This window comes from Triturus cristatus, chromosome 3_1, assembly GCF_964204655.1.
Source record: "Triturus cristatus chromosome 3_1, aTriCri1.1, whole genome shotgun sequence".
NCBI classification, from domain to species: Eukaryota; Metazoa; Chordata; class Amphibia; order Caudata; family Salamandridae; genus Triturus; species Triturus cristatus.
The window spans coordinates 240,262,883-240,334,971 of NC_140583.1; positions in this window are offsets into that span (position 1 = coordinate 240,262,883).

Here is a 72,089-nt window from a genome sequence, read left to right on the forward strand (position 1 = left end):
CGGAAAAGGACCGCCTTGCGGAACCGTGGCGGACGGACTATCCGTCCGCCACAGACACATTGGGATTCCCACCGCCATCCTAATTTGGAGGTGGGAATTTCCGCCATTATAAAGAGCCCCTTAGTTACAACATTTACCATCTTCAGTGAATGCACAATTTACCAACCCCACAGTCCAGCCCACGACCTTTCTAGCGCTGCATATAAGATGTTCAGCCTTATACATAAAAACAGTGCAATTAAAACACAGACACTTGCCGAAAATTAAATGGGATGGTGCCGTTCCCATGAGGCACCAAGTTGCGGTTTAAAATACTGCTGATTCCCCTTTCCTACATGAGTCTATGCATCAAGGAAATAAAATACAAGTTATACTGCCATAAACAAATCCAAAATAAAACTTTCTTAAAGACAAAGCCAGAGGTTTTTTGGGGGGTACTTGAAAGTTTTTTTAACTGTGTGGGGTAAAATGTAATTTTTTTTTCATATTTGTAGCAAAAAAACAATAATTTAGCTAAACTCTGGCAAGGAAATAATACGGAGTGGAGTATGGAAACTGTTTTGTTTGAAAGAAACGTGCCTAAAGGGAGAGGCAGGTTTCGAAGCACCATCGAAGAAAGAAAATAAACTTTCATGGCAAGAAAATCTTTTCCAACATCACCTGCAAAAATAAAGGGTCAACCTAAAGCACCTGTTGACTCATCACTAGAAATAAAAATAAATACAAAATATTAATCAACTCACAGATAGTACAATGTCCCAAGCGCAGCAGCAGCAGTCACTTCTCCTCCCTTTATTTTCTTGCCAAACTCACCGCCATTTTCCATTTGCTGTTTATTCAAATATATAATTAGGAAATACCATTAAAAACTGCAGAAATTCACTGAAAAAACCTAAAGATTACAGGTACAATATAGGTAGAAAATATTATTGAAAAAAACCTTTGAAATTTACTTAAAAAACAAAGGTTACAGGGATGTAAAAGTTAGGCTCAAATTTCACTCATACAAAACCATTGAAGTTCAAAAGTTATAGTTACCTGATCTAACTATAACTTATGCCTCCGCAATGAACTGCTTATGACCTCACATATTACATCACTCATGACATGGTCAGAAACATCACTGATGACATCTCAAATGACATCACTGGTGGCATCACTGATTACATCAACCACAGACCCAGTCACATACCCATACATCTTCACATAAACCCAATCACATACCCACACAACCACTCACATACTCATTGACAGACCCATACAACCACTCACACCCACTCACTCACCACAGCAGCCACTCCCACACCCACTCAATCATCCATACAGAAACTCACACAGCTACTCATTCACCCATGCAGGTGCTCACATACCCCACACACTCCCCCATACAGCCACTTACACTGCCACTCACTGATACTGATACTCACACACCCACTTATTTACCCATACAGCCATTTACACATCCACTCACTTACCTATACAGCCACTGGCACAGCCACTCACTCACACATACAACCACTCAAACACTCACTCATATATCCACAGAACAACTTACTTATCTATTCATACATCCATTCCACCACTCCCTCACACACTCACTCATATATATAGCCACTCACACAGACACTCACTCTCTTATACAGGCATTCACACCCACTCACTTACCTATACACACACTCTAACAGCTACTTACTCACCCATACAACCACTCACACACCCACTCCCTCACCCATACAGCCACTCACACATCGATGTAGCCACTCACGCAGCCACTAACTCACCCATATAGTCACTCACACACCCACTCACTCTCCAATACAGCCACTCACACAGCCACTCACTCACTGATACAGACAGTCACATAGCCATTCGGATGAGATATGTTAGAAATAGTATGACTAATTACTAGTACAAAACCAATTGTAATTTAACTTATGCAGTATCTTAGGATATATCTTTAAGTCTCAAATTCTTTTGTGAAACACTAACACTCACTGGATGATGTCATCCGTGATGTCGTTGGAGATGTCATCAGTGATGTCATCAGTGATGTCACTGGCCATGTCATGAATGATGTAATATTGGAAGTTATAACTAGTGCATTGGGGGGGCGGACAATATAATTAGCTCAGGTATCTATAACTGCTGAAGTTCAATGGTTTTTCACAATTGAATTCTAAGCCTAACTATTAGGTCTGGGTGGTAAACTCTGCACCGCCGGTGGAGTTCACAGAGTTTTGGCACTCCGCGCTCCTCTTGGAGGGCAGAGTTTGGCAAAAGCTATGCAACCACTGGCAAAATGGAGTTTGCCGGTGAAGCATGCTCCGAGAGACACCAAAAACTCATCTGGAAGCAAAGCAGAGGCCATATGTCCCCGGGAGCACCGAAGAAGAGCGTTCTTAAGTATGACGTGGCCTCACAGCTTCCATCAATGGACCACAAATCTCTCCTTCTTCTCCAGCCTATTACCAAACACCTACAGCCTATGAGGGTCCACCTCTTCCTGCATCTTATCAACACTTGCTTCCACCGTAGTGCGTTCTTCAAAGGCTACCGGGTTTGCAGTTGCTGTTATCCAAGCTTTAAGATGTCTGCTCATCTCGCATTTCCTCTGCAGCTCTGTGTGTTGGTCCACCGTCCTTTTGCTGTCCCTTGCCCCCGGAACTCAGCGCCTCAAAAAGAAGGACATCAAGGACTATAATTATGTAGACATGGAGCAGTTGTTTGAGGAGTAGTAGGTGAGTGGGGAAGAACATACTCTGGGATGCAGCATATACAACGCTCCTCAAAGTTTGACCAAAATTCCAAATGCAAGAACTAAGCAATTCAGCTGAGCCCTACATATAGTATTCAGCATTTCATCTTTCATTCTATAGAGCGGCAGGTTCTGCAGCGTCAGATATGTGCCAAGGCAAGACTGTTAGAAGTGCGTAGGGAAAATATTTGATTTTTGGGCTTTAATCAGCATGGCTTTTTTTGCTGGTGGAAGCCAATGGCAGTAAAGCAGGGGCTGGATTAGCAACCAACCCCCCATTTAAGTTTTTTGTCTGGGTGTAACCCTGTTAGCACTTGCATTAGCGAAACTATGTATTACTTCACTCTGTGAATGATCGCGACTTGGAAGGCGCACAATTGTTAACATTTTGTTTCAATGTCATATGTGGCGAGTTGATTCCCATCATTCCAATGGTAACCATGTTTGCGCAGGCATCAGCGAAAATATGTACTATTTCACTGAGTGAATGATCACGACTGAGAAAATGCTCGATTTTTTTATATTTTGTTTCAATGTCATTTGTGGTGTGTTGTTGATTCCCATCATTACGTTGGTAATCATGTTTGCGTTGGCATTAGTGAAAATATGTAGTATTTCACTGTGTGAATGATAGCGAGTTGGAAAGAGCTCAGTTTTCAATATTTTATTTCAATGTCATATGTGGTGCATGCATATTTGATTCCCACCATTCCGTTTAGAACTCCTTTTTTTCCATTTCACTTGCAGTTTGAGTCAATAAAATTGGCAAAGAAATTCAATGCGTATCTGGATGCCTAAAATGCACAAATGCACTCTTACGCATCACTTTAAATGGGCCAGTACTCACCGGTACTGAGTACCGTGAGTACCGGCCCTTCCGAATTTTCTGGCCGTCAGTACCGGCACTTCTCTTTAGCCAGGGAGAGTACCTGTACGCTAATAGACGGCACTGCAGGCTCCGGTTAGGTTTCATTTTACAGCAGCAGCTAGTGTTAAAGGACGAGAGGGGCATCACCCCACTAACATGGGGGAGGGGATGGGAACGAATGAGCAGCTCTACTTAAAAAGACAATAGATGTGTTGGGATGAAGGATTCTTTTCTGTGTAGTTGAAGAGTGGGCCTGTATTTGCGCATGTGCTGAACGAGTAAGATTTTCGCCTTGAAGGCACACACTGGGCAGTGACATCACTGTGGTAGGCGTGACGGGTTTTATCGGTGAGGCATATGCTTCATTTAGGGCGTTTACTGCTCTGGCTCAAGGCGGGGTCCGCAGAGCTTCATTCATCTAATGCGGCTGCCTGAGGCCACCACAGGAGGCCACTCAGGAGGGTGGCCCTGTTGTGGCATCGGGCATCCACCCCCCACTCCGTTCTCCTCCCCCCCTTCTCCTCGTCCGGTGCGCGAGGTGGGGTGAGGGGTACATAGGTATCCCCCACCCCCTCCTCAGCCTCTTTCTCACACCGGATGCGCCGCGGACACCACGCTTCCAACACGTTCACCCACCCTGCCGCTTACCTGGCGTGTTGGCAGTGGGTAGCTACGTGCACGGAGGTGATCAGGCCGGCATCTAAGATGGTGGAGCGCCCTACGCTCCACGAAGGTTTAGTGTAATAGTGACTCCAGACCGCCTCTGTTCAGAAGCAGACGGGGAAAATACCTCTAGGATGTGTGGGTGCTATCTGCCGCCCCCAGCTTCTCTCCTCCCATCGCTGTGCAGAGCACAGTCCAGCAGGCCGGGCCCTGGGTCCTCACAGTGCGGGGAGGGGGGGTGTACCTCCAGGTGCCTGTGCGGGGAGGAGGCCGGGTCAGAATGTTGCAGCATCTCGCCAGACTAGAACCTGGTTCCCCAGCCTCAAGTCGGTCGCTCTAGCCAATAAGCCACACCCTGGCCGGGCGTGCTGCCGAGGCCGTGAGACTACTAATGTTGAGCGCCGCCAAGAGTTGTTGCTTACCACGAGGCACATCCCGGGGGCCCACCTGGTCGAGCGCCGCTAGCCACAGACCCCCTTCAGGGGGAGAGAGTCATGATGGGCTGGCAGGGACTGTCGCCGCGCCAGTGGCCGGCAAGACCTCCTGGTCCATTGGTTAATAATTCTACCATCCTCCCATCACAGGGTTCAGCAAGTCCCAGCCCAGACCACACAACGTCACGAGCATCATCAGGAGGAGAGTAGCGACCACAGGAAGTAAGTAGGGAGTGAGGGTGTGGGACCGAGCGGCATATAGGAAGACTGGGAAGCTGAGCCGTCACCAGCAGTCAGGTTTTTTGCTTACAGCTAATTTTTTTTCCAGGCCGGCAGTCGCAGATCCATCCTGATGAATAGCCAGGGACCCCCCCCCCCCCGCTTTTCTCGATGATGTCCCAGGTGGAGGATTCCCAGCCAGGAGCCTCCCAAGATGCCCAATTGTCGGCCGTCATGGAGATGGTCAGGGCCAAAGGAGTGGCCTGGGCCACTGAGCTGCTGAGGGCACACAGCCCAGACGATTCTGGCATTGCCATGCCTGCCCATGCACTGGTCAGGAAGCCGCCGAGGAGAACGGTACAGCCAGATCGAAGAGGGCCCACAGGCCTACAGTTAAGGATTTTCCAGCTAAACCGCTGGTAGCTAGGAGCCGTACCACGAGCACAGTGCGGACTGTGGTCGTGCCACCGGCCGACGCTCCCCTGCACCCCGCAGCCGGACCAGTGGGCCCCCTGGTCAACGCAGCGCCACCTACAAACTTTGCCACCCGTGACGACCTGGGTAAGCTCACGGATACGCTAACAAACTTTATGTCAGAGGTCAGAGCTGCTCTCCTGGCGTTCAACAACAGCAATACAGCGAACTGTGGAGTTGGGGTAGCTAGCCCAGCACCCCCTGGGCAGACACCAGGTGCCCCTTCAGTCACGAACGTTTGGGGTGGTTGTGGGAGGGCAGCCGTTGACCAATGCTGCCGCAGAGCAGCATGCAGTAAGGAGTCCGAGGGCTGGCACTTGAGCCCGGGGCCATCAAGCACTCTCCCCTCCCCGCTTGGGGGGACCTCCCGCGAGTTAGGCGGCGAGATACGAGCTGAGCCAGTCATCCCGCCCGCAGCACCATGCGCTCCCCCCGCGATCCCTGTCACCAACGCCACCCCTCCGCCTGCGTCCTCTGCGCCAGGCAACCCCCTCTTCCCCGTGGCTCAGCTTCCTGCACTCCCTGCTCCCGCGCCGCTAGTCACGCTGGCCCCCCTGCTGTCCAGCCGATGCTCATTAGCATGGAAGGTGCCCCTGGCGGCCAAGGAGGGGATTTGGAGGAGGGAATTCATTGACATCTTCACACTATTGATGCACAGGGCAGATGGGGTTGATACAAGGAAAATGAGCGGTAAGGAGGAGGACAAGAAGGTTCGCTTCCAAGCTTGGCCTGAAAAAAATATCAAAAGGTGGGGACAGGCCTTTGCCATCTTGGCAGCCGTTGTCATGAAACTGTACCCAGATCAGGGGCCGGGACTGTTCCAATACGCTGGCATCATCACCAATGAGGCGGAGACGAACGGCGGGATGGGCTATTACAGGTACGATTGTGAGTTTAGGAAGAAGATGGCATCTGTTCCGAACTAGGGTGGGACCAGCTGGAGGCGCGACTTTGGGTTCAGCACATGGGCATGGGCAGGGTTGAGGCTGAGGAGAAGCCTAGCTCCACCATGAAGAAGGGAGAGTCGAGCAAGGGCCAGAGGCAGGACAGGAAGGGGCAGTTCAAGCAGCCCTTTTGAGGAGGCTGGGGTGGTGGACGGAAGCAGGGACCCAGGAGAGCCTTCAATGGCATGTGTAGCTGTTCAACGCTGGGTCTTGCTCCTGGGGCTAGGCCTGTCGATTCTCTCACACCTGCAGCAAGTGCGGTTCCCCCCACTCGGCCACTTCCTGCGACAAGCACGAGCACGCCTCCATGCCCGCCAGACAAGACAAGTAGGCCTGGGGTCCGGGGTCTTCTTGCCAGGCCCTCTCGCCCTCCCTCCCCCCAGACCAGGCCATCTTGCAACCCCCCAGTCCCCTCACCGGGTGAGCCCCTGGCCAAGGGCCCATCCCCCGTGGTCACCGCCAACCTGCTACCACTACTAAGGGAGTACCCCAATGCGAAGGACAGACTATCACTGGTCCAGGGGTTCGTGGAGGGCTTCAGAATTCCCTATCTGGGCCCCCTGGTCAACAGGGATGCAAAAAACCTCAGGTCAGCCAGGGACCATTCCGATGTAGTTGGGGGCTAAGATCAAGAAGGAAGCGGCCCTGGGGAGGGTGGCGGTGCCCTTCCGTCACCCCCCCTTCCGAACTTTGTTGTCTCTCCCTTGGGTGTGGTCCCGAAGAAGGAGCCAGGGGAGTTCAGGCTGATCCAGCACTTGTCCTACCCGGATGGGGATTCAGTGAACCACTGGCTTGAGGAGGGTTCGTGCTCGGTCTCTTATTGTTCGCTCGACATGGCAGTCGACATGGTCAGGAGGGCGGGCAGGGGAGCGTGGTTAGCCAAGGCCAACATTGAGTCCGCTTTCCGCCTTCTACCAGCCCACCCTGAGAGCCAGCACCTCCTTGGGTTCAAGTGGCTAGGTGAATTCTTCTACGACAGGTGCATGCCGATGGGGTGTGCGGTCTCGTGTACCTACTTTGAAGCCTTCAGCTCATTCCTGCAGTGGGCCCTCTCAGCTAGGTTCAGCGTAGAAGGGGTGACCCACTACCTGGATGATTTTTTGCTCCTCGGGAGTGCGGGAACACAGGAGTGTAGCAGGGAGCTTCAATGTTTCCAGGACCTGGCCAGGCACCTGGGGGTGCCGTTAGCACCTGGTAAGACGGAGGGTCCTGCGCAGGTTCTCACCTTTTTGGGCATCGAGCTTGTCACTGTAACGGGCGTGTCTAGGCTCCCTGCAGAGAAGGTACAGGCTTTGCGGCAGGACATCCAGTCTCTGCTGGGTAAAGTCAAGGCTCCCCTGGGTGTCATACAAAGCCTCTTAGGCAAGTTAAACTTTGCAGCTAGAGTCATCCCAGTGGGGCGGGTGTTCACCAGGAGATTAGCCAGGGCCACAGCTAACATGTCTAACAGGCGAGAGTGGAGATGATCCCCTTCCCCGCAACCCACTGGAGGATCTTGGAGTTGAAAAACAGCTAAGGGCCATGGGGGTATGGACCTTGGCCCCTGCACCATGAAGCAGTACTGTTTGGTAATAAACTTTTGAGTTGAATCGTGTCCTTTGTTTCTTCAGGGTCACGTGTGTGGGTCATTGGGCACTCTGCCATCTCCTGGTTGGCCCGTTGGGCATCGATCAGGAACAGGATGCGGAGCTTCTCTCAGACGAAGTTTGAGTGGTTGGGGTTCCCAGGAATGAGATGGTGCAGCGTCATGAACAGACTGGAGCATTCGCTCAATTTTTTGGTGATCCACCTGGGGGGCAATGACTTGACTGCATTGGGCAGGACCCTGCTGCTGCATTCCATGAAGACTGACCTGGGGAAACTGAAAAAACGCCTGGGTCAGTGCGAGCTCTGGAGGTCAGAAGGTGTGGCAGGGTGCTAAGTTTGGCGAGGCGGTGGAGCGGTCCAGTAAACGGGTGAACAGCTCTATGCGCAAGTTCACTCAGCAGAGGGGCCTGGGATTTATAAGACACGAAATGATTCAGGAAAGGGTCAAAGGTTACTTCGAGTCTGACGGGGTACACCTCACTCCGGTGGTGATGGACCTGTTCCTGCTAGACTTGGAGGAGGCACTAGCGCACAAATGTTGCAGGTAATAGACTAGAGCAGTTGGAGGGGGGCCCCGGCGGCGACGGTTGGCCACCTCCTGGGCTGTGGCGGAGTTACAGGGCGATCTGGATGCATATGGGTACAGAACGGTACCGCTGCGCGGCACACGGTGGTGCCAGAGCCGAACCCCAGGAGCCTCATGGGAGGTTCACGGATTCTATGTCGGCGCCCCGTAGTCCTTCGGGCGGTTGTGGGCCTGAGCAACTGGGGGCTTGCCTAGTTACGCTATGCCCAGAAGGGCGTGAGTATAATGGACCTAGGGTGGTCAGGTGATCCGGGAAGGGGATCACCAATAGGTGCAGTACTAAGTGGTTCGCCACGGTGCTGCTAGGCTCATCAGGTGGGCAGGTGGTGAGAAGGCTGCCTGTCCTTGGATCGCCCGTAAGCTAACCCACCAGATTACAAAACGTTGTATGTAATAAACCTGCAGCAGTTTTTTCCCAAATATATCTGTGTGGTGTGTTTCATTTGCGGGCATTCTTGCTGTGGGGGGGGGGTCTGTTGCAATGATGGTGCTATGGAGAAGGGAGGGGCAGACACAGGGGACCGATGTTAAGAGTTGGTGTCTACCTTGGAAATGCAGGCACTGTTTATGTGTTTTTTTTAGTCCTGAGGGGCCAAGTGTGGCAAATTTCACTTTTGACTTCTTACGATTCTGAAGACAAGGAGTGCTGCAATGCATGTGTTCTGTTGCTGTCGCAGGTACTTCTCGTCGTCTGTTGGCTGGACTGGCTCACAGGTGCTCTTGTTACCTGGTTCACGTAAACTCTGCCTCTACTAGCTTCAAAAATACCTTCAATTTGCTCAGTTCGTTTAAAGTAAAGAAAGCTATCTACGAGTGCAGCAGCAATCACAGCATCTTAATTACTGTTTACATGTTGTGATGACAGCTACAAGTTAAGAAAAAGTGTGAGTCTCTCTTATTATTCTTTGTATTAAATTGTGCTGTATTGTGGTGTCTATTTAATGACTGAATAACACGGCATCACTGTTTTCCTAATCACATAATGTTGTTCAGAAAACGTGTATAACCAAAAGTGTGGTTGTGCACTGTTTTTCAGCCACGTTTGTTTTTAATTTCAAATAGGTCCAAGCTCCTGCTCAAGCCTGGCCTGTCCTCTGGCAGGTGTACCTTGGCGCTAGTGATGCACCTGCTTCATGCCCAACCTGCTCTGTGTACTTTAACACAAACAACAATTTCACCAGCCGCCACAGGTTAGGTATCTCTTCTAGCACAGGGTAGATGCCCTGCTGCTCATGACCTTGTAAGCACAGTAGCCTTTTGCAGAGTCCCTGCTGGAGATTCCAGCAGCATCCATTTGAATTCCCTGAGACTGCAGGGGTCTGAGAAGACTTGCCTTGCGTCATGCTGTGATTAACCGTCGATCAGGGGCACAACGACCAGGGCCGGACTGGGAACCACAACCGGCCCTGGCAAAGTGCTCGGCCGGCCCCCCTCCCCCCGGGGGGGGTGGGGGGGAGGGATGCCGCCGAGCTTTTTGCCAGGGCAGGTCTTCGGCCGATTTTGTTACAGGGCCGATTTTGCAAAAAAACGGCCCTGTAACGAAAACGGCCCCCAGGGGCCCAAAACCGGCCCCCACCCATGCGGCGCACCGGGGGATTGCCCGGTGCCTGCTACGGCCAGTCCGGCCCTGACAACGACCATTCACTTAAGCTGAAAGTGCTTTAGCCTGCTCCCCCCCTCTCTCCATCAGGTGCTTAAATGATGTCCCTGTGTTCACCATCACACTGTGTTTGACAGTGCAGGGCCCTTTAGGCCCTATGCTGTTAATCACATTCACACTATTGTGTGCATTTGGGCAAACACAGGTATGGAGGCAGCACATGGACAGTGGCAATTTAGAAAGCCATGGGAGGCAAGAAGTTAAAAATGGCTTTAATCTCACCTGAGATTTTGTGTGAGTGTTTGCTTATGTCTGTGTGCTTGCCAACTTGTGTATGCCTGTTTTTGTGTGTGAGAAAAGTGGAAAAAAGAGGAGGAGAATCAGGACACTCTCAGGAAATATTTTAAAGGGAATATGTGGAATGCTTTTGTGTACATGTCTGCTTGTTTCTGTGTGTGTGTGTGTACGCTTGGGAGTATATAGTATTGTGCCAAACAACTAAAAATAACATTATGGCATTAAGAAGCAGCAAATATTACAAAACAAGGATCTGTTAACATATCATCCTGTTTGGCTTTCATTTTGTGTAATGAATTAACCTGTTTTGTTTACATAAACGCATTTCTCATGTGTTTTGATATGGGCTGCAACTGCTACAGAAGTCAATATGTATCATCATATCTTGCCCTTAGCCCCGCCAATAGCCCCGACCAGTTGGCACACCTCCAGCTCATATTAATGAGTACCTGCACTTATTTTTCCAATTTAAAGCACTGCGCATCACGCGAGCAACACAGTGGAGAGATGAGGTTTTCCTGTTGCCCAAAAACAGTCCCCAACACAGAAAAAATAAACAGAAACAAAGAAATTATAAAATGAACAAGCATTTCCAATGCAATAGGTCTCGCATTTGCGAAAGTTTATGCTATTGGCATTGTAAATGACAATGCCTTTCAATTATCTGTTGTGAAAATTAGCACATAAATAAAAGGCATTGACATTTAAAATGCCAATACCTGGAAGTCTCGTAAATGCGAGACCTATAGCATTGCAGTGAAGCTGCCATCATTGGGGGGGGGGAGTTGGAAAGTGAAAGCGCGCTGAGTGTCGCAGTAAAGCACGTCTTGCCTGCAGTAGGCCAAAACTGAAAATAGTGCTCACAGACGAAATAAAACATATCATGTAACACCAAAATAAAAGGGGCAGTCCTCATGAACGGTTACAAATTAAGACATGGTGGTACTAAGGCGGGACTAATAAGCCTGTTAACGAATCAGAAGCCAGCATTTACAAAGAACAGCGAAACAAGTCGATGAAAAATATGTGCGGAGAGTGGGCAGAACTTCAAGTCTATACTGCAATTGTGGTACTTTAAAATTTGGGACCGCGTAGGAGGCAGGGCCCTACCCCTGTCTCTTCCGGTATTAGCAAACCGCGAATGGCCAATGCGGTATGTACAAGTGCTTTATATAACGTTTCATTGATAAATGCACTATGTATATGATATTATACATCACTACGTGGGTTCCATCTTAGAGCGGTGGCCATCTTATGGTTGCCCTCACATAGGCTACATATCATGAAGCAAATACGGGCATTTTAGAGCACATGTGCTTTCCTTTGACTTCTCTATGACCTGGGCAGCTTGGCTCTGCTGCCCCAGGTCAGTCCGGTCTCACGAGCTCCCCGTCCTCTGGCCACCTGTGATTAGCATCAGGGCTTGTCACACCATAAAGCCTTTACATTAAACACGAGCCTCCAGCTAATCTCTTTCACACCTGACTGTTCCTGCTTTATGGCTTGTTTCCCAAACAGGAGATGCTCATGTTTATTGGGGCCTATCGATATCTGATGTGGGATCTGAGCCTCGCTGGGTAAATAATTGTGGGCTGGTTGAACAGGAATGTGGGATTGTCACCATGACTCTGCCTTTTCTTTGAAGCCAAAATATGTGAATGACCACTTGTAAAACAGGGGCGGTGTTGCCCAAAGCGTAATATTCTGTATAAAATAGAAGACTGGTTTTTGTTCTGCAGACTGCCTCATTCAGTTGCTAAGGCTTCTGTGCGACGTAGTCTCACTCATTTGAGTTTAATAAAGATGTCTTTTTCATATTTCAGCTTCTTTTGCCAAGTTCTTTGTTACATTACCATGAGAGTGGTCTTTTATAATACTACAGCAACAGGATAACCCGAAGTCATAGGGTGCTATCCCTGGCACCGCTGGGGTCTTAAAATCCCCGGTACTTCAGTTGGCGCCCGACAGCGCGGCATCAATACAAGTGACTATCTGGAGGAGCGATCTTGTCAGAGGACAGAAATCTACTGGGGAGAACAGGACAGAAATCCACTAAGCAGGTACCGAGGTTCTGGGGGATTCTTTGTCTCTGCAGCCCAGTATATCTCTGATCTTTCTGACTTTGACTCTCCAAAAGATGTCACTCCCGATTAGAACCCTTTTTGGCGTGAGTATTATAAAAGACGTTTTGTTATGAAGAACTTGACAGTTAGAATTTGGATAACCTTTTGATTAATAAAAGTAAGAGTTAAGTATAAGTGGGTCGCTCCCACTCCTTTGGTTCTTTGGGTCTTTGATTTGGTTATCGCAATTACCAAAGCCGAGGGGTTGGTTTCTTGGTTTTTAATTTGGTCATTGTAATTACCATAGCCAAGGGTCTCGTATATTTGCGAGTGTATTGATAGAGATAACCCCTTGAAGTTTGAAGTTAGATTAGTGAGCTATAAGATGCCTGATCTTAGCAAGTTTGAAATGTAGAAATTTGTGTTGGCCAACTTTTGGTTTGTATAGGTTTGGATATGCGAATTGCAATTTGTGTAGGCAGGTAATGAGAAGATATTTCTCCATTTGGTTTAGTTGCATGCCTATTTGTAAGCTCACATGGAAAAATGTGTTGCTTTTTTGGACGGTACCATAGTTAAAATCGGTTAGATTTGAAAACATATTTCTTCCTTGGTGATTTTGTATCCCCAGGGAATTAAAATATGACATAATACAAAACAAGGATCCTTCGTTCTGCGCAGTTTCATGAATAAAGATATGCAGAACGATTTTGTGTGGTGTTCTGCTAGGCAAAGCTAGTGAATTGAGCGCACTCACTACTTCTTGGACATACATCTGTCTGTTGGGCTGTTTATGCAGCCTTTTGGAATACTATTGAGAAGCGTTTCTTGTAAATATGACTTACAACTAGTATTTGCAAATGGTTTGGTTCAAGTATAGTCTGTGAGCTGTTCTTTCTTTCCGTCATGCGTATTGATTTGCAAGTCAACTGTGTGTTTAAATGTCTATGTGGTTTTCTCATTAGTGCAACTTCCGTAAGTAAATTGCGACGGCGCTATTTATGAAAAATGGCTAAAGCACGCTGTATTGTCTGTTTGACCCCCCTTTCCGTTTATGTCTGAAATGAGCTCAATATGTGTTTGTGGGTCTTCTGATGTTTTCAGTCTGTTAAGCAAAATGTTGGTTAATTAATGTTAAGTAGAAACTTAGGAAAAATCCAGAAATGAACAATGTGATGTGCTAAAATAGCTATGTGTTGCTATTTAATTTATAGAATGAGCAGTTGTGCACATATACAAAACTGCCGTTAAATGCTTCAAGGATAAAATTAGAACCACATTCAATAGATATAAATAAGGCCCCAAAAACGAAATTATCTATTTTTGCAAAAGTAAATAAATTTACAGCATTTTCCTTAGATGCATTGTATTAGATGTTCACAGGCAAACTTTTCAACTGCAGTATATTTGATAGGAATGTTCATTCAGCCAGCACTTTCCCAGTTAAACACGGGTGGAATTTTGCATAACCGTCCTTTTAAATGAAAGTGGCGCAAAAATGTGACGCGTTTCGAAATGGGCTGATGCGCTTAGGCTTGTGAGTTAAATGTGTCCAAAATGATAGGCAAGGGATGCAGCCTGTTTTTTATACATGGAATTATCAAAAAAACGAATAATTGGGATTTATTTTTTTTAAAGAAAATTATTAATCATGAAAAAATTATTTTAAAAAAAAATAAGTGCTTTTCAAAATCGTTTTTTCATATTTATAAAGCTTAATACTCATACTATGGCCTCCTAGCATTAAAATTTGATTTGAGTTGTGTTGCATCACTAAAATGGCAAGCATTCGTGTGTACAATTTTCCCTTGGCGCAGGCGCAAACAAGCTCATTTTTGTAAAGTATAAGTTATTATTTCCAATGCCTGACTCATGGGTTATGTAATGGACATTCTGGTAATGCATATTATGCAAGAAAATTGTAGGATACTCATTTTTTAATACCTAGAATATCAAAGTCGAATTTGGGTAAAAGCGCTGTTTTAACTGCATTTTCTTTCATTCAGAGTACTTTTTAAAGTGTCTCAGGCTTCAGTAAATACATACATTTAGGTTTGATATATATTTACAGGTTGTGCCTTCTAATGATTCAATGAGTTAATATGCCAGTACAACGGCTTGTTTTAATATCAGGGTTGAAGGTTCTAACTTCAGCTGGGCCTACTGAGAAGTTCATTAATTTAAAGTTGATGAAATGTGTACCATTGCATAGGATTGCAACAAGCATTTATTCTAAAAACTGGTATGTGTGTTATTAAGTTTTGTGAATTATTCACAGTACATGTAGTTTAACAATCTGGGAATAGGGATAATTTTTTTAGCGCCTAAAAAGGAGAAATTATGTTTCAAAATAGAGTGAATTATTGCAAGTTAGGAGGAATTAGGAAGGCCTTCTGGCTTTGACAAATTCAGAGTGGCAGAAGCTGGGGGCTGGGAGAGCTGCAGAGGCTGGCTCGGTCACGCTGCTGAGATGCTATCTTTCCCGTAAACAATGGAGTTGACATTTATGACCTTTTAAATTAGGGCCTTGCCTCTGTGGAATGCAGAATGACCTTGCTACACGGGCCTCTAAAGCTGGGGTTTCTGGTTTCTCCATAGCAACATCACTAAAACTAAAGAACTTAATTCCAAAGGGAAAATATAGCAAAGGGGTTTCTTTGAAAGCCCAAACATCATGTTAAATGCTTTGCAGAACAGATACATTTGTGTTATTTAACAGAAAACGAAGTGTTGCATTAAGTCTTAGACAAAAAATAAGATACAGCCCACTTCTAAAATTTTTAAGGCTACATGCCTAAGTGAGAACGTATCGCCAATTAAGACTTCTTTTTCACAGTGGAAATTGTAGGTGCCAAATTAATATGGAGTGTCAGTGTAACGATTTTTATTTTTAGAAAGGTAAAACTAAAGTGGCTGGATGTTGCAAGGACTGACAAGAGGGTAACAGTTAAGTAATGGAAATTTATTTTTTGTGTATTTGGTTCTATCATGAATTGTTCTTGCTGGTCCTGTATGTTAGAAGAGAGACAGTAAAGTGATATTTGACAGCAGATTTCCATTGCCTGGTAATCTACTGTCAAAAAGGAGGGTAAGGATTTTAAACCTGATAAATTAAACAGGCCCGTATATTGGGTTTTGGGCTGCAGGTTTACAGTGCATAAAAGTACATGACATGGTGTTGTGTGTCACCGCTTATTTACATATGCTATTGTTTTGTCTATGCTTTTTGTGCTTGATATACAGCAAGTATATCTGATGGCTTGACGTTTTGTGCGTTTTTATTATTTTTTGCATGTTTTCGTTGTTTTTGTTGCTGCTTTTGATACTATTACAAGTTTACCTGTGTTGTGAGGGGATGGTCATGACGATGCCCATCGCTATGCAACAGTTGGTTGAACTTGTTCTGGTTACTAAATTCCACAGCTAATGATATTTCATGCTGTGAACATGAGAGACAACACTTTACCAGTGCATGTCTATTTAGCTATAATGGTAAGGAAAATGAAAGAGATATACAGGATCGAAGTGTGTCACCTGTAGTTAGTCACGATACTGCCCCTTCCCTTAAAGGAACAGGCAGCCCTACGTTTATGTATCCTTGATTGGACCCAAGGATGAAATTATAGATCTGTGACTCAAGGTGGCCTAATTTCTATATTACATTAGTTAATGATGTTTTGCTTCCTAAGTAGCCTATGGCTTTTGTTTCTTAAAAGAAAACTAGGTTTTCATTTTTCCCTGAAGAAGGAACTGGAACATTACCTAAGATTACCGTATATGGTGTAGCCGCCAACGGTAGAGTTAAAATGTGTGTAACTTTGGCCTTTGTGTATCACCCGTACTCTTGGTGTTGTGTCACATGCCTGACTATCACCCAAATCATTTTTGTTCTTCCTATAGATTTTTTTTTTCCTTTTGTTGCTTCTCCCCTGACCAATGTCGCATCATGCTTAGTTATTGGGGATTTTAGTTGTGTCCTAGTTCCAATTCCCTTTTCCGTATTCCTTTCACCAGTCAGCCCATTTATTATTGTAGGTGTATTGTTCAGGTACACACTTCCAGACTGCATGTTTATGTATAATTCCCTTTTGTATGGCCAGACTGATTTCCAAGAATTTTCCTTAGGCCTGCTTCAATGTTTTCCAGCCTGACTGTCAGAGTAGCGATAGACTGGTTAACTGACTCAATATTATAGTAAGACAAGTTTTCCATCTCAAAAGGAGATATCTTACGTTTACTTTTTGAACATGACGAATTTTCAATGTCTATTTTTAATGTGGTTTTTACCCTTTTGTTCCTGCTGCTTTAATTTTTGGTGGGATCAGATGTGTTCTAATCATGCAAATATCAGAACCCTCTACTTCTTGTCTTTTGTTTGCATATTTGACTATTAGCCTGTGTATTGCATATTGCACCTGATGTGAAAGTTTTCTACATGCCCATGATAATCTGTACCATGTGATTTCTCTATTGAGATGTTCTAGATAAGGAATTTAGGAACACCTAATCATTGAAAAAAAAAATGTGTTTGCCCCATTACACAATGCCACTATATGTGAAGACATCCATGTAGACAGAATTCTCGTGTAGTTATCTACCCTTAAATGATGGAGGCTCTCACACGGAAACCCAATTGAAAAGATTAGAGACGCTGTTTTACCTACTGCCTTTATATTTGTATTGCTTTTTGAGAATGACAGTGTATTCTAGACCAAAATTGTCCCATGGCGTGTGGCCACTCCTTTGAAAGACCGCAGGCCACCTGTTTGCAGTCCCCTTGTTATACAATGAACTGTTTAAAGCATCGCACTTGCTTCATCAGAAGGCGTTCAACATCAGAAAAGAAGGAGGAGCTGGTTTTGCCACAGAATCAGAATTTCAGTGCACAAGAGCGCCTGTCATGTGCTGGTAACCTCTGACAGTGTGCAGTCCCTTGAGCCCCTTGGCCTGAGTTTTTGGCCACACACACCCCCTCTTTTCCTTTGCTCCAATGGAAGTGCAGTGCACCGGCGGATCCAAGATTGACAAAAGGCACTAATTCTAGGGCCCATGAAAGAGCAGCCTGAGCGTCCTCTGACACCGAATGATGAGTGTTGGATCCTGAGAATGGTCCCGGGTCTGCACAAGATGATCTGTGCCCATGACCAATGAAGAGCATATTATTTGTAGTGTCTGCAGCAGAGGAAAGACACAGGTGCACTGCCTTGAGACATTGAGACTCTCGAGTGAGCTGTGGGTGTTTGCCAGGAGGGCACTCCAACTAAGCAGTACTTTTCTCATGTAAGGCTAGAATGAAGAGGCCCATGCAAAAGAAAACAACAGAAGAAGATTTGATGGACAATAGAAGCCTGCCAGAGAGGCTTTTTGAACGGACTCTGGGCATAGGTGGTTCCACAAGAGGTTTCCGTGTGATTGTATAGAGTAGGTGTTAAGGAGACAGATTGTTTTGCTGGCATTGTTTTAAAGTACTATTCTGTTTAGTATAAGCAGAATAAAGTCCATTTTCTGTGGAAAGAGTACCCTCTTTTCACCTTAGAGCATTGATGAGGGTCACCACTGTTTCACCTGAACATACAAGAATTACTGAAATTACTGAGCCCTAAAAATGTTACTAGATAATTTTGGGATTTGCTTTTTGCTTAGGGTTGTGAAAAACTATTATTTCATTTGCAATAGTGGTTACTACTTTCTCCCATTGTTTATATGTTCATAATAACGTGTTTTCTAGTGTCTTTTCAAGCATGACATTGTCATTTATGGGTGGGATCGTTTTTCTCTACTCAATTGACTTCTGCACCCGCTTCCCAACCTATGTCTTTTCCTACCACTGCTTCTTTGTACTCTTTTCACCCTATCCTGAACATGGGCAGGTTAAAAGATTAGAATTCGTAAGCAATTCTTTTGTACAGCTTCTGCATCATCATTAGTTAGTAGTGAACATCACTAATTATTGAGTGTGTGATCTTATGCCGCCTACTACAGACAGAGGTATTCCTTATTTTGTCCCGCCATATGTGGCCTTTGTGCTACTACATGTGTAAGGAAACATGTATCAGAAAACGAGCTAAGTAATAGGATGATGCTACAGCAACATCTCCATGACTTCATGAACATTGACCTAGACTCGGATTGATGAGAGTATAGTTATTGCCTATGTAAGGGCAAAAGGAGGGTCTGTGGTACTTTAAAATTTGGGACCGCGTAGGAGGCAGGGCCCTACCCCTGTCTCTTCCGGTATCAGCAAACCGCGAATGGCCAATGCGGTATGTACAAGTGCTTTATATAACGTTTCATTGATAAATGCACTATGTATACGATATTATACATCACTACGTGGGTTCCATCTTAGAGCGGTGGCCATCTTATGGTTGCCCTCACATAGGCTACATATCATGAAGCAAATACGGGCATTTTAGAGCACATGTGCTTTCCTTTGACTTCTCTATGACCTGGGCAGCTTGGCTCTGCTGCCCCAGGTCAGTCCGGTCTCACAAGCTCCCCGTCCTCTGGCCACCTGTGATTAGCATCAGGGCTTGACACACCATAAAGCCTTTACATTAAACACGAGCCTCCAGCTAATCTCTTTCACACCTGACTGTTCCTGCTTTATGGCTTGTTTCCCAAACAGGGGATGCTCATGTTTATTGGGGCCTATCATTATCTGATGTGGGATCTGAGCCTCGCTGGGTAAATAATTGTGGGCTGGTTGAACAGGAATGTGGGATTGTCACCATGACTCTGCCTTTTCTTTGAAGCCAAAATATGTGAATGACCACTTGTAAAACAGGGGCGGTGTTGCCCAAAGCGTAATATTCTGTATAAAATAGAAGACTGGTTTTTGTTCTGCAGACTGCCTCATTCAGTTGCTAATGCTTCTGTGTGACGTAGTCTCACTCATTTGAGTTTAATAAAGATGTCTTTTTCATATTTCAGCTTCTTTTGCCAAGTTCTTTGTTACATTACCATGAGAGTGGTCTTTTATAATACTACAGCAACAGGATAACCCGAAGTCATAGGGTGCTACCCCTGGCACCGCTGGGGTCTTAAAATCCCCGGTACTTCACAATACAGCATGACCCGCAGAGCAGCCCATGCGCTGGCCAGGCTCAACCAAAAAATTGCCAGTTGCGGTAAGGCCTAGACTTGTTCCAACTTCTCAACTGTCCGTTTCTTGTGGACGGGGCATAAGTTTCAGAACTACAAGTGACACATTTAAGTGAAAGTTATTTATGCACATATGTTGTAACAGGAATGTCTCCTGAATCATATACAGGCACATACCCTTGCCCTTAGAGGCTAACTGTGTGTGAATCGAATATTCTGACTTTGTATTTTCCCTGATGGTAATCTAGCATATGCGAAGAGGCGTACATCCGGACAAGGCAAAAGTGAGGTTAAGAACCTTTTCTCTAAGCTGAACGGTTGCACCAAATGTTCCCCCTATTGCGCGTGTAGGACTACTGTGCATGTCCTGTGTTAGTCACAAGAATTGGTGGTGTCAGTGCAATGAGTTTTGTGAATGTCTAAAGATTCGGATCGCAGGTAAAAGTATGTGTCCGGTCCAGAAAGAGGTCCCTTGTGAGCATTATTTAATTTGTGGAAAAATTAATGCTAGAGCCCAAAATATTTCTCCGAAGGCCACCGCTGCTTTTACCACCCACTCTCCCTGCCAGAGCTGCCACATGCGAGCACCAATGCTGCCTGTTAACCATCATGCCGATGCAAACGGGGCAAAATGGACTGTTCCTGGTCCTCCATAGAAGCAGAAATGGCTTGGAGGTGCTGAACTTATTTTCTATTTAGTTTGTATTTTTAAACCGACTGCTGATGTATGCAAATAGAGAGACAGGGCCACCGTGTGCTAGACGGTTATAAATATGTGCTGGCGTCAAGACGTGTGCCAGTGCTGAGCACCACAGCAAACGCAAGCACAAATTTAGCACTACTTGTGAGTTCCATGCAGTGGCGGCTGGTGACATTTGAAAGTTGGGGGGCGTAAAAGTTTGCAATGAGTGCCCAGCGGTGAGCGAGCGAGCTTAGCGAGTGAGCCTAAGTGCCAAGGGTAGGCAAGAGGTGCATTTTCAAGCATATTGAGAAAGCAAGGTTATGACATCAGTAAAGAGATTTCGGGAAGCTTCAAGTGATTCCATCAATTAAAGCCAATACCAGCTTCTAAGAACCCTTTACATTTGCAGATTGACCAGTTGCACACATTTACATTTCTTTCTACGAAGCAGGCACACAGGCAAGAAGGCTTGTTTAGCTGTCTACCCCTCCTTCAGTTTCACAGCACAGGAGACTTGTGCCTTACACTTCAGCTGAAGCATTTCAACTGTCGGGGCAGTTTTCTTTTCATGTTGTGCCCTTCGGATCCCCCCATATGACTACTGGATCACACAACATGACAACAAGGCTCGGCCTCAAAGTCAGGACAAATGAGACTCAAGCCTGGCCACAGCACAGGTCACGGGGTGTGGTCTCCGTCTGGGCTTGTCTCTCCTTCGTTCGCACCCTTGTGCAAACAACGTTTGGCAGCCGTTCGACATACGAAGATGGGAGGGGGAGACAAGACTTCTGCACTTTATTGCTCGCAGAGTCCCAACCCGCATTCGGCCTGTACAAAATATCGAGGTATGAAGCAAAAGAAGTAACACCAACTGTGCGCCAAAATGTCCATTTAGATTGTACAGTTGACACAGAATATTGCATATACAGAGGTACTTTGCTTGAATTTTCATAATTCATATCCAGGTATCAACATTATTTACAAGAAGCCAACTCTACCTTTAGCAGCCCGAACAGAGCAATAGTTAAACTTTCAAAGGGTAACTCATGTCAGATTAACAAATAACGACAGACGTGATTGCATCTGGTCAACAGTAGGCCAAATTTCAATTCGATAAAATGCTAAATGATGGCATTAAATCAAGATAAAGAGCACAGAATGCATTTTGTTTGGCTGCCATTTTTTTAAGGCAGCATAAGGACAAAAAAGCGAACTCCAGCATTTCTTCATGCATAGCATTTCTCAACAATATTTCCTTCACATTTATTATGACGGATGATTGAAATTTTTTATGGCTCTGCCACGAAATGGGCAAGGGCTTGATTAATTTCATTCTGTGATAGGGTTTTCTTGCAGAACAACTAAGTAAGTAATGGCATGCATTTCCATATCCATCACGGTACCTTTAAAATGCCCTTTTCTGCATGGCCATTCTTCCACTAATTAATGCTCTTGTCTATTACCTTGACTATATTTGAAGTTATTATGGCTCTATCAATTTTTACCTGTCTAGTGAGTTTGCACATTTACCACACGATTTCCCAATGAGTGAGTCCCCCTCTTGGTGAAATAAACCCTCATCCCTCCAACAAGAAACATAGCATATGACAGACCCCCACACCCTCAAAATGGATGATCAGCCAAGGCCCCTAATGACGAAAAAGGGGCCCTTCATAGTGTTTACTATTAAAGAAATCATAAAATTTTCCGCACAGTAACACAGAAAAATACAAGCTTCTTCTGATCTCTAAGCTTTCTCCAAGACAGACATAACATGCCCATTTTATTATACGATTAAACTAATGAATAATGGGCTTCGTCTGACAGTGGGAGAAATATTGCCGGCGCATAAATGAGAAAATAAGTTCCTCTGGTAACAATTGCAGTACTGTTCCACCTGTGTATACCCCCTCCACTCTCACCGCCAGCATACATGTGATTTTTTCACTCAATGAATGGAGATTCCTTACCGTAAGAACAAAATTCGGGCAAAACTTGACCTCCCGATGATACAGCTCGACTCATCATTTTTACATGAATACAGAGATCTTTTAACAACTACAGCCATATCCCCGGGAACCAGAATGAAGTAGGCACACAATGAACTTTAACGACCGGCCTTCTCTCTATTTATTACTGGATTAAACTTGCCAAAAGCCAAATTGCCAGTCGCGGCTCGTGTCGTGGGGGGGGGGGGTCGCGCGGGGGTGGGGACGTTTTTTTTAAATTAAATCCTACCTGTCCTGAGCAGGTCCGGGTCCACCGCCTCGGGTCCGTTTCCGTTACTTCTGGCGCCTACTCACTGGAACAGGCCATCAGTGCTGGCATGCATTGCAAGACCCCTCTCAGCCAATCCTGGTGCTGGAGCAGCACCAGGATTGGCTTAGAGCAGGCTTACGCTCCGCCCGCCTACCCATTGGAGACCGAGGTTTGAGCCTTGGCTCAACCCTCGCTCTCCTAATGGGCATGCGCCAGCCTTTGTAAACACGAGTGCGCATGACTGGGCACGGTGCAAAAATCGCCCCCCGTCCCCGCTCATGCGCACTTGTGTGCTGCTGGCTGCCTGTCAGTCAACATGACGCCAGACTGCCCACCCCCTTCAGACTCTGAAGGGGGTGGGCGGTCCAACATCATACTGACTGACAGTTCTCCCTCAGCGTCTCTGGACGTAAGTAAACTGAGAGTTTACTGAAGTTCAGAGACGCCGAGGAAGCTGCGGGCACGGGGCGCGGGCGGGGGGGCAACGCCCCAAAACCCCCAATGGACGGACCGCCACTTCCATGCATGCCACAGTACAGAAATGGTGGTACATTTTGTGAGCTCAGTGAGTCTTTCAGCATTGGGACAAAAGTGCCCAAAAAGTCTGTGAATGTTTCAGCACAGGCAGCAATGCATGACAGGTTTGGTAAATAACTACAATGCCAAAGATATGTGGATGTTGTAATACTGAGAAGAGAATGATCTATCGGCCAAGAGGTGCATCGTCTGAGCTCTGTGGATGTGTCTGTCAACTGAGGGAGCGGTGCTTGACAAGTGAGGGCAAAGGTTATTTGCATTATCTCTTAACAGCATGAACATTAATATACGATGGCAATTATTTTAGAAAGAACATTGACTGTTTATCAAAAAACAAAACCCATAGCTACAGCCCAGATGGACCAGCACGGCGCTGCCACTGGGTCCTTTTTCCTTTGCAAAAGAGGTGCATTCCTGTCCACTCCACAGCAGTTATGATATGGAATGCCATTTCCACTAAGAGGCAGAGGGCTCGCAACTTCCTGACCCTAGCTCTCGAATGACAATATTCCAGTGCCATCGTAGCAAACTACTGAAGCAACTGGGACCAACAGAGGGGTCTAGATGTCTCAGTAGGAACAGCATCTCGTCCAGGTGGGCACCTGGCCCTGTCCTACCAGCAAGGAGATGGTTTAAACCAGAAAGATAGGCCAGTGAGTTAATTTGCGATTCATACATTTGCATGCATACACTTGATGAAATGAATACTACTGTCTTTGGCAATATTTTTTTTAACGGAGTTTTATATAGTGTGAACTTGACCCGACGGTATCGGATATCGGCGCGATTTACACTGGTACCAGTTGCGTTGCATGAGGACACAATTTGTTTTTTTGTTCGGGAGATTACGTGATTTGCCCAGAATCACAGGATGTTCAGCGTCATTGCCGAGACTCGAACGGTTCCCCAGATTCGAATAGCAATAATAACTTGTTTCACCCATGATGCTGAAAAACACACGTTGCCAGCCAATGCTTTGTGCCCCTTTAATGATGCTCGTACACTAAGAGAAATGCACAATGCTAAATTGCAAGAAAGACGTTTCGAACCTAAAACCCACAGGTGACAATAGGCAACGTCTATACTTGCCCCACCAAGCTCTGTGCCCCACTTGTGCTGAGTTGTTGCGAACATGGGTGAAATCCAATGCCCTAGCTGCAGGGGTTCAGACAGTGAATAAAAAAGTTGCTATTTTTACCCATCTCAAAATGGGTCATTTTATTGACCTCAGAAGGATGAAAGGCTGCTTCGAGCTCAGGTTTCAGCCTGTGACCACCAAGCTACACACAGATCTCAGATTCAGCTCTTTCGTCCTGACTGAGCAAAAGCACCACATTTGTGAAATATACAACTTCAGAGGCTAACTGACCTACAGTGGGTAACCTGTGCAGCAGGTTTTCAAAAACGCAAATAAAAGGCTATTGGCATTGTCATTTACAATGCCAATAGCTGAAACGCTTACATTGCAAATGCTTCTTTAATTTTATGGATACCTCATGGGTTGCAGGTTCAAGTCCCTTCCTTGCAATACTTTTCCGAGGGAACAATACAGATACACTTTGTGACTGTGTTGACAATAGGGTGACCAGAATTTTAAAGCGCAAAACCAGGACATTTCCTAAAAATAGAAGGACTACAATTTTATTTCAACCTAGCGCACATAATGACGGTGCTCCTTAGCAGAGAATTACAGCGGAGGCAGTAAGAACATAAATAAAATGCAAATTTTTTTTTTTTTTTTTTTTTAAACCGTTTATTACAAAATTCAAAAAAATATACAAAGATGGGCCTACAACCTTCAGGCCGGCCGCTAGCAAACAGAAGGAGCATATGGTACAAACAATAGCGCGCATGCTGCGGCAAAGGGAAATGCACAGGAGTTAGCAGCGTTGATAGCCACACCATCCGGACCCCACATAACGGTTTCTTTTTGATATAAATAACAACAGAAAACAAATCCACAAGGCAACCCACAATCGGAAACAGCAACATGTGCTCCCCTAGAAGGGGGACCCTACCAATCCATAGGAGTATCAAGGGGGGGAAAAGGTCAGGACAGGGACTAGGTGGACTCAGTGCCCGGTACCGGGGCGATAAACCGGCTAAGGGGACGGGCCGGAGACGGATCGGGCAATAACGGCGGGGTACAGATTCCCCCGTGGTAGGCGTTCCAGGGGCCCCATACTTTCACCCATGCCCCAGGCTTACCTCTCGCAACATACACCACCTTTTCCCGAAACATGCACCAGTCCATGTTGTCCTTCCAGGCCGAGACGGTCGGCGACCTCTGGGAACCCCACAGTTGGGCAATGTCGCGTTTGGCCACCATATATCCCAGAGTCACCCACCACGTCTGTGGCGCCGAGTAGTCGGTTGGTTCCCACACATTCAGAAGGCATCTCCTCGCTTCAGGCAGCAGCGACACACGCGTAACCACCCGCAGGACCTCATGCACACCACGCCAGAATCGCTCCACCTCCGGGCAGTCCCACAAAATATGAAGAAAGGTCCCCAAAGAACCACACCCACGCTTACACAGCCCGTCCACAGCATAGCCCATACGCAATAGCCTTGGCCCCGTAACGTAGACCCTATGGAGTATCTTGAGCTGGACGAAGCGAAGGCGGGCCGGTATGGCCACCTCTTTCGGGGAGGCCACCGCAGAGACCCAGTCCTCGTCGTCCAGCTCCAATCCATCGGCAACCCATGCCTCACGAAGGCTAGTTAGCAATCCCGCGCGGTCATTAATACGTTTTTTATAGATTAGTGAAATCGTGCTTTCCGGTACATGTCCATCTAGCACTCTGTCCTCCAGAGGGGAATACTCCGGGATGGAGGCAACATCCGGGAAGACGGAGCATAGCGCATGACGGATCTGCATATACCGAAAGTACTCCCTGTCCTGCAACTGGAATTCCGTCTGCAGCATCTTGAACGTTTTGAATCCCCCCCTAGTCCAGAGATCACCCACCCTGCTGATGCCTATCATGTCCCACCTCTCGAAGCCCTTCGAAGTCCACAGGGTGCCCAACTGCTCAGATGCGTATAGTGGCGACGCCCGGGTCAAACGATCTTTCCACCCCATCGCTACATTAGCCGCGTGCCACACTCGTACCATGACACGCGTGGGGCCCGTCAGACGTGCGTCGAGCGAGCTGGAGTAAAGCGCTCGGTTATAATCACCACCCGGCAGTAACATCTTATCCATTTCAAAGGCCGGGTTTAGAGCGGGCCCGTACAGGCCGTGATTAATCGCAGCCAGCTGGGAGACCCAATAATACCGTTTGATATCCGGGAGGGCAATCCCCCCGTCATACCACGGGAGCGTCAGCTTCGCCAGGGCGATACGCGGTCTCCCTTCCCAGAACAGGCGGCGTTGCAAACTCTCCACTTCGCGGAAGTAGCGCGCCGGGACGACGTCCATTGTGTTCTGCAGAGCGTACAGGAAACGCGGCAGCGACATCATCTTAAACAATGCCGCCCGGCCGAGCGGCGAGAGCGGCAAGCGCCTCCAACGTGCGACATCCTCCTTCAGGCGCTGGAGGGGGGGAAGCAAGTTCTGACTATATCGGGCCTCCGCATCCAGGGTAATGAAGACACCCAGATACCTAAATCCCCGCGGGGCGATCTGGATAGGACAGCCCCGCGGAAGGATAGGAGCCTCCCCGGAGAGAACATACACGCACGATTTAGCCCAGTTGATGACAAGGCCGGAGTTATGGCCAAATGAATGCAGTACATCAACCAGTACTATCAGTGATTTACGTGGGAAAGCCAGGTACAGGAGAATGTCATCTGCGTATAGGGATACGCGGTCCTCATACTCGGGGGTCCAGCGGAGACCACGGATAGAAGGATGCCACCGCAGCCACTCCGCCAGGGGCTCCAAGGCAAGCGCGAAAAGGAGCGGCGATAACGGGCAGCCCTGCCGCGTGCCTCTGCCCAGCTCGAACGGAGCCGATACTCTACCGTTCACGACCACCTGTGCCAGCGGGCCAGAGTACAACAATTTAACCCAACTGATAAACCCAGGGCCAAACCCAAATTTCGCGAGCGTCGCCCAAATATATGGCCATTCCAGTGTGTCAAACGCCATAGTGGCGTCCAAGGACGCCAAGATGGCCGGCTCCCGTATGTACGGGACACGTGCGAGCACCCCATGCAAACGCCGCAGGTTAAGCGCCGTGTTGCGATGAGGGATGAAGCCGGACTGATCCTGGTGAATCAAGTCACACACTACGCCGACCAGCCGATTGGCCAACACTTTGGCAAGAATTTTGGGCTCTGCATTCAATAACGAAATGGGCCGATAGGATGTGACTCGGTCCCGCGGCCTCCCCTCCTTGTGGATAACCACAATTGTAGCCAGACGCTGGTCTAGCTGGAGGGAACCCGTCGAGTGGGCCGCAAGGAACATAGCACGGAGATGTGGTGCCAGCGTATCCGGTCGCAGTTTATACAACTCGATGGGAAGACCATTAGGACCCATGGCCTTGCCGGAAGCGACCGAGCGTATGGCGAGGGCAATTTCTTCAGAAGTTGGAGCGGCGTCCAACGACACTCTGTCCTCCTCCGAAAGGGAAGGCAGCGCGATATCTCTGAGCAGGGCATGGGAATCCTCTTCAGAGCGGGAGGACACCGGGGAATACACCCCACGGAAATAGTCTGCAAAGCAAGAAACAGTTTCTTCCGGTTCAGTGACACACACACCATTCTGTTTCTCAATCAAAGGGACAACTCGACTCGCTCTCTCCTTTTTGTCCAGCCACGCAATCAATTTACCAGCCTTATCACCCACATCATACAGTCTCCCCTGTTGCTCTCTACTGAGGCCCCTGGCCGCCTCCGTGACGAGGGCCTTATAGGCCGCTTGCTTGAGTCGGAGAACATGTAATTTATCATCCGTCACCCCATATTCTAGATCACCCTCCAACTCGGTTATCTCAGCTTCGACACGGGTCACCTCCTCCCGCTCGCGCCTCCGGGAGTGGGAAATAAGGGACAGGGCCTCTCCCCGGAGTACCGTTTTGAACGCCTCCCACAGTGAGACCGCCGATGACACAGACCCCACATTCTCGTCAAAGTAGCGCTTAAGGGATTTAACCAGCTCCGCGCGAATGGTGGGGTCACGCAGGTACCAGGGATTAATCGGGGCCACCCTACCCTCTCCCCTCGGAAGAATATCAAAGCGCAACAAGAGCGGGGAGTGGTCCGAGATACCCCGTGCCAAATGGCTCACCTCTCCCACCCTCCCCACATGAGCCGCCGGAACCAGGACATAATCTAGCCGTGAGAGACTACCATGAGCCCCGGAATGGAAGGTGTACTGTAGCTGCGTGGGATGGTTCAAACGCCAACAATCCACCAGCCCCAAGGTATCCAAGAGGCCAGGCAACCACGCCTGGGCCCGGGGGAGATCCCTAGGGGGGTGACGGTCCACCGTTCCGGAAACCACAGCATTAAAATCCCCCCCCACCACTAGAATCCCCTCCGGAAGGCCAAGGAGGAGGCGCCCCAGGTCCGCAAAGGTGGTCGTCTGCAGCCCCGGCGGGACATAGACAGAAACAAAAACAATCACTCTGCCCTCCATTCTGCCCACCAAAACCGTGTAACGTCCCCTGTCGTCATGGAGCACCTCATCAATCTCCAACGGGAGCGAGTTCTTAACCATAATGCCCACACCCCTTGAACCAGACGTGAAGCCCGAATGGGCCACAAGGCGGTAGCCCCGTTGATTCATAGCACGAAAGGAGTTGCCAATGAGGTGTGTCTCCTGCAGAAAAACTATATCGGGCGAAATTCGCTTCAAGAACTGCAGGACCACACCTCGTTTTATCCTGTCCCCCGGTCCATTAACATTCCAGGACAACAAACTCAGTCCCCTACCCCCCATCATAAACAGAAGCCATCACTCGTCCCCCAGAGAGCACTTTAGAGATAACACAATGATACATTTGCCTTGTGGTGTAAACGAACAACACCCCACCCCAACCCACCCGCCCCAACAAAACTCCCCCCTCCCTGCACCCCTGCATGAGCCCGGACAGCCCCCCCAACTTGCAGTGTGCCTGTCGCCCCTAAATGATGAAACTAGCTAGACCCCCTAGAGGAGGAAAGAGTACCCCTTCCAGACCCCACCCAACCCCCATGGGAGAGGAAAGAACAAAGACAGAAGCTTGGTCGAAAGTGGCATCATAGTCGTCCAGAGTGAGGACCAATATCAACCCCTCAGTCCCGATCCAGTGGGCCGTCTCCTCCCGCCGCCCCCCCCCGCGCCATCTCGATCACGATCCCCAGACAGAGTATCCAGCCAGTCCCCGGCCGCTTCGGGACGATCAAAAAAGTGCGTGCGACCATCCACCTCCACTCGCAGCTTGGCCGGGAAGAGCATGGCATATTTTAGGTTCATGTCCCGAAGTCGGCGCTTGACGCCCAGGAAGCTCAGTCTCTGCTTTTGGACCGCTTGGGTAAAATCAGGGTAAAAGTTCACCTCCATATTTTCCAGCTTAATCGGCCCTTGCAGTCTGGAGGCTTGCAAGATCGCGTCCCTGTCCCGAAAGTTAAAAATCCGGGCAATGAGAGGTCGCGGAGGGGCTCCGACCTTCGGCCTTCCCCCGGGAACTCTATGGGCCCTCTCCACGGCAAAAAATTTACTCAGTCCCCGAGGCTGGAGATGGGTAACGATCAGGTCTTCCACAAATAGATCGGCCGCCGCTTCCTCCCGTCCCTCGGGTACCCCGATGATGTGGATGTTGTTCCTCCGGGCCCGACTCTCGGAATCCTCAAGGCGCCGATCCATAAGTGCACTCGCCTGACGAAGTCGGCGCACCTCCGTTTGTAGGGCCGCCACCTCAGTCGTGAGGCCCGATGCGGTTTGGGCCAAAGAATCAACCCGGTCGTTGGTCTTGGAGAGATCAGCCCTCACCAGGCCAACATCCACGAGGACCGCGTCGATCTTATGTGCCAGGCCCACCGAGGCCTTCATCTCGGCAATGGCGCCCATGACGTCTTGCAGAGTCAGATCCGTGGGCAAGTCCGGGGCATCAGAAGGGCCCTCAGAGGACTTGTGTGGTCCGCCAGGAGATCCCCTCTGGAGGGTATAGCGGTCCATGATGTTGGCCTGATGTACGGCGCCACGCCGGGTCGACTTGGTCTTTGATCGATCTCCATCTTGTTTCGTGGCCATCGCCACAGTTCTCACACTCGCACCAGCGACGCCGTAGAGGGCAGGCAATCGGGGCCGCGAGCTCCGGGGGGGGCCACCCCAGATCGGCGGGGTGGGTCACAGCCGGCAGGCAGGCAGGGTCCCCCAGCGAGGCCACACCAACACAAAGAGCTCCGCGATCTCACTCGCAGAGAAGGCGAGGGGGTGCGAAAGTGAAAGCGAAAGTGCGGGGTACGCGACTCGCCAGGCCCAGCCCGCCGTTGTTGTTCACTTTGCCACCAGGTCACCCCCCAGCGCAAATCCGGGGTCCGGCGAGGAGAAGGCCGCAAACTTCAATCGGTGCTCACTCCGGCACCCGAGGTCCGATTTGAGAACGGGAAACGGGTACCACCTCAGCTCAGGCTCACCAACACAGTCCCCTCAACCGAGGCAGGATGAATACAGGATAGATGTAGGAGGTTGCGGAGGTCCTCGGGAGCCTCGCACCTACGCGGCCATCTTGGTTGCGCGCTAGGCTCCTCCTCCCTAAAATGCAATTTTTAAAGCCAGTATCCCAACTGTTAATTAAATTACTCTCTGATGACAGCTGCTAACTATCTCTGCTTTGCAAAACATAAAGATACCTCCAACCGTTTTCAGTCAACCATCTCTAGAAACCGGGACATGAGCTGAATTTCCTGAAATCTGCTGAGACAGCTGTTGAAAAACCGGGACTGTCCGGGACACCTGGTCATCCTAGTTCACAATGGATGAAAACGGTGTGTGCCTTAAAGTTTGTCACCGGCACGTCAATGTCCCATAGTTGCTGTACCCCGTCTGTCCTATCTTTGGCGTGCAGTATCGATAATGTTGTAATACATCGTTCATATGAATAACTACTCTACAAACTGCATTTTCTGGTCGTGTACTACGAGTTATCACACTGAATTAATGATACTCATTTTTTATCCTTGAAAAGGGAAAAGAGGGGGAGCGGACCCAGCATATTACAATTGTCGCACATAGATCTGCACCGGATGCAGTACTGTACTGCAGTAACCTTTTTTTTATTGGAATAAATATAGGTACTTGCGAGGAAGCTTTTCTTCTAAGCACTTCGGATTGAATCGGGAAACTAGAATCCACCCTGAGCTCTGCTTTGGAAATTCCTTGCAATCAGGTGTGTTGGTCCATCTTGTGCATTTGCAGAGTCAAGAGAGCAACTAATAAAGCACATTCTCTGAAATGCAAAATCCCACACCTGGAGTCCGCTCGTAACTCTACACATGTGCTATATAAAACTGAGAAAAACACCAAACAAGAAAGCACGGCCGCCATTAATTAAGACTGTAAACAAAGGAAACTCAAGTGGGCGAAAAAAAAAACGTAAACAACAACATCAAGGGGAATCTACATTAATGCGTACGGCAAAACAAATGGAATTAAAAGTACAACATCAAGGGGAATCTTCATTAATGCATACGGCACAACAAATGAAAGCATCAATAAAAACATAGGCAAACACAAACAAAACTCATTCACTACTAAAAACAAGCAGCGGTGAAAGCGATTGCAAAAGCGATCGCTATGGGAAAACACACGCCCGCAAGTGGTGCGCGTGCCACAGCAAGCCATGTGGTTTCAATTATCGCGCCCGTGTCTGGGCACGATAATTGAAACCACATGGCCGGCGGTGTGCGTAATAGACAAGACACCAATAGGCCATGGGCGGAGCAATGCGCCCGCCTTTAGCCAATTGCGTGCTGTCTTTAATAAAAAAGACGCACGCAAAGGCCAATAGCGTAGCCCAAAAGGAAAAGCACACGCACGAGGGTGTGCGATTCCTAGGGCGATTTTGAAACCCCGTACAAGAGGTCTCTCGCTGCGCGAGCAGTGCTCCGCACTGCAACTCTAGGCGCGAGACCTAAAACCTGTGCCTTTAATGTCATGCTTTGTCTTGTTCAGTGACTGGAGTACTTTGGTAAATCTGGGGCTAATTTACAAGCCCATTGCGCCGCTGGTGCGTCACTTTTACTGACACACCGGCAGCGCAATGAGCTTCCCCATATTTACATGGCCGTGTAAAGCCACCCTTTGTGACTTTTCATAGCCTTGTAAAACCCGACCCGGCACTATACGTCCTACCCGAACACAGTCCCGCGCTGATAAAGACCTTTTTATAAATATATCATCTTGGGCCCCCCCAATGAAGGTCGAAACGTGTTGGCTCTTATCACCAAGAGGCATAGAGCAACCAAGGATAATATCATGCCAAATAAAAGGCGTCTTGACCTGGACTTAATAAGCTCGAGATTAGAGTTTGAAAATAAGTATCTGACCTCCTTAGGACCTAGAAAATAGACAATATTGAGGACATAAATAAAAAATGGCCCAATACTAAACGCAATTCAGTAGGACTATAAAGTTCTGATGGGAAGTTTATTCTTTTGAAAAATTGAAAGCATCACTATAATTGTGTTTGATGTTTTTTTTTATGTGTGAAAAAATGATTTGTTGTTAGTGATAAAATATATGTATGTGATGTAAATATGGATTTTGATAGTCGCATTTGAAAAAAAAGTTTCTGTAAATGAACACAGAGGCGTATGTTTTAATGCAGCATGTTAAGGGAACCTTCACGTAAAAAAACTGAAAAAGAATTCAAAATGAGTTAATAAAAATTACTACTGTGGCACAAGTAAAGTATCTTGTAGTTACGCCATATATATAAAAAGAACTATATATATATTCCCTGGTTATAGTTAGGACCTTGTTTCTATTCAAAAAGCGTTTCTTCTTTTCCCAATAACTTTGTCGCCGGTTGACGAATCTTCACGACATTTTCAAAACGTTGGTCTCGCTCCGGTCAGCTCCTATCCTGAAAGTTTCGGGGTGATTTGCCAAGCAGGGGCCGAGAAAAAAGGGGGGTCCCAAAACACGTTTTCTCCATGTTATTTCCCATAGGAAATTTTATGCAAGGATACAGCCGAAACTGCTGAACGGATTTACCCCAAATTTGGCAAAAAGGTACTGCTTGGCTCAGAAAGCCACCTTTTAAAAAATGGTGTAAATCCGTTTAGTAGTTGCTGAGAAAATAAAAAATAAATGTTTCGATATTTAGAGGCATGGAGGATCCGCGCACCCTCCCGATCATGAGCTGCATTCTAATTGACTGTCAACACTTCAAACCAGGAAGTGTTGGCAGCCATCTTGTGCCTCAGTACAACCGAGGCACAAGAAATCAGGAAAACAAACATGAAAAAAAAGAAAAGGGGGCAGGGTAGAAACACCCTGACACCCTAGGCCTGCTTAGGGGGTCCCACAATGACTCCCAGGGCCAAAAAAAGCATTTTTTTTTTTTTAAATCGCGGGTTGTGTGGAGGAACCGCGGATCCGGCAGCGAAAATAAAAAAAAGAAGTGCGAGCTCTTGTGCTTCATTATTAATTAGCCCCCGGGTGGGTCAAGTCCCGGGGGCATCTTAAAAATATATGTGTGGGGGCCCAGGGGGACCCCCGCAGCCCCGTGGACCGCCATCCCCCAGGGCTTTCTAAAAATGTTTGTGGGGGCACACAGCCCCCCCCACCGCCCTGGGGACCGCCACCCCTGGGGCTTGTTTTTTAAATGGGTGGGGGGCCTCCAAGGCCCCCCAATCCCCAGGGACCTCCACCCCCTGGGGCTTTTCTAAAATATTTGCGGGGTGCTCACGGCCCCCCCGCAGCCCCTGAGACCACCATCCCCGGGGCTTGTTTTAAAAAAAACAACTAACCTGTGTTGGGGGGCTTGAGCCCCCCCACACGCCCTGGGGACCGCCACCTCCTCGGGGCACTAAGTATACACATGGATGATGTCATCAGTGATGTCATTTGAGATGTCATCATTGATGTCATCAGTGATGTCACTGACCATGTCATGAGTGATGTAATATGTGACGTCATCAGCAGTGCATTGCGGGGGCGCGAGTTATAGTTAGCTGAACTGACTATAACGGGGGAATTTCTCTGGTTTTGTACGAATGAAATGTCCAACTAACTATAACTTTCCCTAAAACCTATGGTTTTTTCAGTGAATTTCTAAGGTTTTGTAAATGCTAATTTCTTACTATAACTTTCCCTAAAACCTATGGTTTTTTCAGTGAATTTCTAAGGTTTTTTAAATGTTAATTTCTAACTATAACGTGCCTAAAACCTATGTTTTTTTCAGTGAATATATATATATATATATAAACATTTTGGGGGCGTTATAGTTTTTTTGTTTGTTTTTGTCTTTACTCATTGGCAGTCACCAGTGGCAGTTGTTGTTAGGTCTGTCTTTTCAAAGGAAATGCCTTTTTTGATTTGCTAATTACATTGGCCTTTGGCTGTGCTCAATGTGAGGCTGGCTTTATGTATGGCAGTAAATTATTATTTTATGCTAGAAAAACTCTAACAATTCATTGAAAATAAACCAAGGTTATAGTGATGTTATAGTTAGGAATTGTAATTATAACTCTTTACATGAAAACTACCATAGAAATACACTGAACAAATTAAAGATTAAAATAACGTTTTAGTTAGTGAGGAAGTAATGGTTTAAACTAAAAAAACACTGAAACTCACCAGTTATTGTATTGTTCTCTCTAGTAACTATATCTTGTGTCCTAAAGTCAATATAACTTGTGCACTCTCCATGCACAGCTAATTGTTCCATATATTACATCAGTCATCATGACCTGTTCCATAACATCATTGGTAACATCACTGCAGCATTTGCAATTAAATTGTTGATGACAAAACTGTGCATGGTAAGGGCGCATGTTATTGTCACTTTAGGGCACGATCATACCGTGTAGCAGGAATATCGAACCAGATGTACTATTATTGTATTTATTGAATGATAATTTGCAATTATTAAGAAATCAAATTTTGCAAACTGGTACATTTTAATGAACTATTGTGTATATGTTGCAAATAGCGATTTCTAAGGATTTGCTTTCCTAAAATACCGAATTGTAAAAAGCAAATCTTTCGTGCTTGCAAAATGCGAACTGCGTCCAGGCATCCAATGATGACATCAGAATCAGGAAATACGTTGTAGCACTCTGATTCGAAAGCACAGAAGCTTTCATGAAGCAAGTGTTGGGGCTCTCATGTATTGGTGTGTGCTATAAAGTAAAGAAGAGCTGCATGAGGACTCTGCTAGAACAAGGTAGCTGGCATTTTCTAAAGGAGAGCTAGCAATTCTAGTTGAGGAATGTGTATCCAATAATGGCCATTTAGCAAATACTCCTTAACCTGATGCCACAAACATGCAACACTTAATGCTGTGGGGGTTATGACACAGAGTGTGGGGGAGATTCATAAAAGGTCGTATGACCTTTGCTCCAGAAAGAAGGAAGCTGCTGGCACTAGGGGCGACATTTCACAGAGCCATTAGCTACAGCTTTGGATAAGGCCATCGAAAACACCTTGTTCACATAGGTTTTATCTCTACTTACAAATATAGACACTCCTGAACCTCCGCCACAAAACACAGGTTAGTGTAAAATGTTTAAAAAAAGGCAATTTGTTTTCTATAAAAACTTTATTATAACTGTAATGTAATTATGGGTAATCAGGTTTTATTTGACTTGGAAACATTTCACATAAAACTGCAGTTACATTTCACATGTTAATTAAAATGCATTATGGGACTTGTAGTACAATACAAAGCATGTACAAATTGATTAGATTAATCAATAATTGAATCATATATTTACCATATTTTCGCGTGTACATATGTTTTTATGTCATATCCTACAAGATACAGTTTTAGTGCATCGAATAACACACTTTATATATATATATATATATATATATATATATATATATATATATATATATATATATATATATATATATATATATATATATATATATGTTTCCAAAAGCGGCCCGCTTTCAGGTTCCTGGGCGCTCGTTAGGCGGTGCGTTCAAGGTACGACAGAGCCAAGTCGTTACGTATTCCTCCTTTGTCCCCACCGGGATTCCTCGCGCACTCACGAGACCAGAGGCAGGTGTGCAGTGAATCAGTTATCTTTTTATTTCATATTCAGCAAGCCAATGCTCCTATTAAACAACTCTACGCGTTTCGGTTTCCCTGAAACCTTGCTCACGAGTTCTAACAGTTTTCAAACCGCATTTTTTTCTCTTTATAGACAAACACCAAAAAACAAAAAACACACCCATGTGATACATCGTGTCACTTCCTGTGCTATCCAACTAAGCATTGTGGTACATGTAGTTCGTTGTAATTCTTTCGTAATACAGGTCACATTATAATCTCATGTTGACAATTTCAATACATTTAAAGGATTAATCCATAGCAATCTTCCCATTACAATCATTGATTCAATTGCAAGAGTAGACCGACATTATCCTACCAATATTTTCCGGCGATGCCTGATTGTTAATAAATAGCGCCCCAGTGGGTAATCAATTCTATCTGACTAGATTTTACGAATTGATCTACTGAAATATGTTTGAACCCTCTAGTGGGTCTACCAATCATGAATGGAGGTATATGTCGATATGTGAACACACATTTTACTGATCACCTGATATAACGTTCACGCCCTCTAGTGGGCCTTCATCTCCCGTGGAAAGAAAATCTTTTTTAAACTAGGTTTGTTATACTGTTTGATATTTTTCTTTTTTCCATGACTATCTATTGTCACTCATTGCACCATCATATCTCTTAGGAAGATTTATTACAGGATAATTTCAGTTAAAACCATATTTTTTAAGCATAAAAAGGGTGTAAAGCGTGAATCTAGTGACAACTATGCCATAGGGAGACAAAAAATAACAACTCTGCTGGGCATTTTACATTAGTCTCATTATGGAGCATCTTTTCAGGCAGTTCATAAGTGATAATGGAGTTCCTCATCCTGGTTCAAGCCATCCGGCATCAAAGTTCGAAAATTTAGAATGTGGCGTGATTCCTTCTGTCTTAGGATCCTTTCACGATCCCCACCTCTAGGGTGTGTTCCTACTGTCTCCAACGCATAAAATTTTAACTGTTTCCAGTCTCCACCATGCTCCTTCTCCATATGTTTGGCTACCGCGTTGCTTCGATCTGAGTTGATAGTAGCTCGCACATGCTCTAAAATGCGTTTTTTCAATTCGCATTTTGTGCTGCCGATGTATTTTAAAGCACATGGGCATTCCATTACATAAATTGCAAATTGACTTTTACAGTTGATTAGTTGGTCAATCCTCCACATCCGTTTGTTTGCCATCCTCACCTCCTTCTTGTTTTGTGCGATCAGACAGACCTTGCAGCTGGTGCATTTAAAAAATCCTTTCGGCTTGAGCCATATATCCGATTTCTTTTGATATTGAAAGTGACTATGCATTAATTGATCTCGTAAATTTTTAGCTCGTCTGTAGGTGATGTTCGGATGATCTCCCACTATTTTGGATACTGTGGGGTCCATATGTAATACATGCCAGTTCTTGCGCAGTATTTTCATTAGTTGAAGGTTTTCGGTGCTGTATGTTGTTATGAGCCTGATTTTGTTACTTTCCTCGTCTGTACTTTGTTTTTCTTTGATCAGATCAGTTCTTTCCACTTTGCTGGTGCGTTGCAGTGCATCTTGAATGATTTTATGATTGTATTTTCTCTTTCTGAATCTCAGTGTGGCATTGCCCTGATGTTGTTTCCATTCCTCTTCTTGGGAGCATATTCTTTTGATTCTGAGGAATTCCCCGTATGGGATGTTCTTGATTAAACGTGTTTGATGAAAGCTTTCTGCATGTAATACGGCGTTTTTCGCTGTATTTTTGCGATGAAGAGTAGTATGGACTGTCTCATTTGCGATGTAGATCTCCGTGTCGAGAAACACCACCCGTTCACTGCTGATGTCATATGTGAATTTGAGGTTGAAGTGAGAGTTGTTCAAAATTTTAAAATATTCACCGAATTCATTCTCAGTCCCATCCCATATTAGGAGCAAATCGTCGATGTATCTGAGCCATGTAATGGTCTTATTTACATACTGATCGTTTTCACTTTTCCATGCCCAGGTCTTCTCCCACCATCCCATGGTGAGGCAGGCGTAGCTAGGACTAAATGAAAAACCCATGGCCGTACCTTTCACTTGACGGTAGATCTCTTCACCGAACAGAAATGTATTTTGCTCCAAGCAGGTATTGATCATTTGCAAAAGCATTTTGTTGTGGTCTGTGTATTGTATGTTTCTTTCTTGCAAGAAATATTCGCATGCTTTCATCCCAATGTCATTGTGGATGTTTGAATATAGCGATACCACATCCATTGTGATCAATTTGTATGTTTTTTGCCATGGGGTCTCTTGTAGATGTCTAAGAAGATCCCCTGTATCCTGAAGGTACGACGTTAGGTTTTTAACGTATGGTAATAAAAAAACATCTAGAAAGTTGGCCATTGGTTCCAATAGTGCTCCTTTCGCAGATATTATCGGCCTCCCTGGGGGCTTCGTGGGATTTTTATGAATCTTCGGTAGAAAATATATTGTCGCCATTTTAGGATGTGGCATCTTCAGATATTTCACTTCCTCCTCATCCAACAAATTTTGTTGCTTCCATAGGTCCAGTCTCGCGTCCAATTCCTCTTTCCATTTCTTAGTAGGATTGGATTTAAGTTTCTCATAATATTCAGGGTTTCTCAGCTGCGAATATGCTTCCCGCATATATGCCTCTTTCTCCAGGATAATGATGTTACCTCCCTTATCAGCCATCTTTATTTCAATGGTCTCATCCTTCTTTAAATTCATCAGCGATTTACGCTCCTCAAAGGTTAAATTGTCTCTTTTTTTGGAGTAATCTAGCTTATAAAGATCTTTTATTACACACTCGTGGAATAAGTCGATTTTATTGCCAGGTGTCAATTGCGGGTAAAATTTGGATTGGGGTTTCTTTGAGCTACACCCCGCCCCCGATTGGGTACAATATTCTCGCACATCTTGCTTTTCTTGTTCAGGGCTATATTCCAACTCCATCAGTGTGACAAAATGTTCCGCATCTTTTGCTGCTAGTTCCATTTCAGGGGTTACACTTTTTTTGCCATATTGAGCCATTTTTGAATTTTCCGTGAAAAGTTTGGCTAATTTTATTTTGCGTATGTATTTATAGAGATCTATTCTTGTTTCCGCCAGATCCATGGTGTTGGTAGGGCAGAAATTCAGACCCCGTTTTAGGAGTTGCAATTCCGTTTCAGTAAGAACTTTATTGGATAGGTTAATTACTTCCAAATCTTGTGTCTCGTTATCCGTGTTTTCAGTTAGTTCCATTTCTGCCTCATGCTTCTGGTCGTTGTTCCCACCCGATTTGTATTGGAACTTGGATTTGATGTTCCGCTTGCCTCGTCTCGTTTGCTTCTGTTGGCTGGACTGGCTCACAGGTGCTCTTGTTACCTGGTTCACGTAAACTCTGCCTCTACTAGCTTCAAAAATACCTTCAATTTGCTCAGTTCGTTTAAAGTAAAGAAAGCTATCTACGAGTGCAGCAGCAATCACAGCATCTTAATTACTGTTTACATGTTGTGATGACAGCTACAAGTTAAGAAAAAGTGTGAGTCTCTCTTATTATTCTTTGTATTAAATTGTGCTGTATTGTGGTGTCTATTTAATGACTGAATAACACGGCATCACTGTTTTCCTAATCACATAATGTTGTTCAGAAAACGTGTATAACCAAAAGTGTGGTTGTGCACTGTTTTTCAGCCACGTTTGTTTTTAATTTCAAATAGGTCCAAGCTCCTGCTCAAGCCTGGCCTGTCCTCTGGCAGGTGTACCTTGGCGCTAGTGATGCACCTGCTTCATGCCCAACCTGCTCTGTGTACTTTAACACAAACAACAATTTCACCAGCCGCCACAGGTTAGGTATCTCTTCTAGCACAGGGTAGATGCCCTGCTGCTCATGACCTTGTAAGCACAGTAGCCTTTTGCAGAGTCCCTGCTGGAGATTCCAGCAGCATCCATTTGAATTCCCTGAGACTGCAGGGGTCTGAGAAGACTTGCCTTGCGTCATGCTGTGATTAACCGTCGATCAGGGGCACAACGACCAGGGCCGGACTGGGAACCACAACCGGCCCTGGCAAAGTGCTCGGCCGGCCCCCCTCCCCCCGGGGGGGGTGGGGGGGAGGGATGCCGCCGAGCTTTTTGCCAGGGCAGGTCTTCGGCCGATTTTGTTACAGGGCCGATTTTGCAAAAAAACGGCCCTGTAACGAAAACGGCCCCCAGGGGCCCAAAACCGGCCCCCACCCATGCGGCGCACCGGGGGATTGCCCGGTGCCTGCTACGGCCAGTCCGGCCCTGACAACGACCATTCACTTAAGCTGAAAGTGCTTTAGCCTGCTCCCCCCCTCTCTCCATCAGGTGCTTAAATGATGTCCCTGTGTTCACCATCACACTGTGTTTGACAGTGCAGGGCCCTTTAGGCCCTATGCTGTTAATCACATTCACACTATTGTGTGCATTTGGGCAAACACAGGTATGGAGGCAGCACATGGACAGTGGCAATTTAGAAAGCCATGGGAGGCAAGAAGTTAAAAATGGCTTTAATCTCACCTGAGATTTTGTGTGAGTGTTTGCTTATGTCTGTGTGCTTGCCAACTTGTGTATGCCTGTTTTTGTGTGTGAGAAAAGTGGAAAAAAGAGGAGGAGAATCAGGACACTCTCAGGAAATATTTTAAAGGGAATATGTGGAATGCTTTTGTGTACATGTCTGCTTGTTTCTGTGTGTGTGTGTGTACGCTTGGGAGTATATAGTATTGTGCCAAACAACTAAAAATAACATTATGGCATTAAGAAGCAGCAAATATTACAAAACAAGGATCTGTTAACATATCATCCTGTTTGGCTTTCATTTTGTGTAATGAATTAACCTGTTTTGTTTACATAAACGCATTTCTCATGTGTTTTGATATGGGCTGCAACTGCTACAGAAGTCAATATGTATCATCATATCTTGCCCTTAGCCCCGCCAATAGCCCCGACCAGTTGGCACACCTCCAGCTCATATTAATGAGTACCTGCACTTATTTTTCCAATTTAAAGCACTGCGCATCACGCGAGCAACACAGTGGAGAGATGAGGTTTTCCTGTTGCCCAAAAACAGTCCCCAACACAGAAAAAATAAACAGAAACAAAGAAATTATAAAATGAACAAGCATTTCCAATGCAATAGGTCTCGCATTTGCGAAAGTTTATGCTATTGGCATTGTAAATGACAATGCCTTTCAATTATCTGTTGTGAAAATTAGCACATAAATAAAAGGCATTGACATTTAAAATGCCAATACCTGGAAGTCTCGTAAATGCGAGACCTATAGCATTGCAGTGAAGCTGCCATCATTGGGGGGGGGGAGTTGGAAAGTGAAAGCGCGCTGAGTGTCGCAGTAAAGCACGTCTTGCCTGCAGTAGGCCAAAACTGAAAATAGTGCTCACAGACGAAATAAAACATATCATGTAACACCAAAATAAAAGGGGCAGTCCTCATGAACGGTTACAAATTAAGACATGGTGGTACTAAGGCGGGACTAATAAGCCTGTTAACGAATCAGAAGCCAGCATTTACAAAGAACAGCGAAACAAGTCGATGAAAAATATGTGCGGAGAGTGGGCAGAACTTCAAGTCTATACTGCAATTGTGGTACTTTAAAATTTGGGACCGCGTAGGAGGCAGGGCCCTACCCCTGTCTCTTCCGGTATTAGCAAACCGCGAATGGCCAATGCGGTATGTACAAGTGCTTTATATAACGTTTCATTGATAAATGCACTATGTATATGATATTATACATCACTACGTGGGTTCCATCTTAGAGCGGTGGCCATCTTATGGTTGCCCTCACATAGGCTACATATCATGAAGCAAATACGGGCATTTTAGAGCACATGTGCTTTCCTTTGACTTCTCTATGACCTGGGCAGCTTGGCTCTGCTGCCCCAGGTCAGTCCGGTCTCACGAGCTCCCCGTCCTCTGGCCACCTGTGATTAGCATCAGGGCTTGTCACACCATAAAGCCTTTACATTAAACACGAGCCTCCAGCTAATCTCTTTCACACCTGACTGTTCCTGCTTTATGGCTTGTTTCCCAAACAGGAGATGCTCATGTTTATTGGGGCCTATCGATATCTGATGTGGGATCTGAGCCTCGCTGGGTAAATAATTGTGGGCTGGTTGAACAGGAATGTGGGATTGTCACCATGACTCTGCCTTTTCTTTGAAGCCAAAATATGTGAATGACCACTTGTAAAACAGGGGCGGTGTTGCCCAAAGCGTAATATTCTGTATAAAATAGAAGACTGGTTTTTGTTCTGCAGACTGCCTCATTCAGTTGCTAAGGCTTCTGTGCGACGTAGTCTCACTCATTTGAGTTTAATAAAGATGTCTTTTTCATATTTCAGCTTCTTTTGCCAAGTTCTTTGTTACATTACCATGAGAGTGGTCTTTTATAATACTACAGCAACAGGATAACCCGAAGTCATAGGGTGCTATCCCTGGCACCGCTGGGGTCTTAAAATCCCCGGTACTTCAGTTGGCGCCCGACAGCGCGGCATCAATACAAGTGACTATCTGGAGGAGCGATCTTGTCAGAGGACAGAAATCTACTGGGGAGAACAGGACAGAAATCCACTAAGCAGGTACCGAGGTTCTGGGGGATTCTTTGTCTCTGCAGCCCAGTATATCTCTGATCTTTCTGACTTTGACTCTCCAAAAGATGTCACTCCCGATTAGAACCCTTTTTGGCGTGAGTATTATAAAAGACGTTTTGTTATGAAGAACTTGACAGTTAGAATTTGGATAACCTTTTGATTAATAAAAGTAAGAGTTAAGTATAAGTGGGTCGCTCCCACTCCTTTGGTTCTTTGGGTCTTTGATTTGGTTATCGCAATTACCAAAGCCGAGGGGTTGGTTTCTTGGTTTTTAATTTGGTCATTGTAATTACCATAGCCAAGGGTCTCGTATATTTGCGAGTGTATTGATAGAGATAACCCCTTGAAGTTTGAAGTTAGATTAGTGAGCTATAAGATGCCTGATCTTAGCAAGTTTGAAATGTAGAAATTTGTGTTGGCCAACTTTTGGTTTGTATAGGTTTGGATATGCGAATTGCAATTTGTGTAGGCAGGTAATGAGAAGATATTTCTCCATTTGGTTTAGTTGCATGCCTATTTGTAAGCTCACATGGAAAAATGTGTTGCTTTTTTGGACGGTACCATAGTTAAAATCGGTTAGATTTGAAAACATATTTCTTCCTTGGTGATTTTGTATCCCCAGGGAATTAAAATATGACATAATACAAAACAAGGATCCTTCGTTCTGCGCAGTTTCATGAATAAAGATATGCAGAACGATTTTGTGTGGTGTTCTGCTAGGCAAAGCTAGTGAATTGAGCGCACTCACTACTTCTTGGACATACATCTGTCTGTTGGGCTGTTTATGCAGCCTTTTGGAATACTATTGAGAAGCGTTTCTTGTAAATATGACTTACAACTAGTATTTGCAAATGGTTTGGTTCAAGTATAGTCTGTGAGCTGTTCTTTCTTTCCGTCATGCGTATTGATTTGCAAGTCAACTGTGTGTTTAAATGTCTATGTGGTTTTCTCATTAGTGCAACTTCCGTAAGTAAATTGCGACGGCGCTATTTATGAAAAATGGCTAAAGCACGCTGTATTGTCTGTTTGACCCCCCTTTCCGTTTATGTCTGAAATGAGCTCAATATGTGTTTGTGGGTCTTCTGATGTTTTCAGTCTGTTAAGCAAAATGTTGGTTAATTAATGTTAAGTAGAAACTTAGGAAAAATCCAGAAATGAACAATGTGATGTGCTAAAATAGCTATGTGTTGCTATTTAATTTATAGAATGAGCAGTTGTGCACATATACAAAACTGCCGTTAAATGCTTCAAGGATAAAATTAGAACCACATTCAATAGATATAAATAAGGCCCCAAAAACGAAATTATCTATTTTTGCAAAAGTAAATAAATTTACAGCATTTTCCTTAGATGCATTGTATTAGATGTTCACAGGCAAACTTTTCAACTGCAGTATATTTGATAGGAATGTTCATTCAGCCAGCACTTTCCCAGTTAAACACGGGTGGAATTTTGCATAACCGTCCTTTTAAATGAAAGTGGCGCAAAAATGTGACGCGTTTCGAAATGGGCTGATGCGCTTAGGCTTGTGAGTTAAATGTGTCCAAAATGATAGGCAAGGGATGCAGCCTGTTTTTTATACATGGAATTATCAAAAAAACGAATAATTGGGATTTATTTTTTTTAAAGAAAATTATTAATCATGAAAAAATTATTTTAAAAAAAAATAAGTGCTTTTCAAAATCGTTTTTTCATATTTATAAAGCTTAATACTCATACTATGGCCTCCTAGCATTAAAATTTGATTTGAGTTGTGTTGCATCACTAAAATGGCAAGCATTCGTGTGTACAATTTTCCCTTGGCGCAGGCGCAAACAAGCTCATTTTTGTAAAGTATAAGTTATTATTTCCAATGCCTGACTCATGGGTTATGTAATGGACATTCTGGTAATGCATATTATGCAAGAAAATTGTAGGATACTCATTTTTTAATACCTAGAATATCAAAGTCGAATTTGGGTAAAAGCGCTGTTTTAACTGCATTTTCTTTCATTCAGAGTACTTTTTAAAGTGTCTCAGGCTTCAGTAAATACATACATTTAGGTTTGATATATATTTACAGGTTGTGCCTTCTAATGATTCAATGAGTTAATATGCCAGTACAACGGCTTGTTTTAATATCAGGGTTGAAGGTTCTAACTTCAGCTGGGCCTACTGAGAAGTTCATTAATTTAAAGTTGATGAAATGTGTACCATTGCATAGGATTGCAACAAGCATTTATTCTAAAAACTGGTATGTGTGTTATTAAGTTTTGTGAATTATTCACAGTACATGTAGTTTAACAATCTGGGAATAGGGATAATTTTTTTAGCGCCTAAAAAGGAGAAATTATGTTTCAAAATAGAGTGAATTATTGCAAGTTAGGAGGAATTAGGAAGGCCTTCTGGCTTTGACAAATTCAGAGTGGCAGAAGCTGGGGGCTGGGAGAGCTGCAGAGGCTGGCTCGGTCACGCTGCTGAGATGCTATCTTTCCCGTAAACAATGGAGTTGACATTTATGACCTTTTAAATTAGGGCCTTGCCTCTGTGGAATGCAGAATGACCTTGCTACACGGGCCTCTAAAGCTGGGGTTTCTGGTTTCTCCATAGCAACATCACTAAAACTAAAGAACTTAATTCCAAAGGGAAAATATAGCAAAGGGGTTTCTTTGAAAGCCCAAACATCATGTTAAATGCTTTGCAGAACAGATACATTTGTGTTATTTAACAGAAAACGAAGTGTTGCATTAAGTCTTAGACAAAAAATAAGATACAGCCCACTTCGAAAATTTTTAAGGCTACATGCCTAAGTGAGAACGTATCGCCAATTAAGACTTCTTTTTCACAGTGGAAATTGTAGGTGCCAAATTAATATGGAGTGTCAGTGTAACGATTTTTATTTTTAGAAAGGTAAAACTAAAGTGGCTGGATGTTGCAAGGACTGACAAGAGGGTAACAGTTAAGTAATGGAAATTTATTTTTTGTGTATTTGGTTCTATCATGAATTGTTCTTGCTGGTCCTGTATGTTAGAAGAGAGACAGTAAAGTGATATTTGACAGCAGATTTCCATTGCCTGGTAATCTACTGTCAAAAAGGAGGGTAAGGATTTTAAACCTGATAAATTAAACAGGCCCGTATATTGGGTTTTGGGCTGCAGGTTTACAGTGCATAAAAGTACATGACATGGTGTTGTGTGTCACCGCTTATTTACATATGCTATTGTTTTGTCTATGCTTTTTGTGCTTGATATACAGCAAGTATATCTGATGGCTTGACGTTTTGTGCGTTTTTATTATTTTTTGCATGTTTTCGTTGTTTTTGTTGCTGCTTTTGATACTATTACAAGTTTACCTGTGTTGTGAGGGGATGGTCATGACGATGCCCATCGCTATGCAACAGTTGGTTGAACTTGTTCTGGTTACTAAATTCCACAGCTAATGATATTTCATGCTGTGAACATGAGAGACAACACTTTACCAGTGCATGTCTATTTAGCTATAATGGTAAGGAAAATGAAAGAGATATACAGGATCGAAGTGTGTCACCTGTAGTTAGTCACGATACTGCCCCTTCCCTTAAAGGAACAGGCAGCCCTACGTTTATGTATCCTTGATTGGACCCAAGGATGAAATTATAGATCTGTGACTCAAGGTGGCCTAATTTCTATATTACATTAGTTAATGATGTTTTGCTTCCTAAGTAGCCTATGGCTTTTGTTTCTTAAAAGAAAACTAGGTTTTCATTTTTCCCTGAAGAAGGAACTGGAACATTACCTAAGATTACCGTATATGGTGTAGCCGCCAACGGTAGAGTTAAAATGTGTGTAACTTTGGCCTTTGTGTATCACCCGTACTCTTGGTGTTGTGTCACATGCCTGACTATCACCCAAATCATTTTTGTTCTTCCTATAGATTTTTTTTTTCCTTTTGTTGCTTCTCCCCTGACCAATGTCGCATCATGCTTAGTTATTGGGGATTTTAGTTGTGTCCTAGTTCCAATTCCCTTTTCCGTATTCCTTTCACCAGTCAGCCCATTTATTATTGTAGGTGTATTGTTCAGGTACACACTTCCAGACTGCATGTTTATGTATAATTCCCTTTTGTATGGCCAGACTGATTTCCAAGAATTTTCCTTAGGCCTGCTTCAATGTTTTCCAGCCTGACTGTCAGAGTAGCGATAGACTGGTTAACTGACTCAATATTATAGTAAGACAAGTTTTCCATCTCAAAAGGAGATATCTTACGTTTACTTTTTGAACATGACGAATTTTCAATGTCTATTTTTAATGTGGTTTTTACCCTTTTGTTCCTGCTGCTTTAATTTTTGGTGGGATCAGATGTGTTCTAATCATGCAAATATCAGAACCCTCTACTTCTTGTCTTTTGTTTGCATATTTGACTATTAGCCTGTGTATTGCATATTGCACCTGATGTGAAAGTTTTCTACATGCCCATGATAATCTGTACCATGTGATTTCTCTATTGAGATGTTCTAGATAAGGAATTTAGGAACACCTAATCATTGAAAAAAAAAATGTGTTTGCCCCATTACACAATGCCACTATATGTGAAGACATCCATGTAGACAGAATTCTCGTGTAGTTATCTACCCTTAAATGATGGAGGCTCTCACACGGAAACCCAATTGAAAAGATTAGAGACGCTGTTTTACCTACTGCCTTTATATTTGTATTGCTTTTTGAGAATGACAGTGTATTCTAGACCAAAATTGTCCCATGGCGTGTGGCCACTCCTTTGAAAGACCGCAGGCCACCTGTTTGCAGTCCCCTTGTTATACAATGAACTGTTTAAAGCATCGCACTTGCTTCATCAGAAGGCGTTCAACATCAGAAAAGAAGGAGGAGCTGGTTTTGCCACAGAATCAGAATTTCAGTGCACAAGAGCGCCTGTCATGTGCTGGTAACCTCTGACAGTGTGCAGTCCCTTGAGCCCCTTGGCCTGAGTTTTTGGCCACACACACCCCCTCTTTTCCTTTGCTCCAATGGAAGTGCAGTGCACCGGCGGATCCAAGATTGACAAAAGGCACTAATTCTAGGGCCCATGAAAGAGCAGCCTGAGCGTCCTCTGACACCGAATGATGAGTGTTGGATCCTGAGAATGGTCCCGGGTCTGCACAAGATGATCTGTGCCCATGACCAATGAAGAGCATATTATTTGTAGTGTCTGCAGCAGAGGAAAGACACAGGTGCACTGCCTTGAGACATTGAGACTCTCGAGTGAGCTGTGGGTGTTTGCCAGGAGGGCACTCCAACTAAGCAGTACTTTTCTCATGTAAGGCTAGAATGAAGAGGCCCATGCAAAAGAAAACAACAGAAGAAGATTTGATGGACAATAGAAGCCTGCCAGAGAGGCTTTTTGAACGGACTCTGGGCATAGGTGGTTCCACAAGAGGTTTCCGTGTGATTGTATAGAGTAGGTGTTAAGGAGACAGATTGTTTTGCTGGCATTGTTTTAAAGTACTATTCTGTTTAGTATAAGCAGAATAAAGTCCATTTTCTGTGGAAAGAGTACCCTCTTTTCACCTTAGAGCATTGATGAGGGTCACCACTGTTTCACCTGAACATACAAGAATTACTGAAATTACTGAGCCCTAAAAATGTTACTAGATAATTTTGGGATTTGCTTTTTGCTTAGGGTTGTGAAAAACTATTATTTCATTTGCAATAGTGGTTACTACTTTCTCCCATTGTTTATATGTTCATAATAACGTGTTTTCTAGTGTCTTTTCAAGCATGACATTGTCATTTATGGGTGGGATCGTTTTTCTCTACTCAATTGACTTCTGCACCCGCTTCCCAACCTATGTCTTTTCCTACCACTGCTTCTTTGTACTCTTTTCACCCTATCCTGAACATGGGCAGGTTAAAAGATTAGAATTCGTAAGCAATTCTTTTGTACAGCTTCTGCATCATCATTAGTTAGTAGTGAACATCACTAATTATTGAGTGTGTGATCTTATGCCGCCTACTACAGACAGAGGTATTCCTTATTTTGTCCCGCCATATGTGGCCTTTGTGCTACTACATGTGTAAGGAAACATGTATCAGAAAACGAGCTAAGTAATAGGATGATGCTACAGCAACATCTCCATGACTTCATGAACATTGACCTAGACTCGGATTGATGAGAGTATAGTTATTGCCTATGTAAGGGCAAAAGGAGGGTCTGTGGTACTTTAAAATTTGGGACCGCGTAGGAGGCAGGGCCCTACCCCTGTCTCTTCCGGTATCAGCAAACCGCGAATGGCCAATGCGGTATGTACAAGTGCTTTATATAACGTTTCATTGATAAATGCACTATGTATACGATATTATACATCACTACGTGGGTTCCATCTTAGAGCGGTGGCCATCTTATGGTTGCCCTCACATAGGCTACATATCATGAAGCAAATACGGGCATTTTAGAGCACATGTGCTTTCCTTTGACTTCTCTATGACCTGGGCAGCTTGGCTCTGCTGCCCCAGGTCAGTCCGGTCTCACAAGCTCCCCGTCCTCTGGCCACCTGTGATTAGCATCAGGGCTTGACACACCATAAAGCCTTTACATTAAACACGAGCCTCCAGCTAATCTCTTTCACACCTGACTGTTCCTGCTTTATGGCTTGTTTCCCAAACAGGGGATGCTCATGTTTATTGGGGCCTATCATTATCTGATGTGGGATCTGAGCCTCGCTGGGTAAATAATTGTGGGCTGGTTGAACAGGAATGTGGGATTGTCACCATGACTCTGCCTTTTCTTTGAAGCCAAAATATGTGAATGACCACTTGTAAAACAGGGGCGGTGTTGCCCAAAGCGTAATATTCTGTATAAAATAGAAGACTGGTTTTTGTTCTGCAGACTGCCTCATTCAGTTGCTAATGCTTCTGTGTGACGTAGTCTCACTCATTTGAGTTTAATAAAGATGTCTTTTTCATATTTCAGCTTCTTTTGCCAAGTTCTTTGTTACATTACCATGAGAGTGGTCTTTTATAATACTACAGCAACAGGATAACCCGAAGTCATAGGGTGCTACCCCTGGCACCGCTGGGGTCTTAAAATCCCCGGTACTTCACAATACAGCATGACCCGCAGAGCAGCCCATGCGCTGGCCAGGCTCAACCAAAAAATTGCCAGTTGCGGTAAGGCCTAGACTTGTTCCAACTTCTCAACTGTCCGTTTCTTGTGGACGGGGCATAAGTTTCAGAACTACAAGTGACACATTTAAGTGAAAGTTATTTATGCACATATGTTGTAACAGGAATGTCTCCTGAATCATATACAGGCACATACCCTTGCCCTTAGAGGCTAACTGTGTGTGAATCGAATATTCTGACTTTGTATTTTCCCTGATGGTAATCTAGCATATGCGAAGAGGCGTACATCCGGACAAGGCAAAAGTGAGGTTAAGAACCTTTTCTCTAAGCTGAACGGTTGCACCAAATGTTCCCCCTATTGCGCGTGTAGGACTACTGTGCATGTCCTGTGTTAGTCACAAGAATTGGTGGTGTCAGTGCAATGAGTTTTGTGAATGTCTAAAGATTCGGATCGCAGGTAAAAGTATGTGTCCGGTCCAGAAAGAGGTCCCTTGTGAGCATTATTTAATTTGTGGAAAAATTAATGCTAGAGCCCAAAATATTTCTCCGAAGGCCACCGCTGCTTTTACCACCCACTCTCCCTGCCAGAGCTGCCACATGCGAGCACCAATGCTGCCTGTTAACCATCATGCCGATGCAAACGGGGCAAAATGGACTGTTCCTGGTCCTCCATAGAAGCAGAAATGGCTTGGAGGTGCTGAACTTATTTTCTATTTAGTTTGTATTTTTAAACCGACTGCTGATGTATGCAAATAGAGAGACAGGGCCACCGTGTGCTAGACGGTTATAAATATGTGCTGGCGTCAAGACGTGTGCCAGTGCTGAGCACCACAGCAAACGCAAGCACAAATTTAGCACTACTTGTGAGTTCCATGCAGTGGCGGCTGGTGACATTTGAAAGTTGGGGGGTGTAAAAGTTTGCAATGAGTGCCCAGCGGTGAGCGAGCGAGCTTAGCGAGTGAGCCTAAGTGCCAAGGGTAGGCAAGAGGTGCATTTTCAAGCATATTGAGAAAGCAAGGTTATGACATCAGTAAAGAGATTTCGGGAAGCTTCAAGTGATTCCATCAATTAAAGCCAATACCAGCTTCTAAGAACCCTTTACATTTGCAGATTGACCAGTTGCACACATTTACATTTCTTTCTACGAAGCAGGCACACAGGCAAGAAGGCTTGTTTAGCTGTCTACCCCTCCTTCAGTTTCACAGCACAGGAGACTTGTGCCTTACACTTCAGCTGAAGCATTTCAACTGTCGGGCAGTTTTCTTTTCATGTTGTGCCCTTCGGATCCCCCCATATGACTACTGGATCACACAACATGACAACAAGGCTCGGCCTCAAAGTCAGGACAAATGAGACTCAAGCCTGGCCACAGCACAGGTCACGGGGTGTGGTCTCCGTCTGGGCTTGTCTCTCCTTCGTTCGCACCCTTGTGCAAACAACGTTTGGCAGCCGTTCGACATACGAAGATGGGAGGGGGAGACAAGACTTCTGCACTTTATTGCTCGCAGAGTCCCAACCCGCATTCGGCCTGTACAAAATATCGAGGTATGAAGCAAAAGAAGTAACACCAACTGTGCGCCAAAATGTCCATTTAGATTGTACAGTTGACACAGAATATTGCATATACAGAGGTACTTTGCTTGAATTTTCATAATTCATATCCAGGTATCAACATTATTTACAAGAAGCCAACTCTACCTTTAGCAGCCCGAACAGAGCAATAGTTAAACTTTCAAAGGGTAACTCATGTCAGATTAACAAATAACGACAGACGTGATTGCATCTGGTCAACAGTAGGCCAAATTTCAATTCGATAAAATGCTAAATGATGGCATTAAATCAAGATAAAGAGCACAGAATGCATTTTGTTTGGCTGCCATTTTTTTAAGGCAGCATAAGGACAAAAAAGCGAACTCCAGCATTTCTTCATGCATAGCATTTCTCAACAATATTTCCTTCACATTTATTATGACGGATGATTGAAATTTTTTATGGCTCTGCCACGAAATGGGCAAGGGCTTGATTAATTTCATTCTGTGATAGGGTTTTCTTGCAGAACAACTAAGTAAGTAATGGCATGCATTTCCATATCCATCACGGTACCTTTAAAATGCCCTTTTCTGCATGGCCATTCTTCCACTAATTAATGCTCTTGTCTATTACCTTGACTATATTTGAAGTTATTATGGCTCTATCAATTTTTACCTGTCTAGTGAGTTTGCACATTTACCACACGATTTCCCAATGAGTGAGTCCCCCTCTTGGTGAAATAAACCCTCATCCCTCCAACAAGAAACATAGCATATGACAGACCCCCACACCCTCAAAATGGATGATCAGCCAAGGCCCCTAATGACGAAAAAGGGGCCCTTCATAGTGTTTACTATTAAAGAAATCATAAAATTTTCCGCACAGTAACACAGAAAAATACAAGCTTCTTCTGATCTCTAAGCTTTCTCCAAGACAGACATAACATGCCCATTTTATTATACGATTAAACTAATGAATAATGGGCTTCGTCTGACAGTGGGAGAAATATTGCCGGCGCATAAATGAGAAAATAAGTTCCTCTGGTAACAATTGCAGTACTGTTCCACCTGTGTATACCCCCTCCACTCTCACCGCCAGCATACATGTGATTTTTTCACTCAATGAATGGAGATTCCTTACCGTAAGAACAAAATTCGGGCAAAACTTGACCTCCCGATGATACAGCTCGACTCATCATTTTTACATGAATACAGAGATCTTTTAACAACTACAGCCATATCCCCGGGAACCAGAATGAAGTAGGCACACAATGAACTTTAACGACCGGCCTTCTCTCTATTTATTACTGGATTAAACTTGCCAAAAGCCAAATTGCCAGTCGCGGCTCGTGTCGTGGGGGGGGGGGGTCGCGCGGGGGTGGGGACGTTTTTTTTAAATTAAATCCTACCTGTCCTGAGCAGGTCCGGGTCCACCGCCTCGGGTCCGTTTCCGTTACTTCTGGCGCCTACTCACTGGAACAGGCCATCAGTGCTGGCATGCATTGCAAGACCCCTCTCAGCCAATCCTGGTGCTGGAGCAGCACCAGGATTGGCTTAGAGCAGGCTTACGCTCCGCCCGCCTACCCATTGGAGACCGAGGTTTGAGCCTTGGCTCAACCCTCGCTCTCCTAATGGGCATGCGCCAGCCTTTGTAAACACGAGTGCGCATGACTGGGCACGGTGCAAAAATCGCCCCCCGTCCCCGCTCATGCGCACTTGTGTGCTGCTGGCTGCCTGTCAGTCAACATGACGCCAGACTGCCCACCCCCTTCAGACTCTGAAGGGGGTGGGCGGTCCAACATCATACTGACTGACAGTTCTCCCTCAGCGTCTCTGGACGTAAGTAAACTGAGAGTTTACTGAAGTTCAGAGACGCCGAGGAAGCTGCGGGCACGGGGCGCGGGCGGGGGGGCAACGCCCCAAAACCCCCAATGGACGGACCGCCACTTCCATGCATGCCACAGTACAGAAATGGTGGTACATTTTGTGAGCTCAGTGAGTCTTTCAGCATTGGGACAAAAGTGCCCAAAAAGTCTGTGAATGTTTCAGCACAGGCAGCAATGCATGACAGGTTTGGTAAATAACTACAATGCCAAAGATATGTGGATGTTGTAATACTGAGAAGAGAATGATCTATCGGCCAAGAGGTGCATCGTCTGAGCTCTGTGGATGTGTCTGTCAACTGAGGGAGCGGTGCTTGACAAGTGAGGGCAAAGGTTATTTGCATTATCTCTTAACAGCATGAACATTAATATACGATGGCAATTATTTTAGAAAGAACATTGACTGTTTATCAAAAAACAAAACCCATAGCTACAGCCCAGATGGACCAGCACGGCGCTGCCACTGGGTCCTTTTTCCTTTGCAAAAGAGGTGCATTCCTGTCCACTCCACAGCAGTTATGATATGGAATGCCATTTCCACTAAGAGGCAGAGGGCTCGCAACTTCCTGACCCTAGCTCTCGAATGACAATATTCCAGTGCCATCGTAGCAAACTACTGAAGCAACTGGGACCAACAGAGGGGTCTAGATGTCTCAGTAGGAACAGCATCTCGTCCAGGTGGGCACCTGGCCCTGTCCTACCAGCAAGGAGATGGTTTAAACCAGAAAGATAGGCCAGTGAGTTAATTTGCGATTCATACATTTGCATGCATACACTTGATGAAATGAATACTACTGTCTTTGGCAATATTTTTTTTAACGGAGTTTTATATAGTGTGAACTTGACCCGACGGTATCGGATATCGGCGCGATTTACACTGGTACCAGTTGCGTTGCATGAGGACACAATTTGTTTTTTTGTTCGGGAGATTACGTGATTTGCCCAGAATCACAGGATGTTCAGCGTCATTGCCGAGACTCGAACGGTTCCCCAGATTCGAATAGCAATAATAACTTGTTTCACCCATGATGCTGAAAAACACACGTTGCCAGCCAATGCTTTGTGCCCCTTTAATGATGCTCGTACACTAAGAGAAATGCACAATGCTAAATTGCAAGAAAGACGTTTCGAACCTAAAACCCACAGGTGACAATAGGCAACGTCTATACTTGCCCCACCAAGCTCTGTGCCCCACTTGTGCTGAGTTGTTGCGAACATGGGTGAAATCCAATGCCCTAGCTGCAGGGGTTCAGACAGTGAATAAAAAAGTTGCTATTTTTACCCATCTCAAAATGGGTCATTTTATTGACCTCAGAAGGATGAAAGGCTGCTTCGAGCTCAGGTTTCAGCCTGTGACCACCAAGCTACACACAGATCTCAGATTCAGCTCTTTCGTCCTGACTGAGCAAAAGCACCACATTTGTGAAATATACAACTTCAGAGGCTAACTGACCTACAGTGGGTAACCTGTGCAGCAGGTTTTCAAAAACGCAAATAAAAGGCTATTGGCATTGTCATTTACAATGCCAATAGCTGAAACGCTTACATTGCAAATGCTTCTTTAATTTTATGGATACCTCATGGGTTGCAGGTTCAAGTCCCTTCCTTGCAATACTTTTCCGAGGGAACAATACAGATACACTTTGTGACTGTGTTGACAATAGGGTGACCAGAATTTTAAAGCGCAAAACCAGGACATTTCCTAAAAATAGAAGGACTACAATTTTATTTCAACCTAGCGCACATAATGACGGTGCTCCTTAGCAGAGAATTACAGCGGAGGCAGTAAGAACATACTTTTGAACATTTTTTTTTTTTTTAAACCGTTTATTACAAAATTCAAAAAAATATACAAAGATGGGCCTACAACCTTCAGGCCGGCCGCTAGCAAACAGAAGGAGCATATGGTACAAACAATAGCGCGCATGCTGCGGCAAAGGGAAATGCACAGGAGTTAGCAGCGTTGATAGCCACACCATCCGGACCCCACATAACGGTTTCTTTTTGATATAAATAACAACAGAAAACAAATCCACAAGGCAACCCACAATCGGAAACAGCAACATGTGCTCCCCTAGAAGGGGGACCCTACCAATCCATAGGAGTATCAAGGGGGGGAAAAGGTCAGGACAGGGACTAGGTGGACTCAGTGCCCGGTACCGGGGCGATAAACCGGCTAAGGGGACGGGCCGGAGACGGATCGGGCAATAACGGCGGGGTACAGATTCCCCCGTGGTAGGCGTTCCAGGGGCCCCATACTTTCACCCATGCCCCAGGCTTACCTCTCGCAACATACACCACCTTTTCCCGAAACATGCACCAGTCCATGTTGTCCTTCCAGGCCGAGACGGTCGGCGACCTCTGGGAACCCCACAGTTGGGCAATGTCGCGTTTGGCCACCATATATCCCAGAGTCACCCACCACGTCTGTGGCGCCGAGTAGTCGGTTGGTTCCCACACATTCAGAAGGCATCTCCTCGCTTCAGGCAGCAGCGACACACGCGTAACCACCCGCAGGACCTCATGCACACCACGCCAGAATCGCTCCACCTCCGGGCAGTCCCACAAAATATGAAGAAAGGTCCCCAAAGAACCACACCCACGCTTACACAGCCCGTCCACAGCATAGCCCATACGCAATAGCCTTGGCCCCGTAACGTAGACCCTATGGAGTATCTTGAGCTGGACGAAGCGAAGGCGGGCCGGTATGGCCACCTCTTTCGGGGAGGCCACCGCAGAGACCCAGTCCTCGTCGTCCAGCTCCAATCCATCGGCAACCCATGCCTCACGAAGGCTAGTTAGCAATCCCGCGCGGTCATTAATACGTTTTTTATAGATTAGTGAAATCGTGCTTTCCGGTACATGTCCATCTAGCACTCTGTCCTCCAGAGGGGAATACTCCGGGATGGAGGCAACATCCGGGAAGACGGAGCATAGCGCATGACGGATCTGCATATACCGAAAGTACTCCCTGTCCTGCAACTGGAATTCCGTCTGCAGCATCTTGAACGTTTTGAATCCCCCCCTAGTCCAGAGATCACCCACCCTGCTGATGCCTATCATGTCCCACCTCTCGAAGCCCTTCGAAGTCCACAGGGTGCCCAACTGCTCAGATGCGTATAGTGGCGACGCCCGGGTCAAACGATCTTTCCACCCCATCGCTACATTAGCCGCGTGCCACACTCGTACCATGACACGCGTGGGGCCCGTCAGACGTGCGTCGAGCGAGCTGGAGTAAAGCGCTCGGTTATAATCACCACCCGGCAGTAACATCTTATCCATTTCAAAGGCCGGGTTTAGAGCGGGCCCGTACAGGCCGTGATTAATCGCAGCCAGCTGGGAGGCCCAATAATACCGTTTGATATCCGGGAGGGCAATCCCCCCGTCATACCACGGGAGCGTCAGCTTCGCCAGGGCGATACGCGGTCTCCCTTCCCAGAACAGGCGGCGTTGCAAACTCTCCACTTCGCGGAAGTAGCGCGCCGGGACGACGTCCATTGTGTTCTGCAGAGCGTACAGGAAACGCGGCAGCGACATCATCTTAAACAATGCCGCCCGGCCGAGCGGCGAGAGCGGCAAGCGCCTCCAACGTGCGACATCCTCCTTCAGGCGCTGGAGGGGGGGAAGCAAGTTCTGACTATATCGGGCCTCCGCATCCAGGGTAATGAAGACACCCAGATACCTAAATCCCCGCGGGGCGATCTGGATAGGACAGCCCCGCGGAAGGATAGGAGCCTCCCCGGAGAGAACATACACGCACGATTTAGCCCAGTTGATGACAAGGCCGGAGTTATGGCCAAATGAATGCAGTACATCAACCAGTACTATCAGTGATTTACGTGGGAAAGCCAGGTACAGGAGAATGTCATCTGCGTATAGGGATACGCGGTCCTCATACTCGGGGGTCCAGCGGAGACCACGGATAGAAGGATGCCACCGCAGCCACTCCGCCAGGGGCTCCAAGGCAAGCGCGAAAAGGAGCGGCGATAACGGGCAGCCCTGCCGCGTGCCTCTGCCCAGCTCGAACGGAGCCGATACTCTACCGTTCACGACCACCTGTGCCAGCGGGCCAGAGTACAACAATTTAACCCAACTGATAAACCCAGGGCCAAACCCAAATTTCGCGAGCGTCGCCCAAATATATGGCCATTCCAGTGTGTCAAACGCCATAGTGGCGTCCAAGGACGCCAAGATGGCCGGCTCCCGTATGTACGGGACACGTGCGAGCACCCCATGCAAACGCCGCAGGTTAAGCGCCGTGTTGCGATGAGGGATGAAGCCGGACTGATCCTGGTGAATCAAGTCACACACTACGCCGACCAGCCGATTGGCCAACACTTTGGCAAGAATTTTGGGCTCTGCATTCAATAACGAAATGGGCCGATAGGATGTGACTCGGTCCCGCGGCCTCCCCTCCTTGTGGATAACCACAATTGTAGCCAGACGCTGGTCTAGCTGGAGGGAACCCGTCGAGTGGGCCGCAAGGAACATAGCACGGAGATGTGGTGCCAGCGTATCCGGTCGCAGTTTATACAACTCGATGGGAAGACCATTAGGACCCATGGCCTTGCCGGAAGCGACCGAGCGTATGGCGAGGGCAATTTCTTCAGAAGTTGGAGCGGCGTCCAACGACACTCTGTCCTCCTCCGAAAGGGAAGGCAGCGCGATATCTCTGAGCAGGGCATGGGAATCCTCTTCAGAGCGGGAGGACACCGGGGAATACACCCCACGGAAATAGTCTGCAAAGCAAGAAACAGTTTCTTCCGGTTCAGTGACACACACACCATTCTGTTTCTCAATCAAAGGGACAACTCGACTCGCTCTCTCCTTTTTGTCCAGCCACGCAATCAATTTACCAGCCTTATCACCCACATCATACAGTCTCCCCTGTTGCTCTCTACTGAGGCCCCTGGCCGCCTCCGTGACGAGGGCCTTATAGGCCGCTTGCTTGAGTCGGAGAACATGTAATTTATCATCCGTCACCCCATATTCTAGATCACCCTCCAACTCGGTTATCTCAGCTTCGACACGGGTCACCTCCTCCCGCTCGCGCCTCCGGGAGTGGGAAATAAGGGACAGGGCCTCTCCCCGGAGTACCGTTTTGAACGCCTCCCACAGTGAGACCGCCGATGACACAGACCCCACATTCTCGTCAAAGTAGCGCTTAAGGGATTTAACCAGCTCCGCGCGAATGGTGGGGTCACGCAGGTACCAGGGATTAATCGGGGCCACCCTACCCTCTCCCCTCGGAAGAATATCAAAGCGCAACAAGAGCGGGGAGTGGTCCGAGATACCCCGTGCCAAATGGCTCACCTCTCCCACCCTCCCCACATGAGCCGCCGGAACCAGGACATAATCTAGCCGTGAGAGACTACCATGAGCCCCGGAATGGAAGGTGTACTGTAGCTGCGTGGGATGGTTCAAACGCCAACAATCCACCAGCCCCAAGGTATCCAAGAGGCCAGGCAACCACGCCTGGGCCCGGGGGAGATCCCTAGGGGGGTGACGGTCCACCGTTCCGGAAACCACAGCATTAAAATCCCCCCCCACCACTAGAATCCCCTCCGGAAGGCCAAGGAGGAGGCGCCCCAGGTCCGCAAAGGTGGTCGTCTGCAGCCCCGGCGGGACATAGACAGAAACAAAAACAATCACTCTGCCCTCCATTCTGCCCACCAAAACCGTGTAACGTCCCCTGTCGTCATGGAGCACCTCATCAATCTCCAACGGGAGCGAGTTCTTAACCATAATGCCCACACCCCTTGAACCAGACGTGAAGCCCGAATGGGCCACAAGGCGGTAGCCCCGTTGATTCATAGCACGAAAGGAGTTGCCAATGAGGTGTGTCTCCTGCAGAAAAACTATATCGGGCGAAATTCGCTTCAAGAACTGCAGGACCACACCTCGTTTTATCCTGTCCCCCGGTCCATTAACATTCCAGGACAACAAACTCAGTCCCCTACCCCCCATCATAAACAGAAGCCATCACTCGTCCCCCAGAGAGCACTTTAGAGATAACACAATGATACATTTGCCTTGTGGTGTAAACGAACAACACCCCACCCCAACCCACCCGCCCCAACAAAACTCCCCCCTCCCTGCACCCCTGCATGAGCCCGGACAGCCCCCCCAACTTGCAGTGTGCCTGTCGCCCCTATATAATGAAACTAGCTAGACCCCCTAGAGGAGGAAAGAGTACCCCTTCCAGACCCCACCCAACCCCCATGGGAGAGGAAAGAACAAAGACAGAAGCTTGGTCGAAAGTGGCATCATAGTCGTCCAGAGTGAGGACCAATATCAACCCCTCAGTCCCGATCCAGTGGGCCGTCTCCTCCCGCCGCCCCCCCCCGCGCCATCTCGATCACGATCCCCAGACAGAGTATCCAGCCAGTCCCCGGCCGCTTCGGGACGATCAAAAAAGTGCGTGCGACCATCCACCTCCACTCGCAGCTTGGCCGGGAAGAGCATGGCATATTTTAGGTTCATGTCCCGAAGTCGGCGCTTGACGCCCAGGAAGCTCAGTCTCTGCTTTTGGACCGCTTGGGTAAAATCAGGGTAAAAGTTCACCTCCATATTTTCCAGCTTAATCGGCCCTTGCAGTCTGGAGGCTTGCAAGATCGCGTCCCTGTCCCGAAAGTTAAAAATCCGGGCAATGAGAGGTCGCGGAGGGGCTCCGACCTTCGGCCTTCCCCCGGGAACTCTATGGGCCCTCTCCACGGCAAAAAATTTACTCAGTCCCCGAGGCTGGAGATGGGTAACGATCAGGTCTTCCACAAATAGATCGGCCGCCGCTTCCTCCCGTCCCTCGGGTACCCCGATGATGTGGATGTTGTTCCTCCGGGCCCGACTCTCGGAATCCTCAAGGCGCCGATCCATAAGTGCACTCGCCTGACGAAGTCGGCGCACCTCCGTTTGTAGGGCCGCCACCTCAGTCGTGAGGCCCGATGCGGTTTGGGCCAAAGAATCAACCCGGTCGTTGGTCTTGGAGAGATCAGCCCTCACCAGGCCAACATCCACGAGGACCGCGTCGATCTTATGTGCCAGGCCCACCGAGGCCTTCATCTCGGCAATGGCGCCCATGACGTCTTGCAGAGTCAGATCCGTGGGCAAGTCCGGGGCATCAGAAGGGCCCTCAGAGGACTTGTGTGGTCCGCCAGGAGATCCCCTCTGGAGGGTATAGCGGTCCATGATGTTGGCCTGATGTACGGCGCCACGCCGGGTCGACTTGGTCTTTGATCGATCTCCATCTTGTTTCGTGGCCATCGCCACAGTTCTCACACTCGCACCAGCGACGCCGTAGAGGGCAGGCAATCGGGGCCGCGAGCTCCGGGGGGGGCCACCCCAGATCGGCGGGGTGGGTCACAGCCGGCAGGCAGGCAGGGTCCCCCAGCGAGGCCACACCAACACAAAGAGCTCCGCGATCTCACTCGCAGAGAAGGCGAGGGGGTGCGAAAGTGAAAGCGAAAGTGTGGGGTACGCGACTCGCCAGGCCCAGCCCGCCGTTGTTGTTCACTTTGCCACCAGGTCACCCCCCAGCGCAAATCCGGGGTCCGGCGAGGAGAAGGCCGCAAACTTCAATCGGTGCTCACTCCGGCACCCGAGGTCCGATTTGAGAACGGGAAACGGGTACCACCTCAGCTCAGGCTCACCAACACAGTCCCCTCAACCGAGGCAGGATGAATACAGGATAGATGTAGGAGGTTGCGGAGGTCCTCGGGAGCCTCGCACCTACGCGGCCATCTTGGTTGCGCGCTAGGCTCCTCCTCCCTAAAATGCAATTTTTAAAGCCAGTATCCCAACTGTTAATTAAATTACTCTCTGATGACAGCTGCTAACTATCTCTGCTTTGCAAAACATAAAGATACCTCCAACCGTTTTCAGTCAACCATCTCTAGAAACCGGGACATGAGCTGAATTTCCTGAAATCTGCTGAGACAGCTGTTGAAAAACCGGGACTGTCCGGGACACCTGGTCATCCTAGTTCACAATGGATGAAAACGGTGTGTGCCTTAAAGTTTGTCACCGGCACGTCAATGTCCCATAGTTGCTGTACCCCGTCTGTCCTATCTTTGGCGTGCAGTATCGATAATGTTGTAATACATCGTTCATATGAATAACTACTCTACAAACTGCATTTTCTGGTCGTGTACTACGAGTTATCACACTGAATTAATGATACTCATTTTTTATCCTTGAAAAGGGAAAAGAGGGGGAGCGGACCCAGCATATTACAATTGTCGCACATAGATCTGCACCGGATGCAGTACTGTACTGCAGTAACCTTTTTTTTATTGGAATAAATATAGGTACTTGCGAGGAAGCTTTTCTTCTAAGCACTTCGGATTGAATCGGGAAACTAGAATCCACCCTGAGCTCTGCTTTGGAAATTCCTTGCAATCAGGTGTGTTGGTCCATCTTGTGCATTTGCAGAGTCAAGAGAGCAACTAATAAAGCACATTCTCTGAAATGCAAAATCCCACACCTGGAGTCCGCTCGTAACTCTACACATGTGCTATATAAAACTGAGAAAAACACCAAACAAGAAAGCACGGCCGCCATTAATTAAGACTGTAAACAAAGGAAACTCAAGTGGGCGAAAAAAAAAACGTAAACAACAACATCAAGGGGAATCTACATTAATGCGTACGGCAAAACAAATGGAATTAAAAGTACAACATCAAGGGGAATCTTCATTAATGCATACGGCACAACAAATGAAAGCATCAATAAAAACATAGGCAAACACAAACAAAACTCATTCACTACTAAAAACAAGCAGCGGTGAAAGCGATTGCAAAAGCGATCGCTATGGGAAAACACACGCCCGCAAGTGGTGCGCGTGCCACAGCAAGCCATGTGGTTTCAATTATCGCGCCCGTGTCTGGGCACGATAATTGAAACCACATGGCCGGCGGTGTGCGTAATAGACAAGACACCAATAGGCCATGGGCGGAGCAATGCGCCCGCCTTTAGCCAATTGCGTGCTGTCTTTAATAAAAAAGACGCACGCAAAGGCCAATAGCGTAGCCCAAAAGGAAAAGCACACGCACGAGGGTGTGCGATTCCTAGGGCGATTTTGAAACCCCGTACAAGAGGTCTCTCGCTGCGCGAGCAGTGCTCCGCACTGCAACTCTAGGCGCGAGACCTAAAACCTGTGCCTTTAATGTCATGCTTTGTCTTGTTCAGTGACTGGAGTACTTTGGTAAATCTGGGGCTAATTTACAAGCCCATTGCGCCGCTGGTGCGTCACTTTTACTGACACACCGGCAGCGCAATGAGCTTCCCCATATTTACATGGCCGTGTAAAGCCACCCTTTGTGACTTTTCATAGCCTTGTAAAACCCGACCCGGCACTATACGTCCTACCCGAACACAGTCCCGCGCTGATAAAGACCTTTTTATAAATATATCATCTTGGGCCCCCCCAATGAAGGTCGAAACGTGTTGGCTCTTATCACCAAGAGGCATAGAGCAACCAAGGATAATATCATGCCAAATAAAAGGCGTCTTGACCTGGACTTAATAAGCTCGAGATTAGAGTTTGAAAATAAGTATCTGACCTCCTTAGGACCTAGAAAATAGACAATATTGAGGACATAAATAAAAAATGGCCCAATACTAAACGCAATTCAGTAGGACTATAAAGTTCTGATGGGAAGTTTATTCTTTTGAAAAATTGAAAGCATCACTATAATTGTGTTTGATGTTTTTTTTTATGTGTGAAAAAATGATTTGTTGTTAGTGATAAAATATATGTATGTGATGTAAATATGGATTTTGATAGTCGCATTTGAAAAAAAAGTTTCTGTAAATGAACACAGAGGCGTATGTTTTAATGCAGCATGTTAAGGGAACCTTCACGTAAAAAAACTGAAAAAGAATTCAAAATGAGTTAATAAAAATTACTACTGTGGCACAAGTAAAGTATCTTGTAGTTACGCCATATATATAAAAAGAACTATATATATATTCCCTGGTTATAGTTAGGACCTTGTTTCTATTCAAAAAGCGTTTCTTCTTTTCCCAATAACTTTGTCGCCGGTTGACGAATCTTCACGACATTTTCAAAACGTTGGTCTCGCTCCGGTCAGCTCCTATCCTGAAAGTTTCGGGGTGATTTGCCAAGCAGGGGCCGAGAAAAAAGGGGGGTCCCAAAACACGTTTTCTCCATGTTATTTCCCATAGGAAATTTTATGCAAGGATACAGCCGAAACTGCTGAACGGATTTACCCCAAATTTGGCAAAAAGGTACTGCTTGGCTCAGAAAGCCACCTTTTAAAAAATGGTGTAAATCCGTTTAGTAGTTGCTGAGAAAATAAAAAATAAATGTTTCGATATTTAGAGGCATGGAGGATCCGCGCACCCTCCCGATCATGAGCTGCATTCTAATTGACTGTCAACACTTCAAACCAGGAAGTGTTGGCAGCCATCTTGTGCCTCAGTACAACCGAGGCACAAGAAATCAGGAAAACAAACATGAAAAAAAAGAAAAGGGGGCAGGGTAGAAACACCCTGACACCCTAGGCCTGCTTAGGGGGTCCCACAATGACTCCCAGGGCCAAAAAAAGCATTTTTTTTTTTTTAAATCGCGGGTTGTGTGGAGGAACCGCGGATCCGGCAGCGAAAATAAAAAAAAGAAGTGCGAGCTCTTGTGCTTCATTATTAATTAGCCCCCGGGTGGGTCAAGTCCCGGGGGCATCTTAAAAATATATGTGTGGGGGCCCAGGGGGACCCCCGCAGCCCCGTGGACCGCCATCCCCCAGGGCTTTCTAAAAATGTTTGTGGGGGCACACAGCCCCCCCCACCGCCCTGGGGACCGCCACCCCTGGGGCTTGTTTTTTAAATGGGTGGGGGGCCTCCAAGGCCCCCCAATCCCCAGGGACCTCCACCCCCTGGGGCTTTTCTAAAATATTTGCGGGGTGCTCACGGCCCCCCCGCAGCCCCTGAGACCACCATCCCCGGGGCTTGTTTTAAAAAAAACAACTAACCTGTGTTGGGGGGCTTGAGCCCCCCCACACGCCCTGGGGACCGCCACCTCCTCGGGGCACTAAGTATACACATGGATGATGTCATCAGTGATGTCATTTGAGATGTCATCATTGATGTCATCAGTGATGTCACTGACCATGTCATGAGTGATGTAATATGTGACGTCATCAGCAGTGCATTGCGGGGGCGCGAGTTATAGTTAGCTGAACTGACTATAACGGGGGAATTTCTCTGGTTTTGTACGAATGAAATGTCCAACTAACTATAACTTTCCCTAAAACCTATGGTTTTTTCAGTGAATTTCTAAGGTTTTGTAAATGCTAATTTCTTACTATAACTTTCCCTAAAACCTATGGTTTTTTCAGTGAATTTCTAAGGTTTTTTAAATGTTAATTTCTAACTATAACGTGCCTAAAACCTATGTTTTTTTCAGTGAATATATATATATATATATATAAACATTTTGGGGGCGTTATAGTTTTTTTGTTTGTTTTTGTCTTTACTCATTGGCAGTCACCAGTGGCAGTTGTTGTTAGGTCTGTCTTTTCAAAGGAAATGCCTTTTTTGATTTGCTAATTACATTGGCCTTTGGCTGTGCTCAATGTGAGGCTGGCTTTATGTATGGCAGTAAATTATTATTTTATGCTAGAAAAACTCTAACAATTCATTGAAAATAAACCAAGGTTATAGTGATGTTATAGTTAGGAATTGTAATTATAACTCTTTACATGAAAACTACCATAGAAATACACTGAACAAATTAAAGATTAAAATAACGTTTTAGTTAGTGAGGAAGTAATGGTTTAAACTAAAAAAACACTGAAACTCACCAGTTATTGTATTGTTCTCTCTAGTAACTATATCTTGTGTCCTAAAGTCAATATAACTTGTGCACTCTCCATGCACAGCTAATTGTTCCATATATTACATCAGTCATCATGACCTGTTCCATAACATCATTGGTAACATCACTGCAGCATTTGCAATTAAATTGTTGATGACAAAACTGTGCATGGTAAGGGCGCATGTTATTGTCACTTTAGGGCACGATCATACCGTGTAGCAGGAATATCGAACCAGATGTACTATTATTGTATTTATTGAATGATAATTTGCAATTATTAAGAAATCAAATTTTGCAAACTGGTACATTTTAATGAACTATTGTGTATATGTTGCAAATAGCGATTTCTAAGGATTTGCTTTCCTAAAATACCGAATTGTAAAAAGCAAATCTTTCGTGCTTGCAAAATGCGAACTGCGTCCAGGCATCCAATGATGACATCAGAATCAGGAAATACGTTGTAGCACTCTGATTCGAAAGCACAGAAGCTTTCATGAAGCAAGTGTTGGGGCTCTCATGTATTGGTGTGTGCTATAAAGTAAAGAAGAGCTGCATGAGGACTCTGCTAGAACAAGGTAGCTGGCATTTTCTAAAGGAGAGCTAGCAATTCTAGTTGAGGAATGTGTATCCAATAATGGCCATTTAGCAAATACTCCTTAACCTGATGCCACAAACATGCAACACTTAATGCTGTGGGGGTTATGACACAGAGTGTGGGGGAGATTCATAAAAGGTCGTATGACCTTTGCTCCAGAAAGAAGGAAGCTGCTGGCACTAGGGGCGACATTTCACAGAGCCATTAGCTACAGCTTTGGATAAGGCCATCGAAAACACCTTGTTCACATAGGTTTTATCTCTACTTACAAATATAGACACTCCTGAACCTCCGCCACAAAACACAGGTTAGTGTAAAATGTTTAAAAAAAGGCAATTTGTTTTCTATAAAAACTTTATTATAACTGTAATGTAATTATGGGTAATCAGGTTTTATTTGACTTGGAAACATTTCACATAAAACTGCAGTTACATTTCACATGTTAATTAAAATGCATTATGGGACTTGTAGTACAATACAAAGCATGTACAAATTGATTAGATTAATCAATAATTGAATCATATATTTACCATATTTTCGCGTGTACATATGTTTTTATGTCATATCCTACAAGATACAGTTTTAGTGCATCGAATAACACACTTTATATATATATATATATATATATATATATATATATATATATATATATATATATATGTTTCCAAAAGCGGCCCGCTTTCAGGTTCCTGGGCGCTCGTTAGGCGGTGCGTTCAAGGTACGACAGAGCCAAGTCGTTACGTATTCCTCCTTTGTCCCCACCGGGATTCCTCGCGCACTCACGAGACCAGAGGCAGGTGTGCAGTGAATCAGTTATCTTTTTATTTCATATTCAGCAAGCCAATGCTCCTATTAAACAACTCTACGCGTTTCGGTTTCCCTGAAACCTTGCTCACGAGTTCTAACAGTTTTCAAACCGCATTTTTTTCTCTTTATAGACAAACACCAAAAAACAAAAAACACACCCATGTGATACATCGTGTCACTTCCTGTGCTATCCAACTAAGCATTGTGGTACATGTAGTTCGTTGTAATTCTTTCGTAATACAGGTCACATTATAATCTCATGTTGACAATTTCAATACATTTAAAGGATTAATCCATAGCAATCTTCCCATTACAATCATTGATTCAATTGCAAGAGTAGACCGACATTATCCTACCAATATTTTCCGGCGATGCCTGATTGTTAATAAATAGCGCCCCAGTGGGTAATCAATTCTATCTGACTAGATTTTACGAATTGATCTACTGAAATATGTTTGAACCCTCTAGTGGGTCTACCAATCATGAATGGAGGTATATGTCGATATGTGAACACACATTTTACTGATCACCTGATATAACGTTCACGCCCTCTAGTGGGCCTTCATCTCCCGTGGAAAGAAAATTTTTTTAAACTAGGTTTGTTATACTGTTTGATATTTTTCTTTTTTCCATGACTATCTATTGTCACTCATTGCACCATCATATCTCTTAGGAAGATTTATTACAGGATAATTTCAGTTAAAACCATATTTTTTAAGCATAAAAAGGGTGTAAAGCGTGAATCTAGTGACAACTATGCCATAGGGAGACAAAAAATAACAACTCTGCTGGGCATTTTACATTAGTCTCATTATGGAGCATCTTTTCAGGCAGTTCATAAGTGATAATGGAGTTCCTCATCCTGGTTCAAGCCATCCGGCATCAAAGTTCGAAAATTTAGAATGTGGCGTGATTCCTTCTGTCTTAGGATCCTTTCACGATCCCCACCTCTAGGGTGTGTTCCTACTGTCTCCAACGCATAAAATTTTAACTGTTTCCAGTCTCCACCATGCTCCTTCTCCATATGTTTGGCTACCGCGTTGCTTCGATCTGAGTTGATAGTAGCTCGCACATGCTCTAAAATGCGTTTTTTCAATTCGCATTTTGTGCTGCCGATGTATTTTAAAGCACATGGGCATTCCATTACATAAATTGCAAATTGACTTTTACAGTTGATTAGTTGGTCAATCCTCCACATCCGTTTGTTTGCCATCCTCACCTCCTTCTTGTTTTGTGCGATCAGACAGACCTTGCAGCTGGTGCATTTAAAAAATCCTTTCGGCTTGAGCCATATATCCGATTTCTTTTGATATTGAAAGTGACTATGCATTAATTGATCTCGTAAATTTTTAGCTCGTCTGTAGGTGATGTTCGGATGATCTCCCACTATTTTGGATACTGTGGGGTCCATATGTAATACATGCCAGTTCTTGCGCAGTATTTTCATTAGTTGAAGGTTTTCGGTGCTGTATGTTGTTATGAGCCTGATTTTGTTACTTTCCTCGTCTGTACTTTGTTTTTCTTTGATCAGATCAGTTCTTTCCACTTTGCTGGTGCGTTGCAGTGCATCTTGAATGATTTTATGATTGTATTTTCTCTTTCTGAATCTCAGTGTGGCATTGCCCTGATGTTGTTTCCATTCCTCTTCTTGGGAGCATATTCTTTTGATTCTGAGGAATTCCCCGTATGGGATGTTCTTGATTAAACGTGTTTGATGAAAGCTTTCTGCATGTAATACGGCGTTTTTCGCTGTATTTTTGCGATGAAGAGTAGTATGGACTGTCTCATTTGCGATGTAGATCTCCGTGTCGAGAAACACCACCCGTTCACTGCTGATGTCATATGTGAATTTGAGGTTGAAGTGAGAGTTGTTCAAAATTTTAAAATATTCACCGAATTCATTCTCAGTCCCATCCCATATTAGGAGCAAATCGTCGATGTATCTGAGCCATGTAATGGTCTTATTTACATACTGATCGTTTTCACTTTTCCATGCCCAGGTCTTCTCCCACCATCCCATGGTGAGGCAGGCGTAGCTAGGACTAAATGAAAAACCCATGGCCGTACCTTTCACTTGGCGGTAGATCTCTTCACCGAACAGAAATGTATTTTGCTCCAAGCAGGTATTGATCATTTGCAAAAGCATTTTGTTGTGGTCTGTGTATTGTATGTTTCTTTCTTGCAAGAAATATTCGCATGCTTTCATCCCAATGTCATTGTGGATGTTTGAATATAGCGATACCACATCCATTGTGATCAATTTGTATGTTTTTTGCCATGGGGTCTCTTGTAGATGTCTAAGAAGATCCCCTGTATCCTGAAGGTACGACGTTAGGTTTTTAACGTATGGTAATAAAAAAACATCTAGAAAGTTGGCCATTGGTTCCAATAGTGCTCCTTTCGCAGATATTATCGGCCTCCCTGGGGGCTTCGTGGGATTTTTATGAATCTTCGGTAGAAAATATATTGTCGCCATTTTAGGATGTGGCATCTTCAGATATTTCACTTCCTCCTCATCCAACAAATTTTGTTGCTTCCATAGGTCCAGTCTCGCGTCCAATTCCTCTTTCCATTTCTTAGTAGGATTGGATTTAAGTTTCTCATAATATTCAGGGTTTCTCAGCTGCGAATATGCTTCCCGCATATATGCCTCTTTCTCCAGGATAATGATGTTACCTCCCTTATCAGCCATCTTTATTTCAATGGTCTCATCCTTCTTTAAATTCATCAGCGATTTACGCTCCTCAAAGGTTAAATTGTCTCTTTTTTTGGAGTAATCTAGCTTATAAAGATCTTTTATTACACACTCGTGGAATAAGTCGATTTTATTGCCAGGTGTCAATTGCGGGTAAAATTTGGATTGGGGTTTCTTTGAGCTACACCCCGCCCCCGATTGGGTACAATATTCTCGCACATCTTGCTTTTCTTGTTCAGGGCTATATTCCAACTCCATCAGTGTGACAAAATGTTCCGCATCTTTTGCTGCTAGTTCCATTTCAGGGGTTACACTTTTTTTGCCATATTGAGCCATTTTTGAATTTTCCGTGAAAAGTTTGGCTAATTTTATTTTGCGTATGTATTTATAGAGATCTATTCTTGTTTCCGCCAGATCCATGGTGTTGGTAGGGCAGAAATTCAGACCCCGTTTTAGGAGTTGCAATTCCGTTTCAGTAAGAACTTTATTGGATAGGTTAATTACTTCCAAATCTTGTGTCTCGTTATCCGTGTTTTCAGTTAGTTCCATTTCTGCCTCATGCTTCTGGTCGTTGTTCCCACCCGATTTGTATTGGAACTTGGATTTGATGTTCCGCTTGCCTCGTCTCGTTTGCTTCTTTGGATATTGCCACGTGAGCAAGGTTTCAGGGAAACCGAAACGCGTAGAGTTGTTTAATAGGAGCATTGGCTTGCTGAATATGAAATAAAAAGATAACTGATTCACTGCACACCTGCCTCTGGTCTCGTGAGTGCGCGAGGAATCCCGGTGGGGACAAAGGAGGAATATATATATATATATATATATATATATATATGTATATATATATATATATATATATATATATATACATATATATATATATTATCTACTGGCGGTCACCAGTAGATAGTTATAGTTGGGACCGTGTTTCCATAGGAAATCTCAAAATTCTATTTTGAATAACTTTTGCGCCGGTTGACGAATCCTCGCGAAATTTTCAAAACTAATGGGGCGCTCCGCTCAGCTCCTACCCTGAAAGTCTCGGGGTGATTTGTCAAGCGGGGGCCGAGAAAAAGGGGGGGTCCCAAAACACGTTTTCCCCATGCATTTTCCCATAGGACCTTTAGTCGCAGCTACAGCCCGAACGGCTGAACAGAATTACTTGAAATTTGGCAGAGAGGTAGCCATAAGGTCAAGGAAGTGCCTTTCGCAGGTCTGGTGTAAATCTGTTCAGTATTTCCTGAGAAAATAGCATTTAAAAGCATATCAATATCTATACGCCCGCAGGGTGCGCGCACTGTGCAAGCCCTGTGCGCGCACCCTGCCGTGCGCGAGCGTAATTCTGATTGGTTGTTAGATGTCAGTAAACATTCGAATCGGTCGAAATCAGGAAGTGTCGGCCGCCATTTTGTCTGTCGCACTGAAAAGGAAAGGTGGAGAACGTGAATAGGGGGCAGGGTAGGGAGTTCTTGACCCCCTAGCCATTGTCAGGGTGTCACAGTAGGACCACGAAGGGCAAAAAAAAAGATTTTAATTTTTTTTAAAAACATCGTGAAAAAAAACATTAAAACAAATAGAAATAAAAATCAAGTTTAAGTGTTTAGATATTAGGTGGCTCTAAAAAGAGCCCTTGTGTTTATTGAGTGATTTTCGGTACCTACAAGTAAGTACCGATGCAGAGTCTAAAGTTCAAGAGGAAGACTCTGTTGCCTTCATCATTGAAATGTACACCGTCTCCTCTATAAATGTCTTGCATGTTGTAATGCAAGATGTTGTGGTATATAGAACCCATATCATAGTCTCTTAGGAAAGCAGAAACAGACTTATTGACGTGCTTTCTTGCTTTGTCAATCTGTGGACAAAATTGGTTGGACCAGTTCCACTTTTACCTTTGGCATATATTAGAATATAAAAAGGCAGTTTGTGGAAAAAGTGACATCAATTGCACAAAGGTGTCCTTAACAAGCATTTCCAGACCTACCCCAGTTAAAGTGCCTAGGTCATTTCCACCACAGTGCACAATTAAAAGGTTAGGCTGTGGGAGATGTAGAAAGGTTTTCACCAAAGGCATTAATTGGTGCCACTTTAACCCTCTCTGACCAATCCATTTAATGTCTATATTTGGCAAAGCAAGGTCTTTCACAATACCTCTTTTTTCTGCATACTTTTCACTCCAGAAGACATAGCTATGACCTACAGTCCACACTGTGAACATCTTTCAAGGAGATCTGGATGCACTCAGTAGAATGGCAATATGAAAAGAAAGATAGTTGTAAAATGGAGGCTTACATACTTTTTTTAAATAAAAAGAACTCATTGGCTGTTTCAGACCATTCAACACTAAAAACCAGGCTGTACGTTTAAATTTTTAAAAGCATGTTTTGTATTGGTTCAGAAAAATGTGTTCCCACAGAACATTACTTTGGATTTGCTGTTAGGTTTGAAAAGTCAAGCACTCTTGCTCTTTGGATTAGAAACATTGTGTGCTGAACTTCTGACCTCTCTGCTCACACCAATGTTCCATGACCTGTTGCTATGGTAGCAGACAGAAGTCATGTTGGGGGTAGGGATCATTTGGAAAGGGTTGAAATTTGCAACCAATAGAAATGTGTGTATCCATTTGAAAAAATGTGGGAAGGACTGTGATTTTACATTAACATGTATATGTGTGAAAAAAGAGAGGGAAAAATTGCCATTTACTGGTTGTGGTGAGAGGAGAGAGGTGTACAGCTCTGAGATTCTGGCTCTGATAATCTGCTGTTTGAGTGCCACATTTCTTTCTCAACTAACTAATTTTAAAGGTGAG